We start from the raw sequence: 72089 nt of genomic DNA, 5'->3' as shown, positions 1-72089 counted from the left end.
TAGTCCACAGATTACAAAAAGCCTCCAGATGTGCATCGGAAACCACTACTGGTCTTCCAGGGAACGATTAAAGCGTAGACTGTTTGAGACATTACTCCCATGGAGGAAATTGCGCATGGTGACTGTTGTATTCAATCCAGATGCAATATCTGTGTTTCATCAACACTCTGATAGTCCACAGATCACAGAATGCCGCCAGATGTGCATCGGAAACTACTACTGGTCTTCCAGGGAACGATCAAAGCGTAGACTGTTTGAGACATTATTTCTGTGGAGGAAAGTGCGCATGGTGACTGTTGTATTCAATCGCGATGCAATCTCTGTGTTTCATCAACACTCTGATACACCACAGGTTACAGAATGCCACCAGATGTGCATCGGAATATACTACTGGTCTTCCAGGGAACGATCAAAGCGTAGACGATGCACGGGAGGTCCCGTTGAGGAATGTGCGCAAGGTGAATGTTGTATTCCATCCCGATGCATTTTCTGTGTTTCATCAACAGTCTGATAGTCCACAGATTACAGAATGCCTCCAGATGTGCATCGGTAACTACTACTGGTCTTCCAGTTAACGGTCAAAGCGTAGACTGTTTGAGACATTACTCCCATGGAGGAAAGTGCGCATGGTAACTGTTGTATTCAATCCCGATGCAGTATCTGTGTTTAATCAACACTCTGATAGTCCACAGATTACAGAACGCAGCCAGATGTGCATCGGAAACTACTACTGGTCTTCCATTAACGATCAAAGCGTAGACAGTTTGAGACATTACACGCATGGAGGAAAGTGCTCTTGGTGACTGTTGTATTCAATCCGGATGCAATTTCTGTGTTTCATCAACACTCAGTTAGTCCACAGATTTCAGAATGCCTCCAGATGTGCATCGGAAACTACTTCTGGTCCTCCAGGGAATGCTCAAAGCGTAGACTGAGAATTACTCCCACGGAGGAAAGTGTTCATGTTGACTGTTGTATTCAATCGCGATGCAATTTCTGTGTTTCATCAACACTCTGATAGTTCACAGAAAACAGAATGCCTCCAGATGTGCATCGTAAACTATTACTGGTCTTCCAGGGAATGATCAAGGCGTAGACTGTTTGAGACATTACTCCCATGGAGGAAAGTGCGCATGGTGACTGTTGTATTCATCCCGATGCTATTTCTGTGTTTCATCAACACTCAGTTAGTCCACAGATTTCAGAATGCCTCCAGATGTGCATCGGAAACTACTTCTGGTCTTCCAGGGAACGATCAAAGCGTAGACTGTTTGAGACACTACTCTCATGGAGGAAAGTGCGCATGGTGACTGTTGGAATCAATCCCGATGCAATTTCTGTGTTTCATCAACACTCCGATAGTCTACAGATTACAAAATGCCTCCAGATGTGCATCGGAAACTACTACTGGTCTTCCAGGGAACGATGAAAGCGTAAACTCTTTGAGACATTACCCACATTGTGGAAGGTGCGCATGGTGACTGTTGTAGTCAATATCGACACAATTTCTGTATTTCATCAACACTCTGATACTGAACAGATTACAGAATGTCTCCAGATGTGCATCGGAAACTACTACTGGTCTTCCAGGGAACGATCAAAGCGTAGACTGTTTGAGACATCACTCCCATGGAGGAAAGTGCGCATGGTGACCGTTGTATTGAATCACGATGCAATTTCTGTGTTTCATCAACACTCTGATAGTCCACAGATTACAGAATTCCTCCAGATGTGCATCGGAAACTACTACTGGTCTTCCAGGGTACGATCAAAGCGTAGACTGTTTGAGACATTACTCCCATGGAGGAAGTTAACATGGTGACTGTTGTATTCAATCCCGAGGCCATTTCTGTGTTTCATCAACACAGATTACAGAATATCTCCAGATGTGCATCGGAAACTACTACTGGTCTTCCTGGGAACGATCAAAGCGTAGACTGTTTGAGACATTACTACCATGGAGAAAGTGCGCATGGTGACTGTTTTATTCAATCTCGAGACAATTACTGTGTTTCATCAACACTTTGAAGTCCACAGATTACAGAAAGCCTCCAGATGTGCATCGGAAACTACTACTGGTCTTCCAAGGAACGATAAAATCGTAGACTGTTGGAGGATTACTCCCATGGAGGAAAGTGCGCATGGTGACTGTTGTATTCATTCCCGATGCAATTTATGTGTTTCATCAACACTCTGATAGTCCACAGATTACAGAATGCCACCAGACGTGCATCGGAAACTACTACCGGTCTTCCAAGGAACGATAAAATCGTAGACTGTTTGAGGATTACTCCCATGGAGGAAAGTGCGCATGGTGACTGTTGTATTCATTCCCGATGCAATTTATGTGTTTCATCAACACTTTGAAGGTCCACAGATTACAGAAAGGCTCCAGATGTGCATCGGAAACCACTACTGGTCTTCCACAGAACGATTAAAGCGTAGACTGTTTGAGACATTACTCCCATGGAGGAAAGTGCGCATGGTGATTGTTGTATTCAATCCAGATGCAATTTCTGTGTTTCATCAACACTCTGATAGTCCACAGATTACAGAATGCCGCCAGATGTGCATCGGAAACTACTACTGGTCTTCCAGGGAACGAGCAAAGCGTAGACTGTTTGAGACATTATTTCCGTGGAGGAAAGTGCGCATGGTGACTGTTGTATTCAATCGCGATGCAATTTCTGTGTTTCATCAACACTCTGATACACCACAGATTACAGAATGCCACCAGATGTGCATCGGAATATACTACTGGTCTTCCAGGGAACGATCAAAGCGTAGACGGTTTGAGATATACCTCCCGTTGAGGAATGTGCGCAAGGTGACTGTTGTATTCCATCCCGATGCACTTTCTGTGTTTCATCAACAGTCTGATAGTCCACAGATTACAGAATGCCTCCAGATGTGCATCGGTAACTACTACTGGTCTTCCAGTTAACGGTCAAAGCGTAGACTGTTTGAGACATTACTCCCATGGAGGAAAGTGGGCATGGTGACTGTTGTATTCAATCCCGCGGCAATTTCTATGTTTCAGTCCTCACTTTGAAGGTCCACAGATTGCAGAACTAATCCAGATGTGCATCGGAAACTACTACTGGTCTTCCCTGGAACGATCAAAGCGTAGACTGTTTGAGAATTACTCCCATGGAAGAAAGTGCGCATGGTGACTGTTGTATTCAATCCCGATGCAATATCTGTGTTTAATCAACACTCTGATAGTCCACAGATTACAGAATGCAGCCAGATGTGCATCGGAAACTACTACTGGTCTTCCAGGAACGATCAAAGCATAGACTGTTTGAGACATTACTTCCATGGAGGAAAGTGCGCATGGTGACTGTTGTATTCATTCCCGATGCAATTTATGTGTTTCATCAACACTCTGATAGTCCACAGATTACAGAATGCCACCAGACGTGCATCGGAAACTACTACTGGTCTTCCAGGGGACGATCAAATCGTAGACTGTTTCAGACATTACTCCCATGGAGGGAAGTGGGCATGGTGACTGTTGTATTCAATCCCGATGTAATTTCTGTGTTTCATCACCACTCTGATAGTCCACAGATTACAGAATGCCAACAGATTTGCATCGGAAACTACTACTGGTCTTCCAGGGAACGATCAAAGCGTAAACTCTTTGAGACGTTACCCACATTGAGGAAGGTGCGCATGGTGACTGTTGTATTCAATCCGGATGCAATTTCTGTGATTCATCAACACTATGACACTCCACAGATTACAGAATGTCTCCAGATGTGCATCGGAAACTACTACTGGTCTTCCAGGGAACGATCAAAGCGTAGACTGTTTGAGACATTACTCCCATGGAGGAAAGTGCGCATGGTGACTGTTGTATTCAATCCCAATGCTATTTCAGAGTTTCATCAAAAGTCTGATAGTCCACAGATTACAGAATGCCTCCAGATGTGCATCGGTAACCACTACTGGTCTTCCACGGAACGTTCAAAGCGTAGACTGTTTGAGACATTACTTCCGTGGAGGAAAGTGCGCATGGTGACTGCTGTATTCAATCCCGAGGCAATTTCTATGTTTCATCAACACTCTGATAGTTCACAGATTACAGAATGCCTCCAGATGTGCATCAGAAACTACTACTGGTCTTCCAGGGAACGATCAAAACGTAAACCCTTTGAGACATTACCCACATTAAGGAAGGTGCACATGGTGACTGTTGTATTCAATCCCGATGCAATTTCTGTGTTTCATCAACACTATGACACTCCACAGATTACAGAATATTTCCAGATGTGCATCGGAAACTACTACTGGTCCTCCTGGGAACGATCAAAGCGTAGACTCTTTGAGGATTACTCCCATGGAGCAAAGTGCGCATGGTGACTGTTGTATTCATTCCCGATTCAATTTATGTGTTTCATCAACACTCTGATAGTCCACAGATTACAGAATGCCACCAGACGTGCATCGGAAACTACTACCGGTCTTCCAAGGAACGATAAAATCGTAGACTGTTTGAGGATTACTCCCATGGAGGAAAGTGCGCATGGTGACTGTTGTATTCATTCCCGATGCAATTTATGTGTTTCATCAACACTTTGAAGGTCCACAGATTACAGAAAGCCTCCAGATGTGCATCGGAAACCACTACTGGTCTTCCACATAACGATTAAAGCGTAGACTGTTTGAGACATTACTCCCATGAAGGAAAGTGCGCATGGTGACTGTTGTATTCAATCCCGATGCAATTTCTGTGTTTCATCAACACTCTGATAGTCCACAGATTACAGAATGCCGCAGATGTGCATCGGAAACTACTACTGGTCTTCCAGGGAACGAGCAAAGCGTAGACTGTTTGAGACATTATTTCCGTGGAGGAAAGTGCGCATGGTGACTGTTGTATTCAATCGCGATGCAATTTCTGTGTTTCATCAACACTCTGATACACCACAGATTACAGAATGCCACCAGATGTGCATCGGAATATACTACTGGTCTTCCAGGGAACGATCAAAGCGTAGACGGTTTGAGATATACCTCCCGTTGAGGAATGTGCGCAAGGTGACTGTTGTATTCCATCCCGATGCATTTTCTGTGTTTCATCAACAGTCTGATAGTCCACAGATTACAGAATGCCTCCAGATGTGCATCGGTAACTACTACTGGTCTTCCAGTTAACGGTCAAAGCGTAGACTGTTTGAGACATTACTCCCATGGAGGAAAGTGCGCATGGTGACTGTTGTATTCAATCCCGCGGCAATTTCTATGTTTCAATCCTCACTTTGAAGGTCCACAGATTGCAGAACTAATCCAGATGTGCATCGGAAACTACTACTGGTCTTCCCTGGAACGATCAAAGCGTAGACTGTTTGAGAATTACTCCCATGGAAGAAAGTGCGCATGGTGACTGTTGTATTCAATCCCGATGCAATATCTGTGTTTAATCAACACTCTGATAGTCCACAGATTACAGAATGCAGCCAGATGTGCATCGGAAACTACTACTGGTCTTCCAGGAACGATCAAAGCGTAGACTGTTTGAGACATTACTCGCATGGAGGAAAGTGCTCATGGTGACTGTTGTATTAAATCCGGATGCAATTTCTGTGTTTCATCAACACTCAGTTAGTCCACAGATTTGAGAATGCCTCCAGATGTGCATCGGAAACTACTTCTGGTCTTCCAGGGGATGCTCAAAGCGTAGACTGAGAATTACTCCCACGGAGGAAAGTGCGCATGTTGACTGTTGTATTCAATCGCGATGCAATTTCTGTGTTTCATCAACACTCTGATAGTCTACAGATTACAAAATGCCTCCAGATGTGCATCGGACACTACTACTGGTCTTCCAGGGAACGATCAAAGCGTAAACTCTTTGAGACATTACCCACATTGTGGAAGGTGCGCATGGTGACTGTTGTAGTCAATCCCGACACAATTTCTGTATTTCATCAACACTCTGATACTGAACAGATTACAGAATGTCTCCAGATGTGCATCGGAAACTACTACTGGTCTTCCAGGGAACGATCAAGGCGTAGACTGTTTGAGACATTACTCCCATGGAGGAAAGTGCGCATGGTGACTGTTGTATTCAATCCCGATGCTATTTCTGTGTTTCATCAACACTCAGTTAGTCCACAGATTTCAGAATGCCTCCAGATGTGCATCGGAAACCACTTCTGGTCTTCCAGGGAACGATCAAAGCGTAGACTGTTTGAGACATTACTCCCATGGAGGAAAGTGCGCATGGTGACTGTTGTATTCAATCCCAATGCTATTTCTGAGTTTCATCAAAAGTCTGATAGTCCACAGATTACAGAATGCCTCCAGATGTGCATCGGTAACCACTACTGGTCTTCCACGGAACGTTCAAAGCCTAGACTGTTTGAGACATTACTTCCATGGAGGAGAGTGCGCATGGTAACTGCTGTATTCAATCCCGAGGCAATTTCTATGTTTCATCAACACTCTGATAGTTCACAGATTACAGAATGCCTCCAGATGTGCATCAGAAACTACTACTGGTCTTCCAGGGAACGATCAAAGCGTAAACTCTTTGAGACATTACCCACATTAAGGAAGGTGCGCATGGTGACTGTTGTATTCAATCCCGATGCAATTTCTGTGTTTCATCAACACTATGACACTCCACAGATTACAGAATATTTCCAGATGTGCATCGGAAACTACTACTGGTCTTCCTGGGAACGATCAAAGCGTAGACTGTTTGAGGATTACTCCCATGGAGGAAAATGCGCATGGTGACTGTTGTATTCATTCCCGATGCAATTTATGTGTTTCATCAACACTCTGATAGTCCACAGATTACAGAATGCCACCAGACGTGCATCGGAAGCTACTACTGGTCTTCCAAGGAACGATAAAATCGTAGACTGTTTGAGGATTACTCCCATGGAGGAAAGTGCGCATGGTGACTGTTGTATTCATTCCCGATGCAATTTATGTGTTTCATCAACACTCTGATAGTCCACAGATTACAGAATGCCACCAGACGTGCATCGGAAACTACTACTGGCCTTCCAGGGAACGATCAAAGCGTAGACTGTTTGAGACATTACTCCCATGGAGGGAAGTGCGCACGGTGACTGTTGTATTCAATCCCGATGCAATTTCAGTGTTTCATCAACACTCTGATAGTCCACAGATTACAGAATGCCAATAGATGTGCATCGGAAACTACAACTGGTCTTAAAGGGAACGATCAAAGCGTAGACTGTTGGGACATTTCTCCCGTGGAGGAAAGTGCGCATGGTGACTGTTGTATTCACCCCGATGGAATTTCTGTGTTTCATCATCACTCTGATAGTCCACAAATTACAGAATATCACCAGACGTGCATCGGAAACTATAACTGGTCCTCCATGGAACGATCAAAGCGTAGACTGTTTGAGACATTACTCCCGTGGATAAAGTGCGCATAATGACTGTTGTAGTCAATCCCGATGCAATTTCTGTGTTTCATCAACACTCTGATAGTCCACAGATTACAGAATGCCACCAGAGGTGCATCGGAAACTACTACTGGTCTTCCAGATAACGATCAAAGCGTAGACTTTTTGAGACATTACTCCCATGGAGGAAAGTGGGCTAGGTGACTGTTGTATTCAATCCCGCTGCAATTTCTGTGTTTGATCAACACTCTGATAGTCCACAGATTACAGAATGCCACCAGATGTGCATCGGGAACCACTACTGGTCTTCCAGGGAACGATCAAATCGTAGACTGTTTGAGACATTACTCACGTGGAGGAAAGTGCACATGGTGACTGTTGTATTCAATCCCGATGCAATTTCTGTGTTTCATCATCACTCTGATACTCGACAGATTACAGAATGCCACCAGATGTGCATCGGAATCTACTACTGGTCATCCAGGGAACGATCAAAGCGTAGACTGTTTGAGACACACCTCCCGTGGAAGAAAGTGCGCATGGTGACTGTTGTATTCAATCCCGATGCAATTTCTGTGTTTCAATCCACACTTTGAAGGTCCAGAGACTATAGAATTTATCCAGATGTGCATCGTTAACTGCTACATGACTTCCAGGGAACGATCAAATCGTAGACTGTTTGAGAATTACACCCATGGAGGAAAGTGCGAATGGTGACTGTTGTATTCAATCCTGATGCAATTTCTGTGTTAAATCAACACTCTGATAGTCCATAGATTACAGAATGCCTCCAGATGTGCATCGGAAACTTCTGCTGGACTTCCAGGGAACGATCAAAGCGTAGACTTTTTGAGACATTACTCGCATGGAGGAAAGTGCGCATGGTGACTGTTGCATTCAATCCCGTGACAATTACTGTGATTCATCAACACTTTGAAGGTCCACAGATTACAGGAATCCTCCAGATGTGCATCGGAAACTGCTACTGGTCTTCCAGGGAACGATCAAATCGTAAACTCTTTGAGACATTTCTCCCATGGAGGAAAGTGCGCATGGTGACTGTTGTATTCAATCCCGATTCATTTTCTGTGTTTCATCAACACTCTGATAGTCCACAGATTACAGAATGCCGCCAGATGTGCATCGGAAACTACTACTGGTCTTCCAGGGAACGATCAAAGCGTAGACTGTTTGAGACATTATTTCCGTGGAGGAAAGTGCGTATGGTGACTGTTGTATTCAATCGCGATGCAATTTCTGTGTTTCATCAACACTCTGATACACCACAGATTACAGAATGCCACCAGATGTGCATCGGAATATACTACTGGTCTTCCAGGGAACGATCAAAGCGTAGACGGTTTGAGATATACCTCCCGTTGAGGAAAGTGCGCAAGGTGACTGTTGTATTCCATCCCGATGCATTTTCTGTGTTTCATCAACAGTCTGATAGTCCACAGATTACAGAATGCCTCCAGATGTGCATCGGTAACTACTACTGGTCTTCCAGTTAACGGTCAAAGCGTAGACTGTTTGAGACATTACTCCCATGGAGGAAAGTGCGCATGGTGACTGTTGTATTCAATCCTGCGGCAATTTCTATGTTTCAATCCTCACTTTGAAGGTCCACAGATTGCAGAACTAATCCAGATGTGCATCGGAAACTACTACTGGTCTTCCCTGGAACGATCAAAGCGTAGACTGTTTGAGAATTATTCCCATGGAAGAAAGTGCGCATGGTGACTGTTGTATTCAATCCCGATGCAATATCTGTGTTTAATCAACACTCTGATAGTCCACAGATTACAGAATGCAGCCAGATGTGCATCGGAAACTACTACTGGTCTTCCAGGAACGATCAAAGCGTAGACTGTTTGAGACATTACTCGCATGGAGGAAAGTGCTCACGGTGACTGTTGTATTAAATCCGGATGCAATTTCTGTGTTTCATCAACACTCAGTTAGTCCACAGATTTCAGAATGCCTCCAGATGTGCATCGGAAACTACTTCTGGTCTTCCAGGGAACGATCAAAGCGTAGACTGTTTAGGACACTACTCTCATGGAGGAAAGTGCGCATGGTGACTATTGGAATCAATCCCGATGCAATTTCTGTGTTTCATCAACACTCTGATAGTCTACAGATTACAAAATGCCTCCAGATGTGCATCGGACACTACTACTGGTCTTCCAGGGAACGATCAAAGCGTAAACTCTTTGAGACATTACCCACATTGTGGAAGGTGCGCATGGTGACTGTTGTAGTCAATCCCGACACAATTTCTGTATTTCATCAACACTCTGATACTGAACAGATTACAGAATGTCTCCAGATGTGCATCGGAAACTACTACTGGTCTTCCAGGGAACGATCAAAGCGTAGACTGTTTGAGACATTACTCCCATGGAGGAAAGTGCGCATGGTGACTGTTGTATTCAATCCCAATGCAATTTCTGAGTTTCATCAAAAGTCTGATAGTCCACAGATTACAGAATGCCTCCAGATGTGCATCGGTAACCACTACTGGTCTTCCAGGGAACGTTCAAAGCGTAGACTGTTTGAGACATTACTTCCAAGGAGGAAAGTGCGCATGGTGACTGCTGTATTCAATCCAGAGGCAATTTCTATGTTTCATCAACACTCTGATAGTTCACAGATTCAGAATATTTCCAGATGTGCATCGGAAACTACTACTGGTCTTCCTGGGAACGATCAAAGCGTAGACTGTTTGAGACATTACTACCATGGAGAAAGTGCGCATGGTGACTGTTTTATTCAATCTCGAGACAATTACTGTGTTTCATCAACACTTTGAAGTCCACAGATTACAGAAAGCCTCCAGATGTGCATCGGAAACTACTACTGGTCTTCCAAGGAACGATAAAATCGTAGACTGTTTGAGGATTACTCCCATGGAGGAATGTGCGCATGGTGACTGTTGTATTCAATCCCGATGCAATTTCTGTGTTTCATCAACACTCTGATAGTCCACAGATTACAGAATGCCAATAGATGTGCATCGGAAACTACAATTGGTCTTAAAGTGAACGATCAAAGCGTAGACTGTTTGAGACATTACTCCCATGGAGGGAAGTGCGCAAGGTGACTGTTGTATTCCATCCCGATGCATTTTCTGTGTATCATCAACAGACTGATAGTCCACAGATTACAGAATGCCTCCAGATGTGCATCGGTAACTACTACTGGTCTTCCAGTTAACGATCAAAGCGTAGACTGTTTGAGACATTACTCCCATGGAGTAAAGTGCGCATGGTGACTGTTGTATTCAATCAGAGGCAATTTCTATGTTTCAATCCTCACTTTGAAGGTCCACAGATTACAGAACTAATCCAGATGTGCATCGGAAACTACTACTGGTCTTCCCTGGAACGATCAAAGCGTAGTCTGTTTGAGAATTACTCCCTTGGAAGAAAGTGCGCATGGTGACTGTTGTATTTAATCCCAATGCAATATCTGTGTTTAATCAACACTCTGATAGTCCACAGATTACAGAATGCAGCCAGATGTGCATCGGAACCTACTACTGGGCTTCCAGGAACGATCAAAGCGTAGACTGTTTGAGACATTACTCGCATGGAGGAAAGTGCTCATGGTGACTGTTGTATTAAATCCGGATGCAATTTCTGTGTTTCATCAACACTCAGTTAGTCCACAGATTTCAGAATGCCTCCAGATGTGCATCGGAAACTACTTCTGGTCTTCCAGGGAATGCTCAAAGCGTAGACTGAGAATTACACCCACGGAGGAAAGTGCGCATGTTGACTGTTGTATTCAATCGCGATGCAATTTCTGTGTTTCATCAACACTCTGATAGTTCACAGAAAACAGAATGCCTCCAGATGTGCATCGGAAACTATTACTGGTCTTCCAGGGAACGATCAAGGCGTAGACTGTTTGAGACACTACTCCCATGGAGGAAAGTGCGCATGGTGACTGTTGTATTCAATCCCGATGCTATTTCTGTGTTTCATCAACACTCAGTTAGTCCACAGATTTCAGAATGCCTCCAGATGTGCATCGGAAACTACTTCTGGTCTCCAGGGAACGATCAAAGCGTAGACTGTTTAGGACACTACTCTCATGGAGGAAAGTGCGCATGGTGACTGTTGGAATCAATCCCGATGCAATTTCTGTGTTTCATCAACACTCTGATAGTCTACAGATTACAAAATGCCTCCAGATGTGCATCGGACACTACTACTGGTCTTCCAGGGAACGATCAAAGCGTAAACTCTTTGAGACATTACCCACATTGTGGAAGGTGCGCATGGTGTTTGTTGTATTCAATCCCAATGCAATTTCTGAGTTTCATCAAAAGCCTGATAGTCCACAGATTACAGAATGCCTCCAGATGTGCATCGGTAACCACTACTGGTCTTCCAGGGAACGTTCAAAGCGTAGACTGTTTGAGACATTACTTCCATGGACCAAAGTGCGCATGGTGACTGCTGTATTCAATCCCGAGGCAATTTCTATGTTTCATCAACACTCTGATAGTTCACAGATTACAGAATGCCTCCAGATGTGCATCAGAAACTACTACTGGTCTTCCAGGGAACGATCAAATCGTAAACTCTTTGAGACATTACCCACATTGAGGAAGGTGCGCATGGTGACTGTTGTATTCAATCCCGATGCAATTTCTGTGTTTCATCAACACTATGACACTCCACAGATTACAGAATATTTCCAGATGTGCATCGGAAACCACTACTGGTCTTCCTGGGAACGATCAAAGCGTAGACTGTTTGAGAATTACACCCATGGAGGAAAGTGCGAATGGTGACTGTTGTATTCAATCCGGATGCAATTTCTGTGTTAAATCAACACTCTGATAGTCCATAGATTACAGAATGCCACCAGATGTGCATCGGAATCTACTACTGGTCTTCCAGGGAACGATCAAAGCGTAGACTGTTTGAGACACACCTCCCGTGGAAGAAAGTGCGCATGGTGACTGTTGTATTCAATCCCGATGCAATTTCTGTGTTTCAATCCACACTTTGAAGGTCCAGAGACTATAGAATTTATCCAGATGTGCATCGTTAACTGCTACATGACTTCCAGGGAACGATCAAATCGTAGACTGTTTGAGAATTACACCCATGGAGGAAAGTGCGAATGGTGACTGTTGTATTCAATCCTGATGCAATTTCTGTGTTAAATCAACACTCTGATAGTCCATAGATTACAGAATGCCTCCAGATGTGTATCGGAAACTTCTGCTGGACTTCCAGGGAACGATCAAAGCGTAGACTTTTTGAGACATTACTCGCATGGAGGAAAGTGCGCATGGTGACTGTTGCATTCAATCCCGTGACAATTACTGTGATTCATCAACACTTTGAAGGTCCACAGATTACAGGAATCCTCCAGATGTGCATCGGAAACTGCTACTGGTCTTCCAGGGAACGATCAAATCGTAAACTCTTTGAGACATTTCTCCCATGGAGGAAAGTGCGCATGGTGACTGTTGTATTCAATCCCGATTCATTTTCTGTGTTTCATCAACACTCTGATAGTCCACAGATTACAGAAGGCCTCCAGATGTGCATCGGAAACTACTACTGGTCTTCCTGGGAACGATCAAAGCGTAAACTGTTTGAGACATTACTCCCATGGAGGAAAGTGCGCATGGTGACTGTTGTATTCAATCCAGATGCAATTTCTGTGTTTCATCAACACTCTGATAGTCCACAGATTACAGAATGCCGCCAGATGTGCATCGGAAACTACTACTGGTCTTCCAGGGAACGATCAAAGCGTAGACTGTTTGAGACATTATTTCCGTGGAGGAAAGTGCGCATGGTGACTGTTGTATTCAATCGCGATGCAATTTCTGTGTTTCATCAACACTCTGATACACCACAGATTACAGAATGCCACCAGATGTGCATCGGAATATACTACTGGTCTTCCAGGGAACGATCAAAGCGTAGACGGTTTGATATATACCTCCCGTTGAGGAAAGTGCGCAAGGTGACTGTTGTATTCCATCCCGATGCATTTTCTGTGTTTCATCAACAGTCTGATAGTCCACAGATTACAGAATGCCTCCAGATGTGCATCGGTAACTACTACTGGTCTTCCAGTTAACGGTCAAAGCGTAGACTGTTTGAGACATTACTCCCATGGAGGAAAGTGCGCATGGTGACTGTTGTATTCAATCCCGCGGCAATTTCTATGTTTCAATCCTCACTTTGAAGGTCCACAGATTGCAGAACTAATCCAGATGTGCATCGGAAACTACTACTGGTCTTCCCTGGAACGATCAAAGCGTAGACTGTTTGAGAATTATTCCCATGGAAGAAAGTGCGCATGGTGACTGTTGTATTCAATCCCGATGCAATATCTGTGTTTAATCAACACTCTGATAGTCCACAGATTACAGAATGCAGCCAGATGTGCATCGGAAACTACTACTGGTCTTCCAGGAACGATCAAAGCGTAGACTGTTTGAGACATTACTCGCATGGAGGAAAGTGCTCATGGTGACTGTTGTATTAAATCCGGATGCAATTTCTGTGTTTCATCAACACTCAGTTAGTCCACAGATTTCAGAATGCCTCCAGATGTGCATCGGAAACTACTTCTGGTCTTCCAGGGAATGCTCAAAGCGTAGACTGAGAATTACTCCCACGGAGGAAACTGCGCATGTTGACTGTTGTATTCAATCGCGATGCAATTTCTGTGTTTCATCAACACTCTGATAGTTCACAGAAAACAGAATGCCTCCAGATGTGAATCGGAAACTATTACTGGTCTTCCAGGGAACGATCAAGGCGTAGACTGTTTGAGACATTACTCCCATGGAGGAAAGTGCGCATGGTGACTGTTGTATTCAATCCCGATGCTATTTCTGTGTTTCATCAACACTCAGTTAGTCCACAGATTTCAGAATGCCTCCAGATGTGCATCGGAAACTACTTCTGGTCTTCCAGGGAACGATCAAAGCGTAGACTGTTTAGGACACTACTCTCATGGAGGAAAGTGCGCATGGTGACTATTGGAATCAATCCCGATGCAATTTCTGTGTTTCATCAACACTCTGATAGTCTACAGATTACAAAATGCCTCCAGATGTGCATCGGACACTACTACTGGTCTTCCAGGGAACGATCAAAGCGTAAACTCTTTGAGACATTACCCACATTGTGGAAGGTGCGCATGGTGACTGTTGTAGTCAATCCCGACACAATTTCTGTATTTCATCAACACTCTGATACTGAACAGATTACAGAATGTCTCCAGATGTGCATCGGAAACTACTACTGGTCTTCCAGGGAACGATCAAAGCGTAGACTGTTTGAGACATTACTCCCATGGAGGAAAGTGCGCATGGTGACTGTTGTATTCAATCCCAATGCAATATCTGAGTTTCATCAAAAGTCTGATAGTCCACAGATTACAGAATGCCTCCAGATGTGCATCGGTAACCACTAGTGGTCTTCCAGGGAACGTTCAAAGCGTAGACTGTTTGAGACATTACTTCCAAGGAGGAAAGTGCGCATGGTGACTGCTGTATTCAATCCCGAGGCAATTTCTATGTTTCATCAACACTCTGATAGTTCACAGATTACAGAATATTTCCAGATGTGCATCGGAAACTACTACTGGTCTTCCTGGGAACGATCAAAGCGTAGACTGTTTGAGACATTACTACCATGGAGAAAGTGCGCATGGTGACTGTTTTATTCAGTCTCGAGACAATTACTGTGTTTCATCAACACTTTGAAGTCCACAGAATACAGAAAGCCTCCAGATGTGCATCGGTAACTACTACTGGTCTTCCAGTTAACGATCAAAGCGTAGACTGTTTGAGACATTACTCCCATGGAGTAAAGTGCGCATGGTGACTGTTGTATTCAATCCCGAGGCAATTTCTATGTTTCAATCCTCACTTTGAAGGTCCACAGATTACAGAACTAATCCAGATGTGCATCGGAAACTACTACTGGTCTTCCCTGGAACGATCAAAGCGTAGTCTGTTTGAGAATTAATCCCTTGGAAGAAAGTGCGCATGGTGACTGTTGTATTTAATCCCGATGCAATATCTGTGTTTAATCAACACTCTGATAGTCCACAGATTACAGAATGCAGCCAGATGTGCATCGGAACCTACTACTGGGCTTCCAGGAACGATCAAAGCGTAGACTGTTTGAGACATTACTCGCATGGAGGAAAGTGCTCATGGTGACTGTTGTATTAAATCCGGATGCAATTTCTGTGTTTCATCAACACTCAGTTAGTCCACAGATTTCAGAATGCCTCCAGATGTGCATCGGAAACTACTTCTGGTCTTCCAGGGAATGCTCAAAGCGTAGACTGAGAATTACTCCCACGGAGGAAACTGCGCATGTTGACTGTTGTATTCAATCGCGATGCAATTTCTGTGTTTCATCAACACTCTGATAGTTCACAGAAAACAGAATGCCTCCAGATGTGCATCGGAAACTATTACTGGTCTTCCAGGGAACGATCAAGGCGTAGACTGTTTGAGACACTACTCCCATGGAGGAAAGTGCGCATGGTGACTGTTGTATTCAATCCCGATGCTATTTCTGTGTTTCATCAACACTCAGTTAGTCCACAGATTTCAGAATGCCTCCAGATGTGCATCGGAAACTACTTCTGGTCTCCAGGGAACGATCAAAGCGTAGACTGTTTAGGACACTACTCTCATGGAGGAAAGTGCGCATGGTGACTGTTGGAATCAATCCCGATGCAATTTCTGTGTTTCATCAACACTCTGATAGTCTACAGATTACAAAATGCCTCCAGATGTGCATCGGACACTACTACTGGTCTTCCAGGGAACGATCAAAGCGTAAACTCTTTGAGACATTACCCACATTGTGGAAGGTGCGCATGGTGACTGTTGTAGTCAATCCCGACACAATTTCTGTATTTCATCAACACTCTGATACTGAACAGATTACAGAATGTCTCCAGATGTGCATCGGAAACTACTACTGGTCTTCCAGGGAACGATCAAAGCGTAGACTGTTTGAGACATTACTCCCATGGAGGAAAGTGCGCATGGTGACTGTTGTATTCAATCCCAATGCAATTTCTGAGTTTCATCAAAAGTCTGATAGTCCACAGATTACAGAATGCCTCCAGATGTGCATCGGTAACCACTACTGGTCTTCCAGGGAACGTTCAAAGCGTAGACTGTTTGAGACATTACTTCCATGGACCAAAGTGCGCATGGTGACTGCTGTATTCAATCCCGAGGCAATTTCTATGTTTCATCAACACTCTGATAGTTCACAGATTACAGAATGCCTCCAGATGTGCATCAGAAACTACTACTGGTCTTCCAGGGAACGATCAAATCGTAAACTCTTTGAGACATTACCCACATTGAGGAAGGTGCGCATGGTGACTGTTGTATTCAATCCCGATGCAATTTCTGTGTTTCATCAACACTATGACACTCCACAGATTACAGAATATTTCCAGATGTGCATCGGAAACCACTACTGGTCTTCCTGGGAACGATCAAAGCGTAGACTGTTTGAGACATTACTACCATGGAGAAAGTGCGCATGGTGACTGTTTTATTCAATCTCGTGACAATTACTGTGTTTCATCAACACTTTGAAGTCCACAGATTACAGAAAGCCTCCAGATGTGCATCGGAAACTACTACTGGTCTTCCAAGGAACGATAAAATCGTAGACTGTTTGAGGATAACTCCCATGAAGGAAAGTGCGCATGGTGACTGTTGTATTCATTCCCGATGCAATTTATGTGTTTCATCAACACTCTGATTTTCCACAGATTACAGAATGCCACCAGACGTGCATCGGAAACTACTACTGGTCTTCCACGGAACGATCAAAGCATAGACTGTTTGAGACATTACTCCCATGGAGGGAAGTGCGCATGGTGACTGTTGTATTCAATCCCGATGCAATTTCTGTGTTTCATCAACACTCTGATAGTCCACAGATTACAGAATGCCAATAGATGTGCGTCGGAAACTACAACTGGTCTTAAAGGGAACGATCAAAGCGTAGACTGTTGGGACATTTCTCCCGTGGAGGAAAGTGCGCATGGTGACTGTTGTATTCACCCCGATGGAATTTCTGTGTTTCATCATCACTCTGATAGTCCACAAATTACAGAATATCACCAGACGTGCATCGGAAACTATAACTGGTCCTCCAGGGAACGATCAAAGCGTAGACGGTTTGAAATATACCTCCTGTTGAGGAAAGTGCGCAAGGTGACTGTTGTATTCCATCCCGCTGCATTTTCTGTGTATCATCAACAGTCTGATAGTCCACAGATTACAGAATGCCTCCAGATGTGCTTCGGTAACTACTACTGGTCTTCCAGTTAACGATCAAAGCGTAGACTGTTTGAGACATTACTCCCATGGAGTAAAGTGCGCATGGTGACTGTTGTATTCAATCCCGAGGCAATGTCTATGTTTCAATCCTCACTTTGAAGGTCCACAGATTACAGAACTAATCCAGATGTGCATCGGAAACTACTACTGGTCTTCCCTGGAACGATCAAAGCGTAGTCTGTTTGAGAATTACTCCCTTGGAAGAAAGTGCGCATGGTGACTGTTGTATTTAATCCCGATGCAATATCTGTGTTTAATCAACACTCTGATAGTCCACAGATTACAGAATGCAGCCAGATGTGCATCGGAACCTACTACTAGGCTTCCAGGAACGATCAAAGCGTAGACTGTTTGAGACATTACTCGCATGGAGGAAAGTGCTCATGGTGACTGTTGTATTAAATCCGGATGCAATTTCTGTGTTTCATCAACACTCAGTTAGTCCACAGATTTCAGAATGCCTCCAGATGTGCATCGGAAACTACTTCTGGTCTTCCAGGGAATGCTCAAAGCGTAGACTGAGAATTACTCCCACGGAGGAAAGTGCGCATGTTGACTGTTGTATTCAATCGCGATGCAATTTCTGTGTTTCATCAACAGTCTGATAGTTCACAGAAAACAGAATGCCTCCAGATGTGCATCGGAAACTATTACTGGTCTTCCAGGGAACGATCAAAGCGTAAACTCTTTGAGACATTACCCACATTGTGGAAGGTGCGCATGGTGACTGTTGTAGTCAATCCCGACACAATTTCTGTATTTCATCAACACTCTGATACTGAACAGATTACAGAATGTCTCCAGATGTGCATCGGAAACTACTACTGGTCCTCCAGGGAACGATCAAAGCGTAGACTGTTTGAGACATTACTCCCATGGAGGAAAGTGCGCATGGTGACTGTTGTATTCAATCCCGAGGCAATGTCTATGTTTCAATCCTCACTTTGAAGGTCCACAGTTTACGGAACTAATCCAGATGTGCATCGGAAACTACTACTGGTCTTCCCTGGAACGATCAAAGCGTAGTCTGTTTGAGAATTACTCCCTTGGAAGAAAGTGCGCATGGTGACTGTTGTATTTAATCCCGATGCAATATCTGTGTTTAATCAACACTCTGATAGTCCACAGATTACAGAATGCAGCCAGATGTGCATCGGAACCTACTACTGGGCTTCCAGGAACGATCAAAGCGTAGACTGTTTGAGACATTACTCGCATGGAGGAAAGTGCTCATGGTGACTGTTGTATTAAATCCGGATGCAATTTCTGTGTTTCATCAACACTCAGTTAGTCCACAGATTTCAGAATGCCTCCAGATGTGCATCGGAAACTACTTCTGGTCCCCAGGGAACGATCAAAGCGTAGACTGTTTAGGACACTACTCTCATGGAGGAAAGTGCGCATGGTGACTATTGGAATCAATCCCGATGCAATTTCTGTGTTTCATCAACACTCTGATAGTCTACAGATTACAAAATGCCTCCAGATGTGCATCGGACACTACTACTGCTCTTCCAGGGAACGATCAAAGCGTAAACTCTTTGAGACATTACCCACATTGTGGAAGGTGCGCATGGTGACTGTTGTAGTCAATCCCGACACAATTTCTGTATTTCATCAACACTCTGATACTGAACAGATTACAGAATGTCTCCAGATGTGCATCGGAAACTACTACTGGTCCTCCAGGGAACGATCAAAGCGTAGACTGTTTGAGACATTACTCCCATGGAGGAAAGTGCGCATGGTGACTGTTGTATTCAATCCCAATGCAATTTCTGAGTTTCATCAAAAGTCTGATAGTCCACAGATTACAGAATGCCTCCAGATGTGCATCGGTAACCACTACTGGTCTTCCAGGGAACGTTCAAAGCGTAGACTGTTTGAGACATTACTTCCAAGGAGGAAAGTGCGCATGGTGACTGCTGTATTCAATCCCGAGGCAATTTCTATGTTTCATCAACACTCTGATAGTTCACAGATTACAGAATATTTCCAGATGTGCATCGGAAACTACTACTGGTCTTCCTGGGAACGATCAAAGCGTGGACTGTTTGAGACATTACTACCATGGAGAAAGTGCGCATGGTGACTGTTTTATTCAATCTCGAGACAATTACTGTGTTTCATCAACACTTTGAAGTCCACAGATTACAGAAAGCCTCCAGATGTGCATCGGAAACTACTACTGGTCTTCCAAGGTACGATAAAATCGTAGACCGTTTGAGGATTACTCCCATGGAGGAAAGTGCGCATGGTGACTGTTGTATTCATTCCCGATGCAATTTATGTGTTTCATCAACACTCTGATTTTCCACAGATTACAGAATGCCACCAGACGTGTTTCGGAAACTACTACTGGTCTTCCAGGGAACGATCAAAGCGTAGACTGTTTGAGACATTACTCCCATGGAGGGAAGTGCGCATGGTGACTGTTGTATTCAATCCCGATGCAATTTCTGTGTTTCATCAACACTCTGATAGTCCACAGATTACAGAATGCCAATAGATGTGCATCGGAAACTACAACTGGTCTTAAAGGGAACGATCAAAGCGTAGACTGTTGGGACATTTCTCCCGTGGAGGAAAGTGCGCATGGTGACTGTTGTATTCACCCCGATGGAATTTCTGTGTTTCATCATCACTCTGATAGTCCACAAATTACAGAATACCACCAGACGTGCATCGGAAACTATAACTGGTCCTCCAGGGAACGATCAAAGCGTAGACGGTTTGAAATATACCTCCCGTTGAGGAAAGTGCGCAAGGTGACTGTTGTATTCCATCCCGATGCATTTTCTGTGTATCATCAACAGACTGATAGTCCACAGATTACAGAATGCCTCCAGATGTGCATCGGTAACTACTACTGGTCTTCCAGTTAACGATCAAAGCGTAGACTGTTTGAGACATTCCTCCCATGGAGTAAAGTGCGCATGGTGACTGTTGTATTCAATCCCGAGGCAATTTCTATGTTTCAATCCTCACTTTGAAGGTCCACAGATTACAGAACTAATCCATATGTGCATCGGAAACTACTACTGGTCTTCCCTGGAACGATCAAAGCGTAGTCTGTTTGAGAATTACTCCCTTGGAAGAAAGTGCGCATGGTGACTGTTGTATTTAATCCCGATGCAATATCTGTGTTTAATCAACACTCTGATAGTCCACAGATTACAGAATGCAGCCAGATGTGCATCGGAACCTACTACTGGGCTTCCAGGAACGATAAAAGCGTAGACTGTTTGAGACATTACTCGCATGGAGGAAAGTGCTCATGGTGACTGTTGTATTAAATCCGGATGCAATTACTGTGTTCCATCAACACTCAGTTAGTCCACAGATTTCAGAATGCCTCCAGATGTGCATCGGAAACTACTTCTGGTCTTCCAGGGAATGCTCAAAGCGTAGACTGAGAATTACTCCCACGGAGGAAAGTGCGCATGTTGTCTGTTGTATTCAATCGCGATGAAATTTCTGTGTTTCATCAACACTCTGATAGATCACAGAAAACAGAATGCCTCCAGATGTGCATCGGAAACTATTACTGTTCTTCCAGGGAACGATCAAGGCGTAGACTGTTTGAGACATTACTCCCATGGAGGAAAGTGCGCATGGTGACTGTTGTATTCAATCCCGATGCTATTTCTGTGTTTCATCAACACTCAGTTAGTCCACAGATTTCAGAATGCCTCCAGATGCGCATCGGAAACTACTTCTGGTCTCCAGGGAACGATCAAAGCGTAGACTGTTTAGGCCATTACTCTCATGGAGGAAAGTGCGCATGGTGACTGTTGGAATCAATCCCGATGCAATTTCTGTGTTTCATCAACACTCTGATAGTCTACAGATTACAAAATGCCTCCAGATGTGCATCGGACACTACTACTGGTCTTCAAGGGAACGATCAAAGCGTAAACTCTTTGAGACATTACCCACATTGTGGAAGGTGCGCATGGTGACTGTTGTAGTCAATCCCGACACAATTTCTGTATTTCATCAACACTCTGATACTGAACAGATTACAGAATGTCTCCAGATGTGCATCGGAAACTACTGCTGGTCTTCCAGGGAACGATCAAAGCGTAGACTGTTTGAGACATTACTCCCATGGAGGAAAGTGCGCATGGTGACTGTTGTATTCAATCCGAATGCAATTTCTGAGTTTCATCAAAAGTCTGATAGTCCACAGATTACAGAATGCCTCCAGATGTGCATCGGTAACCACTACTGGTCTTCCAGGGAACGTTCAAAGCGTAGACTGTTTGAGACATTACCCACATTGAGGAAGGTGCGCATGGTGACTGTTGTATTCAATCCCGATGCAATTTCTGTGTTTCATCAACACTATGACACTCCACAGATTACAGAATATTTCCAGATGTGCATCGGAAACTACTACTGGTCTTCCTGGGAACGATCAAAGCGTAGACTGTTTGAGACATTACTACCATGGAGAAAGTGCGCATGGTGACTGTTTTATTCAATCTCGAGACAATTACTGTGTTTCATCAACACTTTGAAGTCCACAGATTACAGAAAGCCTCCAGATGTGCATCGGAAACTACTACTGGTCTTCCAAGGAACGATAAAATCGTAGACTGTTTGAGGATTACTCCCATGGAGGAAAGTGCGCATGGTGACTGTTGTATACATTCCCGATGCAATTTATGTGTTTCATCAACACTCTGATTTTCCACAGATTACAGAATATCACCAGACGTGCATCGGAAACTATAACTGGTCCTCCAGGGAACGATCAAAGCGTAGACGGTTTGAAATATACCTCCCGTTGAGGAAAGTGCGCAAGGTGACTGTTGTATTCCATCCCGATGCATTTTCTGTGTATCATCAACAGTCTGATAGTCCACAGATTACAGAATGCCTCCAGATGTGCATCGGTAACTACTACTGGTCTTCCAGTTAACGATCAAAGCGTAGACTGTTTGAGACATTACTCCCATGGAGTAAAGTGCGCATGGTGACTGTTGTATTCAATCCCGAGGCAATTTCTATGTTTCAATCCTCACTTTGAAGGTCCACAGATTACAGAACTAATCCAGATGTGCATCGGAAACTACTACTGGTCTTCCCTGGAACGATCAAAGCGTAGTCTGTTTGAGAATTACTCCCTTGGAAGAAAGTGCGCATGGTGACTGTTGTATTTAATCCCGATGCAATATCTGTGTTTAATCAACACTCTGATAGTCCACAGATTACAGAATGCAGCCAGATGTGCATCGGAACCTACTACTGGGCTTCCAGGAACGATCAAAGCGTAGACTGTTTGAGACATTACTCGCATGGAGGAAAGTGCTCACGGTGACTGTTGTATTAAATCCGGATGCAATTTCTGTGTTTCTTCAACACTCAGTTAGTCCACAGATTTCAGAATGCCTCCAGATGTGCATCGGAAACTACTTCTGGTCTTCCAGGGAATGCTCAAAGCGTAGACTGAGAATTACTCCCACGGAGGAAAGTGCGCATGTTGACTGTTGTATTCAATCGCGATGCAATTTCTGTGTTTCATCAACACTCTGATAGTTCACAGAAAACAGAATGCCTCCAGATGTGCATCGGAAACTATTACTGGTCTTCCACGGAACGATCAAGGCGTAGACTGTTTCAGACATTACTCCCATGGAGGAAAGTGCGCATGGTGACTGTTGTATTCAATCCCGATGCTATTTCTGTGTTTCATCAACACTCACTTAGTCCACAGATTTCAGAATGCCTCCAGATGTGCATCGGAAACTACTTCTGGTCCCCAGGGAACGATCAAAGCGTAGACTGTTTATGACACTACTCTCATGGAGGAAAGTGCGCATGGTGACTGTTGGAATCAATCCCGATGCAATTTCTGTGTTTCATCAACACTCTGATAGTCTACAGATTACAAAATGCCTCCAGATGTGCATCGGACACTACTACTGGTCTTCCAGGGAACGATCAAAGCGTAAACTCTTTGAGACATTACCCACATTGCGGAAGGTGCGCATGGTGACTGTTGTAGTCAATCCCGACACAATATCTGTATTTCATCAACACTCTGATACTGAACAGATTACAGAATGTCTCCAGATGTGCATCGGAAACTACTACTGGTCTTCCAGGGAACGATCAAAGCGTAGACTGTTTGAGACATTACTCCCATGGAGGAAAGTGCGCATGGTGACTGTTGTATTCAATCCCAATGCAATTTCTGAGTTTCATCAAAAGTCTGATAGTCCACAGATTACAGAATGCCTCCAGATGTGTATCGGTAACCACTACTGGTCTTCCAGGGAACGTTCAAAGCGTAGACTGTTTGAAACATTACTTCCATGGAGGAAAGTGCGCATGGTGACTGCTGTATTCAATCCCGAGGCAATATCTTCGTTTCATCAACACTCTGATAGTTCACAGATTACTGAATGCCTCCAGATGTGCATCAGAAACTACTACTGGTCTTCCAGGGAACGATCAAAACGTAAACTCTTTGAGACATTACCCACATTGAGGAAGGTGCGCATGGTGACTGTTGTATTCAATCCCGATGCAATTTCTGTGTTTCATCAACACTATGACACTCCACAGATTACAGAATATTTCCAGATGTGCATCGGAAACTACTACTGGTCTTCCTGGGAACGATCAAAGCGTAGACTGTTTGAGACATTACTACCATGGAGAAAGTGCGCATAGTGACTGTTTTATTCAATCTCGAGACAATTACTGTGTTTCATCAACACTTTGAAGTCCACAGATTACAGAAAGCCTCCAGATGTGCATCGGAAACTACTACTGGTCTTCCAAGGAACGATAAAATCGTAGACTGTTTGAGGATTACTCCCATGGAGGAAAGTGCGCATGGTGACTGTTGTATTCATTCCCGATGCAATTTATGTGTTTCATCAACACTCTGATTTTCCACAGATTACAGAATGCCACCAGACGTGCATCGGAAACTACTACTGGTCTTCCAGGGAACGATCACAGCGTAGACTGTTTGAGACATTACTCCCATGGAGGGAAGTGCGCATGGTGACTGTTGTATTCAATCCCGATGCAATTTCTGTGTCTCATCAACACTCTGATAGTCCACAGATTACAGAATGCCAATAGATGTGCATCGGAAACTACAACTGGTCTTAAAGGGAACGATCAAAGCGTAGACTATTGGGACATTTCTCCCGTGGAGGGATGTGCGCATGGTGACTGTTGTATTCACCCCGATGGAATTTCTGAGTTTCATCATCACTCTGATAGTCCACAAATTACAAAATATCACCAGACGTGCATCGGAAACTATAACTGGTCCTCCAGGGAACGATCAAAGCGTAGACTGTTTGAGACATTACTCCCGTGGATAAAGTGTGCATAATGACTGTTGTAGTCAATCCCGATGCAATTTCTGTGTTTCATCAACACTCTGATAGTCCACAGATTACAGAATGCCACCAGACGTGCATCGGAAACTACTACTGGTCTTCCAGATAACGATCAAAGCGTAGACTTTTTGAGACATTACTCCCATGGAGGAAAGTGCGCATGTTGACTGTTGTATTCAATCCCGATGCAATTTCTGTGTTTCATCAACACTCTGATAGTCCACAGATTACAGAATGCCACCAGATGTGCATCGGGAACTACTACTGGTCTTCCAGGGAACGATCAAAGCGTAGACTGTTTGAGACATTACTAACGTGGAGGAAAGTGCACATGGTGACTGTTGTATTCAATCCCGATGCAATTTCTGTGTTTCAACATCACTCTGATACTCGACAGATTACAGAATGCCACCAGATGTGCATCGGAATCTACTACTGGTCTTCCAGGGAACGATCAAGGCGTAGACTGTTTGAGACATACCTCCCGTGGAAGAAAGTGCACATGGTGACTGTTGTATTCAATCCCGAGGCAATTTCTATGTTTCAATCCACACTTTGAAGGTCCACAGATTACAGAAGTAATCCATTTGTGCATCGAAAACTACTACTGGTCTTCCCTGGAACGATCAAAGCGTAGACTGTTTGAGAATTACTCCCATGGAAGAAAGTGCGCATGGTGACTGTTGTATTCAATCCCGATGCAATATCTGTGTTTAATCAACACTCTGATAGTCCACAGATTACAGAATGCAGCCAGATAAGCATCGGAAACTACTACTGGTCTTCCAGGAACGATCAAAGCGTAGACTGTTTGAGACATTACTCGCATGGAGGAAAGTGCTCATGGTGACTGTTGTATTAAATCCGGATGCAATTTCTGTGTTTCATCAACACTCAGTTAGTCTACAGATTTCAGAATGCCTCCAGATGTGCATCGGAAACTACTTCTGCTCTTCCAGGGAATGCTCAAAGCGTAGACTGAGAATTACTCCCACGGAGGAAAGTGCGCATGTTGACTGTTGTATTCAATCGCGATGCAATTTCTGTGTTTCATCAACACTCTGATAGTTCACAGAAAACAGAATGCCTCCAGATCTGCATCGGAAACTATTACTGGTCTTCCAGGGAACGATCAAGGCGTAGACTGTTTGAGACATTACTCCCATGGAGGAAAGTGCGCATGGTGACTGTTGTAATCAATTACGATGCTATTTCTGTGTTTCATCAACACTCAGTTAGTCCACAGATTTCAGAATGCCTCCAGATGTGCATCGGAAACTACTTCTGGTCTTCCAGGGAACGATCAAAGCGTAAACACTTTGAGACATTACCCACATTGTGGAAGGTGCGCATGGTGACTGTTGTAGTCAATCCCGACACAATTTCTGTATTTCATCAACACTCTGATACTGAACAGATTACAGAATGTCTCCAGATGTGCATCGGAAACTACTACCGGTCTTCCAGGGAACGATCAAAGCGTAGACTGTTTGAGACATTACTCCCATGGAGGAAGTGAACATGGTGACTGTTGTATTCAATCCCGAGGCAATTTCTGTGTTTCATCAAACTGATTACAGAATATCTCAAGATGTGCATCGGAAACTACTACCGGTCTTCCTGGGAACGATCAAAGCGTAGACTGTTAGAGACATTACTACCATGGAGAAAGTGCGCATGGTGACTGTTTTATTCAATCTCGAGACAATTACTGTGTTTCATCAACACTTTGAAGTCCACAGATTACAGAAAGCCTCCAGATGTGCATCGGAAACTACTACTGGTCTTTCTAGGAACGATAAAATCGTAGACTGTTTGAGGATTACTCCCATGGAGGAAAGTGCGCATGGTGACTGTTGTATTCATTCCCGATGCAATTTCTGAGTTTCATCAACACTCTGATACTCCACAGATTACAGAAATCCTCCAGATGTGCATCGGAAACTACTACTGGTCTTCCAGGGAACGATAAAAGCGTAGACTGTTTGAGACATTACTCCAATGGAGGAAGTTAACATGGTGACTGTTGTATTCAATCCCGAGGCAATTTCTGTGTTTCATCAACACAGATTACAGAATATCACCAGATGTGCATCGGAAACTACTACTGGTCTTCCTGGGAACGATCAAAGCGTAGACTGTTTGAGACATTACTACCATGGAGAAAGTGCGCATGGTGACTGTTTTATTCAATCTCGAAACAATTACTGTGTTTCATCAACACTTTGAAGTCCACAGATTACAGAAAGCCTCCAGATGTGCATCGGAAACTACTACTGGTCTTCCAAGGAACGATAAAATCGTAGACTGTTTGAGGATTACTCCCATGGAGGAAAGTGCGCATGGTGACTGTTGTATTCATTCCCGATGCAATTTATGTGTTTCATCAACACCCTGATAGTCCACAGATTACAGAATGCCACCAGACGTGCATCTTAACCTACTACTGGTCTTCCAGGGGACGATCAAAGCGTAGACTGTTTCAGACATTACTCCCATGGAGGAAAGTGCGCATGGTGACTGTTGTATTCAATCCCAATGCAATTTCTGAGTTTCATCAAAAGTCTGATAGTCCACAGATTACAGAATGCCTCCAGATGTGCATCGGTAAGCACTACTGGTCTTCCAGGGAAAGTTCAAAGCGTAGACTGTTTGAGACATTACTTCCATGGAGGAAAGTGCGCATGGTGACTGCTGTATTCAATCCCGAGGGAATTTCTATGTTTCATCAACACTCTGATAGTTCACAGATTACAGAATGCCTCCAGATGTGCATCAGAAACTACTACTGGTCTTCCAGGGAACGATCAAAACGTACACTCTTTGAGACATAACCCACATTGAGGAAGGTGCGCATGATGACTGTTGTATTCAATCCCGATGCAATTTCTGTGTTTCATCAACACTATGACACTCCACAGATTACAGAATATTTCCAGATGTGCATCGGAAACTACTACTGGTCTTCCTGGGAACGATCAAAGCGTAGACTGTTTGAGACATTACTACCATGGAGAAAGTGCGCATGGTGACTGTTTTATTCAATCTCGAGACAATTACTGTGTTTCATCAACACTTTGAAGTCCACAGATTACAGAAAGACTCAAGATGTGCATCGGAAACTACTACTGGTCTTCCAAGGAACGATAAAATCGTAGACTGTTTGAGGATTACTCCCATGGAGGAAAGTGCGCATGGTGACTGTTGTATTAATTCCCGATGCAATTTATGTGTTTCATCAACACTCTGATAGTCCACAGATTACAGAATACCACCAGACGTGCATCGGAAACTACTACTGGTCTTCCAGGGAACGATCAAAGGGTAGACTGTTTGAGACATTACTCCCATGGAGGAAGTGAACATGGTGACTGTTGTATTCAATCCCGAGGCAATTTCTGTGTTTCATCAAACTGATTACAGAATATCTCAAGATGTGCATCGGAAACTACTACTGGTCTTCCTGGGAACGATCAAAGCGTAGACTGTTTGAGACATTACTACCATGGAGAAAGTGCGCATGGTGACTGTTTTATTCAATCTCGAGACAATTACTGTGTTTCATCAACACTTTGAAGTCCACAGATTACAGAAAGCCTCCAGATGTGCATCGGAAACTACTACTGGTCTTCCAAGGAACGATAAAATCGTAGACTGTTTGAGGATTACTCCCATGGAGGAAAGTGCGCATGGTGACTGTTGTATTCATTCCCGATGCAATTTCTGTGTTTCATCAACACTCTGATACTCCACAGATTACAGAATTCCTCCAGATGTGCATCGGAAACTACTACTGGTCTTCCAGGGAACGATAAAAGCGTAGACTGTTTGAGACATTACTCCAATGGAGGAAGTTAACATGGTGACTGTTGTATTCAATCCCGAGGCAATTTCTGTGTTTCATCAACACAGATTACAGAATATCACCAGATGTGCATCGGAAACTACTACTGGTCTTCCTGGGAACGATCAAAGCGTAGACTGTTTGAGACATTACTACCATGGAGAAAGTGCGCATGGTGACTGTTTTATTCAATCCCGAGACAATTACTGTGTTTCATCAACACTTTGAAGTCCACAGATTACAGAAAGCCTCCAGATGTGCATCGGAAACTACTACTGGTCTTCCAAGGAACGATAAAATCGTAGACTGTTTGAGGATTACTCCCATGGAGGAAAGTGCGCATGGTGACTGTTGTATTCATTCCCGATGCAATTTATGTGTTTCATCAACACCCTGATAGTCCACAGATTACAGAATGCCACCAGACGTGCATCGGAAACTACTACTGGTCTTCCAGGGGACGATCAAAGCGTAGACTGTTTCAGACATTACTCCCATGGAGGAAAGTGCGCATGGTGACTGTTGTATTCAATCCCAATGCAATTTCTGAGTTTCATCAAAAGTCTGATAGTCCACAGATTACAGAATGCCTCTAGATGTGCATCGGTAAGCACTACTGGTCTTCCAGGGAACGTTCAAAGCGTAGACTGTTTGAGACATTACTTCCATGGAGGAAAGTGCGCATGGTGACTGCTGTATTCAATCCCGAGGCAATTTCTATGTTTCATCAACAATCTGATAGCTCACAGATTACTGAATGCCACCAGACGTGCATCGGAAACTACTACTGGTCTTCCAGATAACGATCAAAGCGTAGACTGTTTGAGACATTACTCCCATGGAGGGAAGTGCGCATGGTGACTGTTGTATTCAATCCCGATGCAATTTCTGTGTTTCATCAACACTCTGATAGTCCACAGATTACAGAATGCCAATAGATGTGCATCGGAAACTACAACTGGTCCTCCAGGGAACGATCAAAGCGTAGACTGTTTGAGACATTACTCCCGTGGATAAAGTGCGCATAATGACTGTTGTAGTCAATCCCAATGCAATTTCTGTGTTTCATCAACACTCTGATAGCTCACAGATTACTGAATGCCACCAGACGTGCATCGGAAACTACTACTGGTCTTCCAGATAACGATCAAAGCGTAGACTTTTGGAGACATTACTCCCATGGAGGAAAGTGGGCATGGTGACTGTTGTATTCAATCCCGATGCAATTTCTGTGTTTCATCAACACTCTGATAGTCCACAGATTACAGAATGCCACCAGATGTGCATCGGGAACTACTGCTGGTCTTCCAGGGAACGATCAAAGCGTAGACTGTTTGAGACATTACTCACGTGGAGGAAAGTGCACATGGTGACTGTTGTATTCAATCCCGATGCAATTTCTGTGTTTCATCATCACTCTGATACTCGACAGATTACAGAATGCCACCAAATGTGCATCGGAATCTACTACTGGTCTTCCAGGGAACGATCAAAGCGTAGACTGTTTGAGACATTACTCCCATGGAGGAAAGTGCGCATGGTGACTGTTGTATTCAATCCCGATGCAATTTCTGTGTTTCAATCCACACTTTGAAGGTCCAGAGATTATAGAATTGATCCAGATGTGCATCGTTAACTGCTACAGGACTTCCAGGGAACGATCAAAGCGTAGACTGTTTGAGAATTACTCCCATGGAGGAAAGTGCGAATTGTGACTCTTGTATTCAATCCTGATGCAATTTCTGTGTTAAATCAACACTCTGATAGTCCATAGATTACAGAATGCCTCCAGATGTGCATCGGAAAATTCTGCTGGACTTCCAGGGAACGATCAAAGCGTAGACTTTTTGAGACATTACTCGCATGGAGGAAAGTGCGCATGGTGACTGTTGCATTCAATCCCGAGACAATTACTGTGAATCATCAACACTTTGAAGGTCCACAGATTACAGAAATCCTCCAGATGTGCATCGGAAACTGCTACTGGTCTTCCAGGGAACGATCAAATCGTAAACTCTTTAAGACATTTCTCCCATGGAGGAAAGTGCGCATGGTGACTGTTGTGTTCAATCCCGATTCATTTTCTGTGTTTCATCAACACTCTGATAGTCCACAGATTACACAAGGCCTCCAGATGTGCATCGGAAACTACTACTGGTCTTCCTGGGAAAGATCAAAACGTAAACTGTTTGAGACATTACTCCCATGGAGGAAAGTGTGCATGGTGACTGTTGTATTCAATCCCGACACAATTACTGTGTTTCATCAACAGTTTGAAGGTCCACAGATTACAGAAAGCCTCCAGATGTGCATCGGAAACCACTACTGGTCTTCCAGGGAATGATTAAAGCGTAGACTCTTTGAGACATTACTCCCATGGAGGAAAGTGCGCATGGTGACTGTTGTATTCAATCCAGATGCAAATTTCTGTAATTCATCAACACTCTGATAGTCCACAGATTACAGAATGCCGCCAGATGTGCATCGGAAACTACTACTGGTCTTCCAGGGAACGATCAAAGCGTAGACTGTTTGAGACATTATTTCCGTGGAGGAAAGTGCGCATGGTGACTGTTGTATTCAATCGCGATGCAATTTCTGTGTTTCATCAACACTCTGATACACCACAGGCTACAGAATGCCACCAGATGTGCATCGGAATATACTACTGGTCTTCCAGGGAACGATCAAAGCGTAGACGGTTTGAGATATACCTCCCGTTGAGGAAACTGCGCAAGGTGACTGTTGTATTCCATCCCGATGCATTTTCGGTGTTTCATCAACAGTCTGATAGTCCACAGATTACAGAATGCCTCCAGATGTGCATCGGTAACTACTACTGGTCTTCCAGATAACGATCAAAGCGTAGACTGTTTGAGACATTACTCCCATGGAGGAAAGTGCGCATGGTGACTGTTGTATTCAATCCCGAGGCAATTTCTATGTTTCAATCCACACTTTGAAGGTCCACAGATAACAGAACTAATACAGATGTGCATCGGAAACTACTACTGGTCTTCCCTGGAACGATCAAAGCGTAGACTGTTTGAGAATTACTCCCATGGAAGAAAGTGCGCATGGTTACTGTTGTATTCAATCCCGATGCAATATCTGTGTTTAATCAACACTCTGATAGTCCACAGATTACAGAATGCAGCCAGATGTGCATCGGAAACTACTACTGGTCTTCCAGGAACGATCAAAGCGTATACTGTTTGAGACATTACTCGCATGGAGGAAAGTGCTCATGGTGACTGTTGTATTAAATCCGGATGCAATTTCTGTGTTTCATCAACACTCAGTTAGTCCACAGATTTCAGAATGCCTCCGGATGTGCATCGGAAACTACTTCTGGTCTTCCAGGGAATGCTCAAAGCGTAGACTGAGAATTACTCCCACGGAGGAAAGTGCGCATGTTGACTGTTGTATTCATTCGCGATGCAATTTCTGTGTTTCATCAACACTCTGATAGTTCACAGAAAACAGAATGCCTCCAGATGTGCATCGGAAACTATTACTGCTCTTCCAGGGAACGATCAAGGCGTAGACTTTTTGAGACAATACTCCCATGGAGGAAAGTGCGCATTGTGACTGTTGTATTCAATCCCGATGCTATTTCTGTGTTTCATCAACACTCAGTTAGTCCACAGATTTCAGAATGCCTCCAGATGTGCATCGGAAACTACTTCTGGTCTTCCAGGGAACGATCAAAGCGTAGACTGTTTAGGACACTACTCTCATGGAGGAAAGTGCGCATGGTGACTGTTGGAATCAATCCCGAACAATTTCTGTGTTTCATCAAGACTCTGATAGTCTACAGATTACAAAATGCCTTTAGATTTGCATCGGACACTACTACTGGTCTTCCAGGGAACGATCAATGCGTAAACTCTTTGAGACATTACCCACATTGTGGAAGGTGCGCATGGTGACTGTTGTAGTCAATCCCGACACATTTTCTGTATCTCATCAACACCCTGATACTGAACAGATTACAGAATGTCTCCAGATGTGCATCGGAAACTACTACTGGTCTTCCAGGGATCGATAAAATCGTAGACTGTTTGAGACATCACTCCCATGGAGGAAAGTGCGCATGGTGACTGTTGTATTGAATCACGATGCAATTTCTGTGTTTCATCAACACTCTGATAGTCCACAGATTACAGAATTCCTCTAGATGTGCATCGGAAACAACTACTGGTCTTCCAGGGAACGATCAAAGCGTAGACTGTTTGAGACATTACTCCCATGGAGGAAGTGAACATGGTGACTGTTGAATTCAATCCCGAGGCAATATCTGTGTTTCATCAAACTGATTACAGAATATCTCCAGATGTGCATCGGAAACTACTACTGGTCTTCCTGGGAACGATCAAAGCGTAGACTGTTTGAGACATTACTACCATGGAGAAAGTGCGCATGGTGACTGTTTGATTCAATCTCGAGACAATTACTGTATTTCATCAACACTTTGAAGTCCACAGATTACAGAAAGTCTTCAGATGTGCATCGGAAACTACTACTGGTCTTCCAAGGAACGATAAAATCGTAGACTGTTTGAGGAATACTCCCATGGAGGAAAGTGCGCATGGTGACTGTTGTATTCATTCCTGATGCAATTTATGTGTTTCATCAACACTCTGATAGTCCACAGATTACTGAATGCCACCAGACGTGCATCGGAAACTACTACTGGTCTTCCAGGGAACGATCAAAGCGTAGACTGTTTCAGTCATTACTCTCATGGAGGGAAGTGGGCATGGTGACTGTTGTATTCAATCCCGATGTAATTTCTGTGTTTCATCACCACTCTGATAGTCTACAGTTTACAGAATGCCAACAGATGTGCATCGGAAACTACAACTGGTCTTCCAGGGAACGATCAAAGCGCAAACTGTTTGAGACATTACTCCCATGCAGGAAAGTGCGCATGGTGACTGTTGTAATCAATCCCGAAGCAATTTCTGTGTTTCAATCCACACTTTGAAGGTCCACAGATTACAGAGGGAATCCAGATGCGCATCGGAAACTACTACTGGTCTGCCAGGCAACGATCAAAGCGTGGACTGTTTGAGAATTACTCCCATATAATAAAGTGCGCATGGTGTCTGTTGTATTCAATCCCGATGCCATTTCTGAGTTTCATCAACACTCTGATAGTCCACACATTACAGAATGCAGCCAGATGTGCATCGGGAACTACTACTGGTCTTCCAGGAATGATCGAAGCGTAGACTGTTTGAGACATTACTCGCATGGTGGAAAGTTTGCATGTTGACTGTTGTATTCAATCCCGAGACAATTACTGTGTTTCATCAACACTTTGAACGTCCACTGATTACAGAAAGCCGCCAGATGTGCATCGGAAACTACTACTCGTCTTCCATGGAACTATTAAAACGTAGACTGTTTGAGGGTTACTCCCATGGAGGAAAGTGCGCATGGTGACTGTTGTATTCAATCCCAATGCAATTTCTGTACTACATCAACACTCTCATAGTGTACAGATTACAGAATGCCACCAGACGTGCATCGGAAACTACTACTGGTTTTCCAGGGAACGATCAAAGCGTAGACTGTTTGAGACATTACTCCCATGGAGGAAAGTGGGCTTGGTGACAGTTGTATTCAATCCCGATGAAATTTCTGTGTTTCATCAACACTCTGATAGTGCACAGATTACAGAATGCCTCCAGATGTGCATCGGAAACTACTAGTGGCATTCCAGGGAATGATCAAAGCGTAGACTGAGAACTACTCCCATGGAGGAAAGTGCGCATGGTGACTGTTGTATTCAATCCCGATGCAATTTCTGTGTTTCATCAACACTCAGTTAGTCCACAGATTACAAAATGAATCCAGATGTGCATCGGAAACTACTACTGGTCTTCCAGGGAACGATCAGAGCGTAAACCCTTTGACACATTACTCCCATTGAGGAGGGTGCGCATGGTGATTGTTGTATTCAATCCCGATACATTTTCTGTGTATCATCAACAGTCTGATAGTTTACAGATTACAGAATGCCACCATATGTGCATCGGAAACTACTACTGGTCTTCCAGGGAACGATCAAAGCATAGACTGTTTGAGACATACCTCAAGTGGAGGAAAGTGCGCATGGTGACTGTTGTATTCAATCCCGATGCAATTTCAGTGTTTCATCTACACTCTGATAGTCCACGGATAACAGAATGCCTCCAGGTGTGCATCGGAAACTACAACTGTTCCTCCAGGGAATGATCAAAGCGTAGACTGAGAATTACTCCCATGGAGGACAGTGCGCATGGTGACTGTTGTATTCAATCCCGATGCAATTTCTGTGTTTCATCAACACTCTGATAGTCCACAGATAACAGAATGCCTCCAGATGTGCATCGGAAACTACTACTGGTCTTCCAGGGAACGATCAAAGAGTAGACTGTTTGAGACATTACTAACACGGAGGAAAGTGCGCATGCTAACTGTTGTATTCAATCCCGATGAAATTTCTTTGTTTCATCAACACTCTGATATTCCACAGATTACAGTATGCCTACAGATGTGCATCGGAAACTACCACTGTTCCTCCAGGGATCGATCAAAGCGTACACTGTTTGAGACATTACTAACATGGAGGAAGGTGCGCTTGGTGACTGTTGTATTCATTCCCGATGCAAATAATGTGTTTCATCAACATTTTGAAGGTCCACAGATTACAGAATGCCTCCTGATGTGCATCGGAAACTACCACTGGTGGTCCAGGGAACGATCAAAGCGTAGATTGTTTGAGACATTACTCCCGTGGAGGTAAGGGCGCATGGTGACTTTTGTATTCAATCCCGATGCAATTTCTGTGTTTCATCAACACTCTGATAGTCCACAGATTACAAAATGCCTCCAGATGTGCATCGTAAACTACTACTGGTCTTCCAGGTAACGATCAACGCGTAACCTCTTTGAGACATTACTCCCATTGAGGAAGGTGCGCATGGTGACTGTTGTATTCAATCCCGATGCAATTTCTGTTTTTCATCAACACTCTGATACTCCACAGATTACAGAATGTCTCCAGATGTGCATCGGAAACTACTACTGGTTTTCCAGGGAACGATCAATGCGTAGACTGTTTGAGACATTACTCCCATGGAGGAAAGTGCGCATGTGACTGTTGTATTCAATCCCGATGCAATATCTGTGTTTCATCAACAGTCTGATAGTCCACAGATTACAGAATGTCTCCAGATGTGCATCGGAAACTACTACTGGTCTTCCAGGGAACGATCAAAGCGTAGACTGTTTGAGACATTACTCCCATGGAGGAAGGTGAGCATGGTGACTGTTGTATTCAATCCCGATGCAGTTTCTGTGTTTCATCAACACTCTGATAGTCCACAGATTACAGAATGCCACCAGATGTGCATCGGAAACTACTATTGGTCCTCCAGGGAACGATCAAAGCGTAGACTGTTTGAGACATTACTCCCATGGAGGAAAGTGCGCATGGTGACTGTTGTATTAAATCCCTACGCAAATTCTGTGTTTCATCAACACAGATTACAGAATATCTCCAGCTGTGCATCGGAAACTACTACTGTTCTTCCATGGAACGATCAAAACGTAAACACTTTGAGACATTACTCCCATGGAGAAAAGTGCGCATGGTGACTGTTGTATTCAATCCCGATGCATTTTCTGTGTATCTTCAACACTCAGTTAGTCCACAGATTACAAAATGCCTCCAGATGTGCATCGGCAACTACTACTGGTCTTCCAGGGAACGATCAAAGCGTAGACTGTTTCAGATTTACTCCCATGGAGGAAAGTGCGCGTGGTGAGTGTTGTATTCAATCCCGAGGCAATTTCTGTGTTTCCATCCACACTTCGAAGGTCCACAGATTACAAAAGGAATCCAGAAGTGCATCGGAAACTGCTACTGGTCTACCAGGGAACGATCAGAGTGTAAACTCTTTGAGACATTACTCCCATTGAGGAAGGAGCGCATGGTGATTGTTGTATTCAATCCCGATGCATTTTCTGTGATTCATCAACAGTCTGATAGTTTACAGATTACAGAATGCCTCCATATGTGCATCGGAAACTACTACTGGCCTTCCAGGGAACGATCAAAGCGTAGACTGTTTGAGACATACCTCAAGTGGAGAAAAGTGCGCATGGTGACTGTTGTATTCAATCCCGATGCAATTTCAGTGTTTCATCAACACTCTGATAGTCAACAGATAACAGAATGCCTCCAGATGTGCATCGGAAACTACTACTGGTCTTCCAGGAACGATCAAAGCGTAGACAGTTTGAGACATTACTGGCATGGAGAAAATTGCGCATGGTGACTGTTGTATTCAATCCCGATGCAATTTCTGTGTTTCATCAACACTCTGATAGTCCACAGATTACAGAATGCCTCCAGATGTGCATCGGAAACAACTACTGGTCTTCCAGGGAACGATCAATGCGTAGACTGTTTGAGACATTACTCCCATGGAGGAAAGTGCGCATGTGACTGTTGTATTCAATCCCGATGCAATATCTGTGTTTCATCAACAGTCTGATAGTCCACAGATTACAGAATGTCTCCAGACGTGCATCGGAAACTACTACTGGTCTTCCAGGGAACGATCAAAGAGTAGACTGTTTGAGACATTACTAACACGGAGGAAAGTGCGCATGCTAACTGTTGTATTCAATCCCGATGAAATTTCTTTGTTTCATCAACACTCTGATATTCCACAGATTACAGTATGCCTACAGATGTGCATCGGAAACTGCTTCTAGTCTTCCAGGGAGCGATCAAAGCGTAGACTGTTTGGGACATTGCTCCCGTTGAGGAAAGTGCGCATGGTGACTGTTGTATTCAATCCCGATGCAATTTCTGTGTTTCATCAACACTCTGATAGTCCACAGAGTACAGAATGCCACCAGATGTGCATCGGAATCTACTACTGGTCTACCAGCAAACGATCAAAGCGTATACTGTTTGAGAATTACACCCATGGAGGAAACTGAACATGGTAACTGTTGTATTCAATCTTGATGCAATTTCTGTATTTCATCAACACTCTGATAGTCCACAGATTACAGAATGCCTCCAGATGTGCATCGGAAACTACTACTGGTATTCAAGGGAACGATTAAAGCGTAGACTGTTAGAGACATGACTCGCATGGAGCAAAGTGCGCATGCTAACTGTTGTATTCAATCCCGATGAAATTTCTGTGTTTCATCAACACTCTGACACTCCACAGATTACAGAATGTCTCCAGATGTGCATCGGAAACTACTACTGGTCTTCCAGGGAACGATCAATGCGTAGACTGTTTGAGACATTACTCCCATGGAGGTAGTGCGCATGTGACTGTTGTATTCAATCCCGATGCAATATCTGTGTTTCATCAACAGTCTGATAGTCCACAGATTACAGAATGTCTCCAGATGTGCATCGGAAACTACTACTGGTCTTCCAGGGAACGATCAAAGCGTAGACTGTTTGAGACATTACTCCCATGGAGGAAGGTGCGCATGGTGACTGTTGTATTCAATCCCGATGCAGTTTCTGTGTTTCATCAACACTCTGATAGTCCACAGATTACAGAATGCCACCAGATGTGCATCGGAAACTACTACTGGTCCTCCAGGGAACGATCAAAGCGTAGACTGTTTAAGACATTACTCCCATGGAGGAAAGTGCGCATGGTGACTGTTGTATTAAATCCCTACGCAAATTCTGTGTTTCATCAACACAGATTACAGAATATCTCCAGATGTGCATCGGAAACTACTACTGTTCTTCCATGGAACGATCAAAACGTAAACACTTTGAGACATTACTCCCTTGGAGAAAAGTGCGCATGGTGACTGTTGTATTCAATCCCGATGCATTTTCTGTGTATCTTCAACACTCAGTTAGTCCACAGATTACAAAATGCCTCCAGATGTGCATCGGCAACTACTACTGGTCTTCCAGGGAACGATCAAAGCGTAGACTGTTTCAGATTTACTCCCATGGAGGAATGTGCGCGTGGTGAGTGTTGTATTCAATCCCGAGGCAATTTCTGTGTTTCCATCCACACTTCGAAGGTCCACAGATTACAAAAGGAATCCAGATGTGCATCGGAAACTGCTACTGGTCTACCAGGGAACGATCAAAGCGTAAACTCTTTGAGACATTATTCCCATGGAGGAAAGTGCGCATGGTGACTGTTGTAGTCAATCCCGATGCAATTTCTGTGTTTCATCAACACTCTGATAGTCCACAGATTACAGAATCCGTCCAGATGTGCATCGGAAACTGCTACTGGTCTTCCAGGGAACGATCAAAGCGTAAACTCTTTGAGACATTACTCCCATGGAGGAAAGTGCGCATGGTGATTGTTGTATTCAATCCCCATGCATTTTCTGTGTTTCATCAACACTCTGATAGTTTACAGATTACAGAATGCCTCCAGATGTGCATCGGTAACTACTACTGGTCTTCCAGGGAACGATCAAAGCGTAGACTGTTTGAGACATACCTCAAGTGGAGGAAAGTGCGCATGGTGACTGTTGTATTCAAACCCGATGCAATTTCAGTGTTTCATCTACACTCTGATGGTCCACGGATAACAGAATGCCTCCAGGTGTGCATCGGAAACTACAACTGTTCCTCCAGGGAATGATCAAAGCGTAGACTGAGAATTACTCCCATGGAGGACAGTGCTCATGGTGACTGTTGTATTCAATCCCGATGCTATTTCTGTGTTTCATCAACACTCTGATAGTCCACAGATAACAGAATGCCTCCAGATGTGCATCGGAAACTACTACTGCCCTTCCAGGGAATGATCAAAGCGTAGACTGAGAACTACTCCCATGGAGGAAAGTGCGCATGGTGACTGTTGTATTCAATCCCGATGCAATTTCAGTGTTTCATCAACACTCTGATAGTCCACGGATTACAGAATGCCTAGATGTGCATCGGAAACTACAACTGTTCTTCCAGGGAATGATCAAAGCGTAGACTGAGAATTACTCCCATGGAGGAACGTGCGCATGGTGACTGTTGTATTCAATCCCGATGCAATATCTGTGTTTCATCAACACTCTGATAGTCAACAGATAACAGAATGCCTCCAGATGTGCATCGGAAACTACTACTGGTCTTCCAGGGAACGATCAATGCATAGACTGTTTGAGACATTACTCCCATGGAGGAAAGTGCGAATGTGACTGTTGTATTCAATCCCGATGCAATATCTGTGTTTCATCAACAGTCTGATAGTCCACAGATTACAGAATGTCTCCAGACGTGCATCGGAAACTACTACTGGTCTTCCAGGTAACGATCAAAGAGTAGACTGTTTGAGACATTACTATCACGGAGGAAAGTGCGCATGCTAACTGTTGTATTCAATCCCGATGAAATTTCTGTGTTTCATCAACACTCTGATATTCCAAAGATTACAGTATGCCTACAGATGTGCATCGGAAACTGCTTCTGGTCTTCCAGGGAGCAATCAAAGCGTAGACTATTTGGGACATTGCTCCCGTTGAGGAAAGTGCGCATGGTGACTGTTGTATTCAATCCCGATGCAATTTCTGTGTTTCATCAACACTCTGATACTCCACAGAGTACAGAATGCCACCAGATGTGCATCGGAATCTACTACTGGTCTACCAGCAAACGATCAAAGCGTATACTGTTTGAGAATTACTCCCATGGAGGAAACTGAACATGGTAACTGTTGTATTCAATCTTGATGCAATTTCTGTATTTCATCAACACTCTGATAGTCCACAGATTACAGAATGCCTCCAGTTGTGAATCGGAAACTACTACTGGTCTTCAAGGGAACGATTAAAGCGTAGACTATTAGAGACATGACTCGCATGGAGCAAAGTGCGCATGGTGAATGTTGTATTCAATTCCGATGCAATTTCTACGTTTCATCAACACTCTGATAGTCCACAGATTACAGAATGCCTCCAGATGTGCATCGGAAACTACCACTGTTCCTCCAGGCATCGATCAAAGCGTACACTGTTTGAGACATTACTAACATGGAGGAAGGTGCGCATGGTGACTGTTGTATTCAATCCCGATGCAAATAATGTGTTTCATCAACATTTTGAAGGTCCACAGATTACAGAATGCCTCCAGATGTGCATCGGAAACTACCACTGGTGGTCCAGGGAACGATCAAAGCGTAGTTTGTTTGAGACATTACTCCCGTGGAGGTAAGTGCGCATGGTGACTGTTGTATTTAATCCCGATGCAATTTCTGTGTTTCATCAACACTCTGATAGTCCACAGAGTACAGAATGCCACCAGATGTGCATCGGAATCTACTACTGGTCTACCAGCAAACGATCAAAGCGTATACTGTTTGGGAATTACTCCCATGGAAGAAACTGAACATGGTAACTGTTGTATTCAATCTTGATGCAATTTCTGTGTTTCATCAACACTCAGTTAGTCCACAGATTACAAAATGCCTCCAGATGTGCATCGGAAACTACTACTGGCCTTCCAGGGAACGATCAGAGTGTAAACTCTTTGAGACATAACTCCCATTGAGGAAGGAGCGCATGGTGATTGTTGTATTCAATCCCGATGCATTTTCTGTGATTCATCAACAGTCTGATAGTTTACAGATTACAGAATGCCACCATATGTGCATCGGAAACTACTACTGGCCTTCCAGGGAACGATCAAAGCGTAGACTGTTTGGGACATACCTCAAGTGGAGAAAAGTGCGCATGGTGACTGTTGTATTCAATCCCAATGCAATTTCAGTGTTTCATCAACACTCTGATAGTCCACGGATTACAGAATGCCTAGATGTGCTTCGGAAACTACAACTGTTCTTCCAGGGAATGATCAAAGCGTAGACTGAGAATTACTCCCATGGAGGAACGTGCGCATGGTGACTGTTGTATTCAATCCCGTTGCAATATCTGTGTTTCATCAACACTCTGATAGTCAACAGATAACAGAATGCCTCCAGATGTGCATCGGAAACTACTACTGGTCCTCCAGGGAACGATCAATGCGTAGACTGTTTGAGACATTACTCCCATGGAGGAAAGTGCGAATGTGACTGTTGTATTCAATCCCGATGCAATATCTGTGTTTCATCAACAGTCTGATAGTCCACAGATTACAGAATGTCTCCAGACGTGCATCGGAAACTACTACTGGTCTTCCAGGGAACGATCAAAGAGTAGACTGTTTGAGACATTACTATCACGGAGGAAAGTGCGCATGCTAACTGTTGTATTCAATCCCGATGAAATTTCTGTGTTTCATCAACACTCTGATATTCCAAAGATTACAGTATGCCTACAGATGTGCATCGGAAACTGCTTCTGGTCTTCCAGGGAGCGATCAAAGCGTAGACTATTTGGGACATTGCTCCCGTTGAGGAAAGTGCGCATGGTGACTGTTGTATTCAATCCCGATGCAATTTCTGTGTTTCATCAACACTCTGATAGTCCACAGAGTACAGAATGCCACCAGATGTGCATCGGAATCTACTACTGGTCTACCAGCAAACGATCAAAGCGTATACTGTTTGAGAATTACTCCCATGGAGGAAACTGAACATGGTAACTGTTGTATTCAATCTTGATGCAATTTCTGTATTTCATCAACACTCTGATAGTCCACAGATTACAGAATGCCTCCAGTTGTGAATCGGAAACTACTACTGGTCTTCAAGGGAACGATTAAAGCGTATACTATTAGAGACATGACTCGCATGGAGCAAAGTGCGCATGGTGAATGTTGTATTCAATTCCGATGCAATTTCTACGTATCATCAACACTCTGATAGTCCACAGATTACAGAATGCCTCCAGATGTGCATCGGAAACTACCACTGTTCCTCCAGGCATCGATCAAAGCGTACACTGTTTGAGACATTACTAACATGGAGGAAGGTGCGCATGGTGACTGTTGTATTCAATCCCGATGCAAATAATGTGTTTCATCAACATTTTGAAGGTCCACAGATTACAGAATGCCTCCAGATGTGCATCGGAAACTACCACTGGTGGTCCAGGGAACGATCAAAGCGTAGATTGTTTGAGACATTACTCCCGTGGAGGTAAGTGCGCATGGTGACTTGTATTTAATCCCGATGCAATTTCTGTGTTTCATCAACACTCTGATAGTCCACAGATTACAAAATGCCTCCAGATGTGCATCGTAAACTACTACTGGTCTTCCAGGGAACGATCAACGCGTAACCTCTTTGAGACATTACTCCCATTGAGGAAGGTGCGCTTGGTGACTGTTGTATTCAATCCCGATGCAATTTCTGTGTTTCATCAACACTCTGATACTCCACAGATTACAGAATGTCTCCAGATGTGCATCGGACGCTACTACTGGTCTTCCAGGGAAAGATCAATGCGTAGACTGTTTGAGACATTACTCCCATGGAGGTAGTGTGCATGTGACTGTTGTATTCAATCCCGATGCAATATCTGTGTTTCAACAACAGTCTGATAGTCCACAGATTACAGAATGTCTCCAGATGTGCATCGGAAACTACTACTGGTCTTCCAGGGAACGATCAAAGCGTAGACTGTTTGAGACATTACTCCCATGGAGGAAGGTGCGCATGGTGACTGTTGTATTGAATCCCGATGCAGTTTCTGTGTTTCATCAACACTCTGATAGTCCACAGATTACAGAATGCCAGCAGATGTGCATCGGAAACTACAACTGGTCCTCCAGGGAACGATCAAAGCGTAGACTGTTTGAGACATTACTCCCATGGAGGAAAGTGCGCATGGTGACTGTTGTATTAAATCCCTACGCAAATTCTGTGTTTCATCAACACAGATTACAGAATATCTCCAGATGTGCATCGGAAACTACTACTGTTCTTCCATGGAACGATCAAAACGTAAACACTTTGAGACATTACTCCCATGGAGGAAAGTGCGCGTGGTGACTGTTGTATTCAATCCCGAGGCAATTTCTGTGTTTCCATCCACACTTCGAAGGTCCACAGATTACAAAAGGAATCCAGATGTGCATCGGAAACTGCTACTGGTCTACCAGGGAACGATCAAAGCGTAAACTCTTTGAGACATTATTCCCATGGAGGAAAGTGCGCATGGTGATTGTTGTATTCAATCCCCATGCATTTTCTGTGTTTCATCAACACTCTGATAGTTTACAGATTACAGAATGCCTCCAGATGTGCATCGGTAACTACTACTGGTCTTCCAGGGAACGATCAAAGCGTAGACTGTTTGAGACATTACTCCCATCGAGGAAATTGCGCATGGTGACTGTTGTATTCAATCCCGATGCAATTTCGGTGTTTCATCAACACTCTGATAGTCCACAGATTACAGAATGCCGTCAGATGTGCATCGGAAACTACTACTGGTCTTCCAGGAACGATCAAAGCGTAGACAGTTTGAGACATTACTGGCATGGAGAAAATTGCGCATGGTGACTGTTGTATTCAATCCCGATGCAATTTCTGTGTTTCATCAACACTCTGATAGTCCACAGATTACAGAATGCTTCCAGATGTGCATCGGAAACTGCTACTGGTCTTCCAGGGAACGATCAAAGCGTAGACTGTTTGAGACATTACTCCCATGGAGGAAAGTGCGCACGGTCAGTGTTGTATTCAATCCCGATGCAATTTCTGTGTTTCATCAACAATCTGATTGTTTACAGATTACAGAATGCCACCATATGTGCTTCGGAAACTAGTACTGGTCTTCCAGGGAACGATCAAAGCGTAGACTGTTTGAGACATACCTCAAGTGGAGGAAAGTGCGTATGGTGTCTGTTGTATTCAATCCCGATGCAATTTCAGTGTTTCATCTACACTCTGATGGTCCACGGATAACAGAATGCCTCCAGGTGTGCATCGGAAACTACAACTGTTCCTCCAGGGAATGATCAAAGCGTAGACTGAGAATTACTCCCATGGAGGACAGTGCGCATGGTGACTGTTGTATTCAATCCCGATGCAATTTCTGTGTTTCATCAACACTCTGATAGTCCACAGATAACAGAATGCCTCCAGATGTGCATCGGAAATTACTACTGGCCTTCCAGGGAACGATCAGATTGTAAACTCTTTGAGACATTACTCCCATTGAGGAAGGAGCGCTTGGTGATTGTTGTATTCAATCCCGATGCATTTTCTGTGATTCATCAACAGTCTGATAGTTTACAGATTACAGAATGCCACCATATGTGCATCGGAAACTACTACTGGCCTTCCAGGGAACGATCAAAGCGTAGACTGTTTGAGACATACCTCAAGTGGAGAAAAGTGCGCATGGTGACTGTTGTATTCAATCCCGATGCAATTTCAGTGTTTCATCAACACTCTGATAGTCCACGGAATACAGGATGCCTAGATGTGCATCGGAAACTACAACTGTTCTTCCAGGGAATGATCAAAGCGTAGACTGAGAAATTACTCCCATGGAGGAACGTGCGCATGGTGACTGTTGTATTCAATCCCGATGCAATATCTGTGTTTCATCAACACTCTGATAGTCAACAGATAACAGAATGCCTCCAGATGTGCATCGGAAACTACTACTGGTCTTCAAGGGAACGATTAAATCGTACACTGTTAGAGACATTACTCGCACGGAGCAAAGTGCGCATAGTGAATGTTGTATTCAATCCCGATGCAAATTCTACGTTTCATCAACAGTCTGATAGTTTACAGATTACAGAATGCCTCCAGATATGCATCGGAAACTGCCACTGTTCTTCAAGGGATCGATCAAGGCGTAGGCTGTTTGAGACATTACTAACATGGAGGAAGGTGCGCAGGGTGACTGTTGTATTCAATCCCGATGCAAATAATGTGTTTCATCAACATTTTGAAGGTCCAGAGATTACAGAATGCCTCCAGATGTGCATCGGAAACTACCACTGGTAGTCCAGGGAACGATCAAAGCGTAGATTGTTTGAGACATTACTCCTGTGGAGGTAAGTGCGCATGGTGACTGTTGTATTCAATCCCGATGCAATTTTTGTGTTTCATCAACACTCTGATAGTCCTCAGATTACAAAATGCCTCCAGATGCGCATTGGAAACTACTACTGGTCTTCCAGGGAACGATCAAAGCGTAGACTGAGAACTACTCCCATGGGGGAAGTGCGCATGGTGACTGTTGTATTCAATCCCGATGCAATTTCTGTGTTTCATCAACACTCTGATAGTCCTCAGATAACAGAATGCCTCTAGATGTGCATCGGAAACTACTACTGTTCTTCCAGGGAACGATAAAGGCGTAGACTGTTATAGACATTACTCCCATGGAGGAAAGTGCGCATGGTGACTGTTGTATTCAATCCCGGTGAAATTTCTGTGTTTCATCAACACTCAGTTAGTCCACAGATTACAAAATGCCTCCAGATGTGCATCGGAAACTACTACTGGCCTTCCAGGGAACGATCAGAATGTGAACTCTTTGAGACATTACTCCCATTGAGGAAGGTACGCATGGTGAATGTTGTATTCAATCCCGATGCATTTTCTGTGTTTCATCAACAGTCTGATAGTTTACAGATTACAGAATGCCACCATATGTGCATCGGAAACTAGTACTGGTCTTCCAGGGAACGATCAAAGCGTAGACTGTTTGAGACATACCTCAAGTGGTGGAAAGTGCGTATGGTGACTGTTGTATTCAATCCCGATGCAATTTCAGTGTTTCATCTACACTCTGATGGTCCACGGATAACAGAATGCCTCCAGGTGTGCATCGGAAACTACAACTGTTCCTCCAGGGAATGATCAAAGCGTAGACTGAGAATTACTCCCATGGAGGACAGTGCGCATGGTGACTGTTGTATTCAATCCCGATGCAATTTCTGTGTTTCATCAACACTCTGATAGTCCACAGATAACAGAATGCCTCCAGATGTGCATCGGAAATTACTACTGGCCTTCCAGGGAACTATCAGATTGTAAACTCTTTGAGACATTACTCCCATTGAGGAAGGAGCGCTTGGTGATTGTTGTATTCAATCCCGATGCATTTTCTGTGATTCATCAACAGTCTGATAGTTTACAGATTACAGAATGCCACCATATGTGCATCGGAAACTACTACTGGCCTTCCAGGGAACGATCAATGCGTAGACTGTTTGAGACACACCTCAAGTGGAGAAAAGTGCGCATGGTGACTGTTGTATTCAATCCCGATGCAATTTCAGTGTTTCATCAACACTCTGATAGTCCACGGATTACAGGATGCCTAGATGTGCATCGGAAACTACAACTGTTCTTCCAGGGAATGATCAAAGCGTAGACTGAGAATTACTCCCATGGAGGAACGTGCGCATGGTGACTGTTGTATTCAATCCCGATGCAATATCTGTGTTTCATCAACACTCTGATAGTCAACAGATAACAGAATGCCTCCAGATGTGCATCGGAAACTACTACTGGTCTTCAAGGGAACGATTAAATCGTACACCGTTAGAGACATTACTCGCACGGAGCAAAGTGCGCATAGTGAATGTTGTATTCAATCCCGATGCAATTTCTACGTTTCATCAACAGTCTGATAGTTTACAGATTACAGAATGCCTCCAGATATGCATCGGAAACTGCCACTGTTCTTCAAGGGATCGATCAAGGCGTAGACTGTTTGAGACATTACTAACATGGAGGAAGGTGCGCAGGGTGACTGTTGTATTCAATCCCGATGCAAATAATGTGTTTCATCAACATTTTGAAGGTCCAGAGATTACAGAATGCCTCCAGATGTGCATCGGAAACTACCACTGGTAGTCCAGGGAACGATCAAAGCGTAGATTGTTTGAGACATTACTCCTGTGGAGGTAAGTGCGCATGGTGACTGTCGTATTCAATCCCGATGCAATTTTTGTGTTTCATCAACACTCTGATAGTCCTCAGATTACAAAATGCCTCCAGATGCGCATTGGAAACTACTACTGGTCTTCCAGGGAACGATCAAAGCGTAACCTCTTTGAGACATTACTACCATTGAGGAAGTTGCGCATGGTGACTGTTGTATTCAATCCCGATGCAATTTCAGTGTTTCATCAACACTCTGATACTCCACAGATTACAGAATGTCTCCAGATGTGCATCGGAAACTACTACTGGTCTTCCAGGGAACGATCAATGCGTAGACTGTTTGACTCATTACTCCCATGGAGGAAAGTGTGCAAGTGACTTGTATTTAATCCCGATGCAATATCTGCGTTTCATCAACAGTCTGATAGTCCACAGATTACAGAATGCCTCCATAAGTGCATCGGAAACTACTACTGGTCTTCCAGGGAACGATCAAAGCGTAGACTGAGAACTACTCCCATGGGGGAAGTGCGCATGGTGACTGTTGTATTCAATCCCGATGCAATTTCTGTGTTTCATCAACACTCTGATAGTCCTCAGATAACAGAATGCCTCTAGATGTGCATCGGAAACTACTACTGTTCTTCCAGGGAACGATAAAGGCGTAGACTGTTATAGACATTACTCCCATGGAGGAAAGTGCGCATGGTGACTGTTGTATTCAATCCCGGTGAAACTTCTGTGTTTCATCAACACTCAGTTAGTCCACAGATTACAAAATTCCTCCAGATGTGCATCGGAAACTACTACTGGCCTTCCAGGGAACGATCAGAATGTAAACTCTTTGAGACATTACTCCCATTGAGGAAGGTACGCATGGTGAATGTTGTATTCAATCCCGATGCATTTTCTGTGTTTCATCAACAGTCTGATAGTTTACAGATTACAGAATGCCACCATATGTGCATCGGAAACTACTACTGGTCTTCCAATGAACGATCAAAGCGTAGACTGTTTGAGACCTACCTCAAGTGGAGAAAAGTGCGCATGGTGACTGTTGTATTCAATCCCGATGCAATTTCAGTGTTTCGTCAACACTCTGATAGTCCACGGATTACAGAATGCCTCCAGATGTGCATCGGAAACTACAACTGTTCTTCCAGGGAATGATCAAAGCGTAGACTGAGAATTACTCCCATGGAGGAATGTGTGCATGGTGACTGTTGTATTCAATCCCGATGCAATTTCTGTGTTTCATCAACACTCTGATAGTCCACAGATAACAGAATGCCTCCAGATGTGCATCGGAAACTACTACTGGTCTTCAAGGGAACGATTAAACCGTAGACTGTTAGAGACATTACTCGCATGGAGCAAAGTGCGCGATGGTGAATGTTGTATTCAATCCCGATGCAATTTCTACGTTTCATCAACACTCTGATAGTCCACAGATTACATAATGTCTCCAGATGTGCATCGGAAACTACTACTGGTCTTCCAGGGAACGATCAAAGCGTAAACTGTTTGAGACATTACTCCCATGGAGGAAAGTGCGCATGGTGACTGTTGTATTCAATCCCGAGACAATTTCTGTGTTTCATCAACACTCTGATAGTCCACAGATTACAGAATGCCTCCAGATGTGCATCGGAAACTACTACTGGTCCTCCAGGGAACGATCAAAGCGTAGACTGTTTGAGACACTACTCCCATGGAGGAAAGTGCGCATGGTGACTGTTGTATTAAATCCCTACGCAAATTCTGTGTTTCATCAACACAGATTACAGAATATCTCCAGATGTGCATCGGAAACTACTACTCGTCTTCCAGGGAACGATTAAAGCGTAGACTCTTTTAGGGTTACTCCCATGGAGGAAAGTGCGCATGGTGACTGTTGTATTCAATCCCAATGCAATTTCTGTGTTTCATCAACACTCTGATAGTCTACAGATTACAGAATGCCACCAGACGTGCATCGGAAACTACTACTGGTCTTCCAGGGAACGATCATAGCGTAGACTGTAAGAAATTACTCCCATGGAGGAAAGTGGGCTTGGTGACTGTTGTATTCAATCCCGATGCAATTTCTGTGTTTCATCAACACTCTGATAGTCCACAGATTACAGAATGCCTCCAGATGTGCATCGGAAACTACTACTGGTCTTCCAGGGAATGATCAAAGCGTAGACTGAGAACTACTCCCATGGAGGAAAGTGCACATGGTGACTGTTGTATTCAATCCCGATGCAATTTCTGTGTTTCATCAACACTCTGATAGTCCACAGATAACAGAATGCCTCCAGATGTGGATCGGAAACTACTACTGGTCTTCCAGGGAACGATAGAGGCGTAGACTGTTTGAGACATTACCCCCATGAAGGAAAGTGCGCATGGTGACTGTTGTATTCAATCCCGGTGCAACGTCTGTGTTTCATCAACACTCAGTTAGTCCACAGATTACAAAATGCCTCAAGATGTGCATCGGAAACTACTACTGGTCTTCCAGGGAACGATCAGAGCGTAAACTCTTTGAGACATTACTCCCATTGAGGAAGGTGCGCATGGTGAATGTTGTATTCTATCCCGATGCATTTTCTGTGTTTCATCAACAGTCTATTAGTTTACAGATTACAGAATGCCACCATATGTGCATCGGAAACTACTACTGGTTTTCCAGAGAACGATGAAAGTGTAGACTGTTTGAGACATACCTCAAGTGGAGAAAAGTGCGCATGGTGACTGTTGTATTCGATCCCGATGCAATTTCTGTGTTTCATCAACACTCTGATAATCCACAGATTACAGTATGCCTACAGATGAGCATCGGAAACTACTTTTGGTTTTCCAAGGAACGATCAAAGCGTAGACTGTTTGGGACATTGCTCCCGTTGATGAAAGTGCGCATGGTGACTGTTGCATTCAATCCAGATGCAATTTCTGTGTTTCATCAACACTCTGATAGTCCACCGATTACAGAATGCCACCAGATGTGCATCGGAAACTACTACTGGTCTCCAGGGAACGATGAAAGCGTATACTGTTTGAGAATCACTCCCATGGAGGAAACTGAACATGGTGATTGTTGTATTCAATCCCGATGCAATTTCTGTATTTCATCAACACTCTGATAGTCCACAGATTACAGAATGCCTCCAGTTGTGCATCGGAAACTACTACTGGTCTTCATGGGAACGATTAAAGCGTAGACTGTTAGAGACATTACTCGCATGGAGCAAAGTGCGCATGGTGAATGTTGTATTCAATCCCGATGCAATTTCTACATTTCATCAACACTCTGATAGTCCACAGATTACAGAATGCCTCCAGATGTGCATCGGAAACTACCACTGTTCTTCCGGGGATCGATCAAAGCGTAGACTGTTTGAGACATTACTAACATGGAGGAAGGTGCGCATGGTGACTGTTGTATACAGTCCCGATGCAAATAATGTGTTTCATCAACATTTTGAAGGTCCACAGATTACAGAATGCCTCCAGATGTGCATCGGAAACTACTACTGGTCTTCCAGGGAACGATCATTGCGTAGACTGTTTGAGACATTACTCCCATGGAGGAAAGTGCGCATGTGACTGTTGTATTCAATCCCGATGCAATATCTGTGTTTCATCAACAGTCTGATAGTCCACAGATTACAGAATGCCTCCAGATGTGCATCGGGAACTACTACTGGTCCTAAAGTGAACGATCAAAGCGTAGACTGTTTGAGACATTACTCCCGTGGAGGTAAGTGCGCAGGGTTACTGTTGTATTCAATAGTGTTGCAATTTCTGTGATTCATCAACACTCTGATAGTCCACGGATTACAGAATGCCTCCAGATGTGCATCGGAAACTACTACTGGTCTTGCAGGGAACGATCAAAGCGTAGACTTTTTTTGAGACATTACTCCCATGGAGGAAAGTGCGCATGGTGACTGTTGTATTAAGTCCCTACGCAAACTCTGTGTTTCATCAACACAGATTACAGAATATCTCCAGATGTGCATCGGAAACTACTACTGCTCTTCCAGGCAACGATCAAAGCGTAAACTGTTTGAGACATTACTCCAATGGAGGAAAGTGCGCATGGTGACTGATGTATTCAATCCCGAGGTAATTTCTGTGTTTCATCAACACTCTGATAGTCCACAGATTACAGAATTCGACCAGACGAGCGTCGGAAACTACTACTGGTCTTAAAATTAACGATCAAAGCGTAGACTGTTTGAGACATTACTCCCGTGGAGGAAAGTGCGCATGCTGACTGTTGTATTCAATCCCGATGAAATTTCTGTGTTTCATCAACACTCTGATATTCCACAGATTACAGTATGCCTACAGATGTGCATCGGAAACGACTACTGGTCTTCCTGGGAACGATGAAAGCGTAGACTGTTTGAGACATTACTCCCATGGAGGAAAGTGCGCATGACGACTGTTGTATTCAATCCCGAACCAATTTCTGTGTTTCGTCAACACTTTGAAGGTCCACAGATTACAGAAAGCCGCCAGATGTGCATCGGAAACTACTACTCGTCTTCCAGGGAACGATTAAAGCGTAGACTCTTTTAGGGTTACTCCCATGGAGGAAAGTGCGCATGGTGACTGTTGTATTCAATCCCAATGCAATTTCTGTGTTTCATCAACACTCTGATAGTCTACAGATTACAGAATGCCACCAGACGTGCATCGGAAACTACTACTGGTCTTCCAGGGAACGATCATAGCGTAGACTGTTTGAGAAATTACTCCCATGGAGGAAAGTGGGCTTGGTGACTGTTGTATTCAATCCCGATGCAATTTCTGTGTTTCATCAACACTCTGATAGTCCACAGATTACAGAATGCCTCCAGATGTGCATCGGAAACTACTACTGGTCTTCCAGGGAATGATCAAAGCGTAGACTGAGAACTACTCCCATGGAGGAAAGTGCGCATGGTGACTGTTGTATTCAATCCCGATGCAATTTCTGTGTTTCATCAACACTCTGATAGTCAACAGATAACAGAATGCCTCCAGATGTGCATCGGAAACTACTACTGGTCTTCCAGGGAACGATCAAGGCGTAGACTGTTTGAGACATTACTCCCATGAAGGAAAGTGCGCATGGTGACTGTTGTATTCAATCCCGGTGCAACGTCTGTGTTTCATCAACACTCAGTTAGTCCACAGATTACAAAATGCCTCCAGATGTGCATCGGAAACTACTACTGGTCTTCCAGGGAACGATCAGAGCGTAAACTCTTTGAGACATTACTCCCATTGAGGAAGGTGCGCATGGTGAATGTTGTATTCTATCCCGATGCATTTTCTGTGTTTCATCAACAGTCTATTAGTTTACAGATTACAGAATGCCACCATATGTGCATCGGAAACTACTACTGGTTTTCCAGAGAACGATGAAAGTGTAGACTGTTTGAGACATACCTCAAGTGGAGAAAAGTGCGCATGGTGACTGTTGTATCCGATCCCGATGCAATTTCTGTGTTTCATCAACACTCTGATAATCCACAGATTACAGTATGCCTACAGATGTGCATCGGAAACTACTTTTGGTTTTCCAAGGAACGATCAAAGCGTAGACTGTTTGGGACATTGCTCCCGTTGATGAAAGTGCGCATGGTGACTGTTGTATTCAATCCAGATGCAATTTCTGTGCTTCATCAACACTCTGATAGTCCACCGATTACAGAATGCCACCAGATGTGCATCGGAAACTACTACTGGTCTCCAGGGAACGATCAAAGCGTATACTGTTTGAGAATCACTCCCATGGAGGAAACTGAACATGGTGATTGTTGTATTCAATCCCGATGCAATTTCTGTATTTCATCAACACTCTGATAGTCCACAGATTACAGATGGCCTCCAGTTGTGCATCGGAAACTACTACTGGTCTTCATGGGAACGATTAAATCGTAGACTGTTAGAGACATTACTCGCATGGAGCAAAGTGCGCATGGTGAATGTTGTATTCAATCCCGATGCAATTTCTACATTTCATCAACACTCTGATAGTCCACAGATTACAGAATGCCTCCAGATGTGCATCGGAAACTACCACTGTTCTTCCGGGGATCGATCAAAGCGTAGACTGTTTGAGACATTACTAACATGGAGGAAGGTGCGCATGGTGACTGTTGTATACAGTCCCGATGCAAATAATGTGTTTCATCAACATTTTGAAGGTCCACAGATTACAGAATGCCTCCAGATGTGCATCGGAAACTATTACTGGTCTTCCATGGAACGATCAATGCGTAGACTGTTTGAGACATTACTCCCATGGAGGAAAGGGCGCATGTGACTGTTGTATTCAATCCCGATGCAATATCTGTGTTTCATCAACAGTCTGATAGTCCACAGATTACAGAATGTCTCCAGACGTGCATCGGAAACTACTACTGGTCTTCCAGGGAACGATCAAAGCGTAGACTGTTTGAGACATTACTCCCATGAAGGAAGGTGCGCATGGTGACTGTTGTATTCAATCCCGATGAGATTTCTGTGTTTCATCAACACTCTGATAGTCCACAGATTACAGAATGCCTCCAGATGTGCATCGGGCACTACTACTGGTCCTAAAGTGAACGATCAAAGCGTAGACTGTTTGAGACATTACTCCCATGGAGGAAAGTGCGCATGGTGACTGTTGTATTAAGTCCCTACGCAAATTCTGTGTTTCATCAACACAGATTACAGAATATCTCCAGATGTGCATCGGAAACTACTACTGCTCTTCCAGGCAACGATTAAAGCGTAAACTGTTTGAGACATTACTCCAATGGAGGAAAGTGCGCATGGTGACTGTTGTATTCAATCCCGAGGTAATTTCTGTGTTTCATCAACACTCTGATAGTCCACAGATTACAGAATTCGACCAGACGAGCGTCGGAAACTACTACTGGTCTAAAAATTAACGATCAAAGCGTAGACTGTTTGAGACATTACTCCCGTGGAGGAAAGTGCGCATGCTGACTGTTGTATTCAATCCCGATGAAATTTCTGTGTTTCATCAACACTCTGATATTCCACAGATTACAGTATGCCTACAGATGTGCATCGGAAACTGCTTCTGGTCTTCCAGGGAGCGATCAAAGCGTAGACTGTTTGGGACATTGCTCCCGTTGAGGAAAGTGCGCATGGTGACTGTTGTATTCAATCCCGATGCAATTTCTGTGTTTCATCAACACTCTGATAGTCCACAGAGTACAGAATGCCACCAGATGTGCATCGGAATCTACTACTGGTCTACCAGCAAACGATCAAAAACGTATACTGTTTGAGAATTACTCCCATGGAGGAAACTGAACATGGTAACTGTTGTATTCAATCTTGATGCAATATCTGTGTTTCATCAACAGTCTGATAGTCCACAGATTACAGAATGCCACCAGATGTGCATCGGAAACTACTACTGGTCCTCCAGGGAACGATCAAAGCGAAGACTGTTTGAGACATTACTCCCATGGAGGAAAGTGCGCATGGTGACTGTTGTATTAAATCCCTACGCAAATTCTGTGTTTCATCAACACAGATTACAGAATATCTCCAGAAGTGCATCGGAAACTACTACTGTTCTTCCATGGAACGATCAAAACGTAAACACTTTGAGACATTACTCCCATGGAGAAAAGTGCGCATGGTGACTGTTGTATTCAATCCCGATGCATTTTCTGTGCTTCATCAACACTCTGATAGCCCACAGGTTACAGAATGCCTCCAGATGTGCATCGGAAATGACTACTAGTCTTCCTGGGAACGATCAAAGCGTAGACTGTCTGAGACATTACTCCTATGGAGGAAAGTGCGCATGACGACTGTTGTATTCAATCCCGAGACAATTACTGTGTTTCCTCAACACTTTGAAGGTCCACAGGTTACAGAATGCCTCCAGATGTGCATCGGAAACGACTACTGGTTTTCCTGGGAACGATCAAAGCGTAGACTGTTTGAGACATTACTCCCATCGGGGAAAGTGCGCATGACGACTGTTGTATTCAATCCCGAGACAATTACTGTGTTTCATCAACACTTTGAAGGTCCACAGATTACAGAAAGCCGCCAGATGTGCATCGGAAACTACTACTCGTCTTCCAGGGAACGATTAAAGCGTAGACTGTTTGAGGGTTACTCCCATGGAGGAAAAGTGCGCATGGTGACTTGTATTCAATCCCGATGCAATTTCTGTATTTCATCAACACTCTGATAGAACACAGATTACAGAATGCCTCCAGATGTGCATCGGAAACTACTACTGGTCTTCCAGGGAATGATCAAAGCATAGACTGAGAACTACTCCAATGGAGGAAAGTGCGCATGGTGACTGTTGTATTCAATCCCGATGCAATTTCTGTGTTTCATCAACACTCTGATAGTCCACAGATAACAGAATGCCTCCAGATGTGCATCGGAAACTACTACTGGTCTTCCAGGGAACGATAAAGGCGTAGACCGTTTGAGACATTACTCCCATGGAGGAAAGTGCGCATGGTGACTGTTGTATTCAATCCCGGTGCAACTTCTGTGTTTCTTCAACATTCTGTTAGTCCACAGATTACAAAATGCCTCCAGATGTGCATCGGAAACTACTACTGGTCTTCCAGCGAACGATCAGAGCGTAAACTCTTTGAGACAATACTCCCATTGAGGAAGGTGCGCATGGTGAATGTTGTATTCTATCCCGATGCATTTTCTGTGTTTCATCAACAGTCTGATAGTTTACAGATTACAGAATGCCACCATATGTGCATCGGAAACTACTACTGGTTTTCCAGAGAAGGATGAAAGTGAAGACTGTTTGAGACATACCTCAAGTAGAGAAAAGTGCGCATGGTGACTGTTGTATTCAATCCCGATGCAATTTCTGTGTTTCATCAACACTCTGATATTCCACAGATTACAGTATGTCTACAGATGTGCATCGGAAACTGCTTCTGGTCTTCCAGGGAGCGATCAAAGCGTAGACTGTTTGGGACATTGCTCCCGTTGAGGAAAGTGCGCATGGTGACTGTTGTATTCAATCCCGATGCAATTTCTGTGTTTCATCAACACTCTGATAGTCCACAGAGTACAGAATGCCACCAGATGTGCATCGGAATCTACTACTGGTCTACCAGCAAACGATCAAAGCGTATACTGTTTGAAAATTACTCCCATGGAGGAAACTGAACATGGTAACTGTTGTATTCAATCTTGATGCAATATCTGTGTTTCATCAACAGTCTGATAGTCCACAGATTACAGAATGCCACCAGATGTGCATCGGAAACTACTACTGGTCCTCCAGGGAACGATCAAAGCGTAGACTGTTTGAGACATTACTCCCATGGAGGAAAGTGCGCATGGTGACTGTTGTATTAAATCCCTACGCAAATTCTGTGTTTCATCAACACAGATTACAGAATATCTCCAGATGTGCATCGGAAACTACTACTGTTCTTCCATGGAACGATCAAAACGTAAACACTTTGAGACATTACTCCCATGGAGAAAAGTGCGCATGGTGACTGTTGTATTCAATCCCGATGCATTTTCTGTGCTTCATCAACACTCTGATAGCCCACAGGTTACAGAATGCCTCCAGATGTGCATCGGAAACGACTACTAGTCTTCCTGGGAACGATCAAAGCGTAGACTGTCTGAGACATTACTCCTATGGAGGAAAATGCGCATGACGACTGTTGTATTCAATCCCGAGACAATTACTGTGTTTCCTCAATACTTTGAAGGTCCACAGGTTACAGAATGCCTCCAGATGTGCATCGGAAACGACTACTGGTTTTCCTGGGAACGATCAAAGCGTAGACTGTTTGAGACATTACTCCCATCGAGGAAAGTGCGCATGACGACTGTTGTATTCAATCCCGAGACAATTACTGTGTTTCATCAACACTTTGAAGGTCCACAGATTACAGAAAGCCGCCAGATGTGCAACGGAAACTACTACTCGTCTTCCAGGGAACGATTAAAGCGTAGACTGTTTGAGGGTTACTCCCATGGAGGAAAAGTGCGCATGGTGACTTGTATTCAATCCCGATGCAATTTCTGTATTTCATCAACACTCTGATAGTCCACAGATTACAGAATGCCTCCAGATGTGCATCGGAAACTACTACTGGTCTTCCAGGGAATGATCAAAGCGTAGACTGAGAACTACTCCAATGGAGGAAAGTGCGCATGGTGACTGTTGTATTCAATCCCGATGCAATTTCTGTGTTTCATCAACACTCTGATAGTCCACAGATAACAGAATGCCTCCAGATGTGCATCGGAAACTACTACTGGTCTTCCAGGGAACGATAAAGGCGTAGACCGTTTGAGACATTACTCCCATGGAGGAAAGTGCGCATGGTGACTGTTGTATTCAATCCCGGTGCAACTTCTGTGTTTCTTCAACACTCAGTTAGTCCACAGATTACAAAATGCCTCCAGATGTGCATCGGAAACTACTACTGGTCTTCCAGCGAACGATCAGAGCGTAAACTCTTTGAGACATTACCCCCATTGAGGAAGGTGCGCATGGTGAATGTTGTATTCTATCCCGATGCATTTTCTGTGTTTCATCAACAGTCTGATAGTTTACAGATTACAGAATGCCACCATATGTGCATCGGAAACTACTACTGGTTTTCCAGAGAAGGATGAAAGTGAAGACTGTTTGAGACATACCTCAAGTGGAGAAAAGTGCGCATGGTGACTGTGGTATTCAATCCCGATGCAATTTCTGTGTTTCATCAACACTCTGATATTCCACAGATTACAGTATGTCTACAGATGTGCATCGGAAACTGCTTCTGGTCTTCCAGGGAGCGATCAAAGCGTAGACTGTTTGGGACATTGCTCCCGTTGAGGAAAGTGCGCATGGTGACTGTTGTATTCAATCCCGATGCAATTTCTGTGTTTCATCAACACTCTGATAGTCAACAGAGTACAGAATGCCACCAGATGTGCATCGGAATCTACTACTGGTCTACCAGCAAACGATCAAAGCGTATACTGTTTGAAAATTACTCCCATGGAGGAAACTGAACATGGTAACTGTTGTATTCAATGTTGATGCAATATCTGTGTTTCATCAACAGTCTGATAGTCCACAGATTACAGAATGCCACCAGATGTGCATCGGAAACTACTACTGGTCCTCCAGGGAACGATCAAAGCGTAGACTGTTTGAGACATTACTCCCATGGAGGAAAGTGCGCATGGTTACTGTTGCATTAAATCCCTACGCAAATTCTGTGTTTCATCAACACAGATTACAGAATATCTCCAGATGTGCATCGGAAACTACTACTGTTCTTCCATGGAACGATCAAAACGTAAACACTTTGAGACATTACTCCCATGGAGAAAAGTGCGCATGGTGACTGTTGTATTCAATCCCGATGCATTTTCTGTGCTTCATCAACACTCTGATAGCCCACAGGTTACAGAATGCCTCCAGATGTGCATCGGAAACGACTACTAGTCTTCCTGGGAACGATCAAAGCGTAGACTGTCTGAGACATTACTCCTATGGAGGAAAGTGCGCATGACGACTGTTGTATTCAATCCCGAGACAATTACTGTGTTTCCTCAATACTTTGAAGGTCCACAGGTTACAGAATGCCTCCAGATGTGCATCGGAAACGACTACTGGTTTTCCTGGGAACGATCAAAGCGTAGACTGTTTGAGACATTACTCCCATCGAGGAAAGTGCGCATGACGACTGTTGTATTCAATCCCGAGACAATTACTGTGTTTCATCAACACTTTGAAGGTCCACAGATTACAGAAAGCCGCCAGATGTGCAACGGAAACTACTACTCGTCTTCCAGGGAACGATTAAAGCGTAGACTGTTTGAGGGTTACTCCCATGGAGGAAAAGTGCGCATGGTGACTTGTATTCAATCCCGATGCAATTTCTGTATTTCATCAACACTCTGATAGTCCACAGATTACAGAATGCCTCCAGATGTGCATCGGAAACTACTACTGGTCTTCCAGGGAATGATCAAAGCGTAGACTGAGAACTACTCCAATGGAGGAAAGTGCGCATGGTGACTGTTGTATTCAATCCCGATGCAATTTCTGTGTTTCATCAACACTCTGATAGTCCACAGATAACAGAATGCCTCCAGATGTGCATCGGAAACTACTACTGGTCTTCCAGGGAACGATAAAGGCGTAGACCGTTTGAGACATTACTCCCATGGAGGAAAGTGCGCATGGTGACTGTTGTATTCAATCCCGGTGCAACTTCTGTGTTTCTTCAACACTCAGTTAGTCCACAGATTACAAAATGCCTCCAGATGTGCATCGGAAACTACTACTGGTCTTCCAGCGAACGATCAGAGCGTAAACTCTTTGAGACATTACTCCCATTGAGGAAGGTGCGCATGGTGAATGTTGTATTCTATCCCGATGCATTTTCTGTGTTTCATCAACAGTCTGATAGTTTACAGATTACAGAATGCCACCATATGTGCATCGGAAACTACTACTGGTTTTCCAGAGAAGGATGAAAGTGAAGACTGTTTGAGACATACCTCAAGTGGAGAAAAGTGCGCATGGTGACTGTGGTATTCAATCCCGATGCAATTTCTGTGTTTCATCAACACTCTGATATTCCACAGATTACAGTATGTCTACAGATGTGCATCGGAAACTGCTTCTGGTCTTCCAGGGAGCGATCAAAGCGTAGACTGTTTGGGACATTGCTCCCGTTGATGAAAGTGCGCATGGTGACTGTTGTATTCAATCCCGATGCAATTTCTGTGTTTCATCAACACTCTGATAGTCCACAGAGTACAGAATACCACCAGATGTAAATCGGAATCTACTACTGGTCTACCAGCAAACGATCAAAGCGTATACTGTTTGAAAATTACTCCCATGGAGGAAACTGAACATGGTAACTGTTGTATTCAATCTTGATGCAATATCTGTGTTTCATCAACAGTCTGATAGTCCACAGATTACAGAATGCCACCAGATGTGCATCGGAAACTACTACTGGTCCTCCAGGGAACGATCAAAGCGTAGACTGTTTGAGACATTACTCCTATGGAGGAAAGTGCGCATGACGACTGTTTTATTCAATCCCGAGACAATTACTGTGTTTCCTCAACACTTTGAAGGTCCACAGGTTACAGAATGCCTCCAGATGTGCATCGGAAACGACTACTGGTCTTCCTGGGAACGATCAAAGCGTAGACTGTTTGAGACATTACTCCCATCGGGGAAAGTGCGCATGACGACTGTTGTATTCAATCCCGAGACAATTACTGTGTTTCATCAACACTTTGAAGGTCCACAGATTACAGAAAGCCGCCAGATGTGCATCGGAAACTACTACTCGTCTTCCAGGGAACGATTAAAGCGTAGACTGTTTGAGGGTTACTCCCATGGAGGAAAAGTGCGCATGGTGACTTGTATTCAATCCCGATGCAATTTCTGTATTTCATCAACACTCTGATAGTCCACAGATTACAGAATGCCTCCAGATGTGCATCGGAAACTACTACTGGTCTTCCAGGGAATGATCAAAGCGTAGACTGAGAACTACTCCAATGGAGGGAAGTGCGCATGGTGACTGTTGTATTCAATCCCGATGCAATTTCTGTGTTTCATCAACACTCTGATAGTCCACAGATAACAGAATGCCTCCAGATGTGCATCGGAAACTACTACTGGTCTTCCAGGGAACGATAAAGGCGTAGACCGTTTGAGACATTACTCCCATGGAGGAAAGTGCGCATGGTGACTGTTGTATTCAATCCCGGTGCAACTTCTGTGTTTCTTCAACACTCAGTTAGTCCACAGATTACAAAGTGCCTCCAGATGTGCATCGGAAACTACTACTCGTCTTCCAGGGAACGATTAAAGCGTAGACTGTTTGAGGGTTACTCCCATGGAGGAAAAGTGCGCATGGTGACTTGTATTCAATCCCGATGCAATTTCTGTATTTCATCAACACTCTGATAGAACACAGATTACAGAATGCCTCCAGATGTGCATCGGAAACTACTACTGGTCTTCCAGGGAATGATCAAAGCATAGACTGAGAACTACTCCAATGGAGGAAAGTGCGCATGGTGACTGTTGTATTCAATCCCGATGCAATTTCTGTGTTTCATCAACACTCTGATAGTCCACAGATAACAGAATGCCTCCAGATGTGCATCGGAAACTACTACTCGTCTTCCAGGGAACGATAAAGGCGTAGACCGTTTGAGACATTACTCCCATGGAGGAAAGTGCGCATGGTGACTGTTGTATTCAATCCCGGTGCAACTTCTGTGTTTCTTCAACATTCTGTTAGTCCACAGATTACAAAATGCCTCCAGATGTGCATCGGAAACTACTACTGGTCTTCCAGCGAACGATCAGAGCGTAAACTCTTTGAGACAATACTCCCATTGAGGAAGGTGCGCATGGTGAATGTTGTATTCTATCCCGATGCATTTTCTGTGTTTCATCAACAGTCTGATAGTTTACAGATTACAGAATGCCACCATATGTGCATCGGAAACTACTACTGGTTTTCCAGAGAAGGATGAAAGTGAAGACTGTTTGAGACATACCTCAAGTAGAGAAAAGTGCGCATGGTGACTGTTGTATTCAATCCCGATGCAATTTCTGTGTTTCATCAACACTCTGATATTCCACAGATTACAGTATGTCTACAGATGTGCATCGGAAACTGCTTCTGGTCTTCCAGGGAGCGATCAAAGCATAGACTGTTTGGGACATTGCTCCCGTTGAGGAAAGTGCGCATGGTGACTGTTGTATTCAATCCCGATGCAATTTCTGTGTTTCATCAACACTCTGATAGTCCACAGAGTACAGAATGCCACCAGATGTGCATCGGAATCTACTACTGGTCTACCAGCAAACGATCAAAGCGTATACTGTTTGAAAATTACTCCCATGGAGGAAACTGAACATGGTAACTGTTGTATTCAATCTTGATGCAATATCTGTGTTTCATCAACAGTCTGATAGTCCACAGATTACAGAATGCCACCAGATGTGCATCGGAAACTACTACTGGTCCTCCAGGGAACGATCAAAGCGTAGACTGTTTGAGACATTACTCCCATGGAGGAAAGTGCGCATGGTGACTGTTGTATTAAATCCCTACGCAAATTCTGTGTTTCATCAACACAGATTACAGAATATCTCCAGATGTGCATCGGAAACTACTACTGTTCTTCCATGGAACGATCAAAACGTAAACACTTTGAGACATTACTCCCATGGAGAAAAGTGCGCATGGTGACTGTTGTATTCAATCCCGATGCATTTTCTGTGCTTCATCAACACTCTGATAGCCCACAGGTTACAGAATGCCTCCAGATATGCATCGGAAACGACTACTAGTCTTCCTGGGAACGATCAAAGCGTAGACTGTCTGAGACATTACTCCTATGGAGGAAAGTGCGCATGACGACTGTTGTATTCAATCCCGAGACAATTACTGTGTTTCCTCAATACTTTGAAGGTCCACAGGTTACAGAATGCCTCCAGATGTGCATCGGAAACGACTACTGGTTTTCCTGGGAACGATCAAAGCGTAGACTGTTTGAGACATTACTCCCATCGAGGAAAGTGCGCATGACGACTGTTGTATTCAATCCCGAGACAATTACTGTGTTTCATCAACACTTTGAAGGTCCACAGATTACAGAAAGCCGCCAGATGTGCATCGGAAACTACTACTCGTCTTCCAGGGAACGATTAAAGCGTAGACTGTTTGAGGGTTACTCCCATGGAGGAAAAGTGCGCATGGTGACTTGTATTCAATCCCGATGCAATTTCTGTATTTCATCAACACTCTGATAGTCCACAGATTACAGAATGCCTCCAGATGTGCATCGGAAACTACTACTGGTCTTCCAGGGAATGATCAAAGCGTAGACTGAGAACTACTCCAATGGAGGAAAGTGCGCATGGTGACTGTTGTATTCAATCCCGATGCAATTTCTGTGTTTCATCAACACTCTGATAGTCCACAGATAACAGAATGCCTCCAGATGTGCATCGGAAACTACTACTGGTCTTCCAGGGAACGATAAAGGCGTAGACCGTTTGAGACATTACTCCCATGGAGGAAAGTGCGCATGGTGACTGTTGTATTCAATCCCGGTGCAACTTCTGTGTTTCTTCAACACTCAGTTAGTCCACAGATTACAAAATGCCTCCAGATGTGCATCGGAAACTACTACTGGTCTTCCAGCGAACGATCAGAGCGTAAACTCTTTGAGACATTACTCCCATTGAGGAAGGTGCGCATGGTGAATGTTGTATTCTATCCCGATGCATTTTCTGTGTTTCATCAACAGTCTGATAGTTTACAGATTACAGAATGCCACCATATGTGCATCGGAAACTACTACTGGTTTTCCAGAGAAGGATGAAAGTGAAGACTGTTTGAGACATACCTCAAGTAGAGAAAAGTGCGCATGGTGACTGTTGTATTCAATCCCGATGCAATTTCTGTGTTTCATCAACACTCTGATATTCCACAGATTACAGTATGTCTACAGATGTGCATCGGAAACTGCTTCTGGTCTTCCAGGGAGCGATCAAAGCGTAGACTGTTTGGGACATTGCTCCCGTTGAGGAAAGTGCGCATGGTGACTGTTGTATTCAATCCCGATGCAATTTCTGTGTTTCATCAACACTCTGATAGTCCACAGAGTACAGAATGCCACCAGATGTGCATCGGAATCTACTACTGGTCTACCAGCAAACGATCAAAGCGTATACTGTTTGAAAATTACTCCCATGGAGGAAACTGAACATGGTAACTGTTGTATTCAATCTTGATGCAATATCTGTGTTTCATCAACAGTCTGATATTCCACAGATTACAGAATGCCACCAGATGTGCATCGGAAACTACTACTGGTCCTCCAGGGAACGATCAAAGCGAAGACTGTTTGAGACATTACTCCCATGGAGGAAAGTGCGCATGGTGACTGTTGTATTAAATCCCTACGCAAATTCTGTGTTTCATCAACACAGATTACAGAATATCTCCAGATGTGCATCGGAAACTACTACTGTTCTTCCATGGAACGATCAAAACGTAAACACTTTGAGACATTACTCTCATGGAGAAAAGTGCGCATGGTGACTGTTGTATTCAATCCCGATGCATTTTCTGTGCTTCATCAACACTCTGATAGCCCACAGGTTACAGAATGCCTCCAGATGTGCATCGGAAACGACTACTAGTCTTCCTGGGAACGATCAAAGCGTAGACTGTCTGAGACATTACTCCTATGGAGGAAAGTGCGCATGACGACTGTTGTATTCAATCCCGAGACAATTACTGTGTTTCCTCAACACTTTGAAGGTCCACAGGTTACAGAATGCCTCCAGATGTGCATCGGAAACGACTACTGGTTTTCCTGGGAACGATCAAAGCGTAGACTGTTTGAGACATTACTCCCATCGGGGAAAGTGCGCATGACGACTGTTGTATTCAATCCCGAGACAATTACTGTGTTTCATCAACACTTTGAAGGTCCACAGATTACAGAAAGCCGCCAGATGTGCATCGGAAACTACTACTCGTCTTCCAGGGAACGATTAAAGCGTAGACTGTTTGAGGGTTACTCCCATGGAGGAAAAGTGCGCATGGTGACTTGTATTCAATCCCGATGCAATTTCTGTATTTCATCAACACTCTGATAGAACACAGATTACAGAATGCCTCCAGATGTGCATCGGAAACTACTACTGGTCTTCCAGGGAATGATCAAAGCATAGACTGAGAACTACTCCAATGGAGGAAAGTGCGCATGGTGACTGTTGTATTCAATCCCGATGCAATTTCTGTGTTTCATCAACACTCTGATATTCCACAGATTACAGTATGTCTACAGATGTGCATCGGAAACTGCTTCTGGTCTTCCAGGGAGCGATCAAAGCGTAGACTGTTTGGGACATTGCTCCCGTTGAGGAAAGTGCGCATGGTGACTGTTGTATTTAATCCCGATGCAATTTCTGTGTTTCATCAACACTCTGATAGTCCACAGAGTACAGAATGCCACCAGATGTGCATCGGAATCTACTACTGGTCTACCAGCAAACGATCAAAGCGTATACTGTTTGAAAATTACTCCCATGGAGGAAACTGAACATGGTAACTGTTGTATTCAATCTTGATGCAATATCTGTGTTTCATCAACAGTCTGATAGTCCACAGATTACAGAATGCCACCAGATGTGCATCGGAAACTACTACTGGTCCTCCAGGGAACGATCAAAGCGTAGACTGTTTGAGACATTACTCCCATGGAGGAAAGTGCGCATGGTGACTGTTGTATTAAATCCCTACGCAAATTCTGTGTTTCATCAACACAGATTACAGAATATCTCCAGATGTGCATCGGAAACTACTACTGTTCTTCCATGGAACGATCAAAACGTAAACACTTTGAGACATTACTCCCATGGAGAAAAGTGCGCATGGTGACTGTTGTATTCAATCCCGATGCATTTTCTGTGCTTCATCAACACTCTGATAGTCCACAGATAACAGAATGCCTCCAGATGTGCATCGGAAACTACTACTGGTCTTCCAGGGAACGATAAAGGCGTAGACCGTTTGAGACATTACTCCCATGGAGGAAAGTGCGCATGGTGACTGTTGTATTCAATCCCGGTGCAACTTCTGTGTTTCTTCAACACTCAGTTAGTCCACAGATTACAAAATGCCTCCAGATGTGCATCGGAAACTACTACTGGTCTTCCAGCGAACGATCAGAGCGTAAACTCTTTGAGACATTACTCCCATTGAGGAAGGTGCGCATGGTGAATGTTGTATTCTATCCCGATGCATTTTCTGTGTTTCATCAACAGTCTGATAGTTTACAGATTACAGAATGCCACCATATGTGCATCGGAAACTACTACTGGTTTTCCAGAGAAGGATGAAAGTGAAGACTGTTTGAGACATACCTCAAGTGGAGAAAAGTGCGCATGGTGACTGTGGTATTCAATCCCGATGCAATTTCTGTGTTTCATCAACACTCTGATATTCCACAGATTACAGTATGTCTACAGATGTGCATCGGAAACTGCTTCTGGTCTTCCAGGGAGCGATCAAAGCGTAGACTGTTTGGGACATTGCTCCCGTTGATGAAAGTGCGCATGGTGACTGTTGTATTCAATCCCGATGCAATTTCTGTGTTTCATCAACACTCTGATAGTCCACAGAGTACAGAATACCACCAGATGTGCATCGGAATCTACTACTGGTCTACCAGCAAACGATCAAAGCGTATACTGTTTGAAAATTACTCCCATGGAGGAAACTGAACATGGTAACTGTTGTATTCAATCTTGATGCAATATCTGTGTTTCATCAACAGTCTGATAGTCCACAGATTACAGAATGCCACCAGATGTGCATCGGAAACTACTACTGGTCCTCCAGGGAACGATCAAAGCGTAGACTGTTTGAGACATTACTCCTATGGAGGAAAGTGCGCATGACGACTGTTGTATTCAATCCCGAGACAATTACTGTGTTTCCTCAACACTTTGAAGGTCCACAGGTTACAGAATGCCTCCAGATGTGCATCGGAAACGACTACTGGTCTTCCTGGGAACGATCAAAGCGTAGACTGTTTGAGACATTACTCCCATCGGGGAAAGTGCGCATGACGACTGTTGTATTCAATCCCGAGACAATTACTGTGTTTCATCAACACTTTGAAGGTCCACAGATTACAGAAAGCCGCCAGATGTGCATCGGAAACTACTACTCGTCTTCCAGGGAACGATTAAAGCGTAGACTGTTTGAGGGTTACTCCCATGGAGGAAAAGTGCGCATGGTGACTTGTATTCAATCCCGATGCAATTTCTGTATTTCATCAACACTCTGATAGTCCACAGATTACAGAATGCCTCCAGATGTGCATCGGAAACTACTACTGGTCTTCCAGGGAATGATCAAAGCGTAGACTGAGAACTACTCCATGGAGGAAAGTGCGCATGGTGACTGTTGTATTCAATCCCGATGCAATTTCTGTGTTTCATCAACACTCTGATAGTCCACAGATAACAGAATGCCTCCAGATGTGCATCGGAAACTACTACTGGTCTTCCAGGGAACGATAAAGGCGTAGACCGTTTGAGACATTACTCCCATGGAGGAAAGTGCGCATGGTGACTGTTGTATTCAATCCCGGTGCAACTTCTGTGTTTCTTCAACACTCAGTTAGTCCACAGATTACAAAATGCCTCCAGATGTGCATCGGAAACTACTACTCGTCTTCCAGGGAACGATTAAAGCGTAGACTGTTTGAGGGTTACTCCCATGGAGGAAAAGTGCGCATGGTGACTTGTATTCAATCCCGATGCAATTTCTGTATTTCATCAACACTCTGATAGAACACAGATTACAGAATGCCTCCAGATGTGCATCGGAAACTACTACTGGTCTTCCAGGGAATGATCAAAGCATAGACTGAGAACTACTCCAATGGAGGAAAGTGCGCATGGTGACTGTTGTATTCAATCCCGATGCAATTTCTGTGTTTCATCAACACTCTGATAGTCCACAGATAACAGAATGCCTCCAGATGTGCATCGGAAACTACTACTGGTCTTCCAGGGAACGATAAAGGCGTAGACCGTTTGAGACATTACTCCCATGGAGGAAAGTGCGCATGGTGACTGTTGTATTCAATCCCGGTGCAACTTCTGTGTTTCTTCAACATTCTGTTAGTCCACAGATTACAAAATGCCTCCAGATGTGCATCGGAAACTACTACTGGTCTTCCAGCGAACGATCAGAGCGTAAACTCTTTGAGACAATACTCCCATTGAGGAAGGTGCGCATGGTGAATGTTGTATTCTATCCCGATGCATTTTCTGTGTTTCATCAACAGTCTGATAGTTTACAGATTACAGAATGCCACCATATGTGCATCGGAAACTACTACTGGTTTTCCAGAGAAGGATGAAAGTGAAGACTGTTTGAGACATACCTCAAGTAGAGAAAAGTGCGCATGGTGACTGTTGTATTCAATCCCGATGCAATTTCTGTGTTTCATCAACACTCTGATATTCCACAGATTACAGTATGTCTACAGATGTGCATCGGAAACTGCTTCTGGTCTTCCAGGGAGCGATCAAAGCGTAGACTGTTTGGGACATTGCTCCCGTTGAGGAAAGTGCGCATGGTGACTGTTGTATTCAATCCCGATGCAATTTCTGTGTTTCATCAACACTCTGATAGTCCACAGAGTACAGAATGCCACCAGATGTGCATCGGAATCTACTACTGGTCTACCAGCAAACGATCAAAGCGTATACTGTTTGAAAATTACTCCCATGGAGGAAACTGAACATGGTAACTGTTGTATTCAATCTTGATGCAATATCTGTGTTTCATCAACAGTCTGATAGTCCACAGATTACAGAATGCCACCAGATGTGCATCGGAAACTACTACTGGTCCTCCAGGGAACGATCAAAGCGTAGACTGTTTGAGACATTACTCCCATGGAGGAAAGTGCGCATGGTGACTGTTGTATTAAATCCCTACGCAAATTCTGTGTTTCATCAACACAGATTACAGAATATCTCCAGATGTGCATCGGAAACTACTACTGTTCTTCCATGGAACGATCAAAACGTAAACACTTTGAGACATTACTCCCATGGAGAAAAGTGCGCATGGTGACTGTTGTATTCAATCCCGATGCATTTTCTGTGCTTCATCAACACTCTGATAGCCCACAGGTTACAGAATGCCTCCAGATGTGCATCGGAAACGACTACTAGTCTTCCTGGGAACGATCAAAGCGTAGACTGTCTGAGACATTACTCCTATGGAGGAAAGTGCGCATGACGACTGTTGTATTCAATCCCGAGACAATTACTGTGTTTCCTCAATACTTTGAAGGTCCACAGGTTACAGAATGCCTCCAGATGTGCATCGGAAACGACTACTGGTTTTCCTGGGAACGATCAAAGCGTAGACTGTTTGAGACATTACTCCCATCGAGGAAAGTGCGCATGACGACTGTTGTATTCAATCCCGAGACAATTACTGTGTTTCATCAACACTTTGAAGGTCCACAGATTACAGAAAGCCGCCAGATGTGCATCGGAAACTACTACTCGTCTTCCAGGGAACGATTAAAGCGTAGACTGTTTGAGGGTTACTCCCATGGAGGAAAAGTGCGCATGGTGACTTGTATTCAATCCCGATGCAATTTCTGTATTTCATCAACACTCTGATAGTCCACAGATTACAGAATGCCTCCAGATGTGCATCGGAAACTACTACTGGTCTTCCAGGGAATGATCAAAGCGTAGACTGAGAACTACTCCAATTTAGGAAAGTGCGCATGGTGACTGTTGTATTCAATCCCGATGCAATTTCTGTGTTTCATCAACACTCTGATAGTCCACAGATAACAGAATGCCTCCAGATGTGCATCGGAAACTACTACTGGTCTTCCAGGGAACGATAAAGGCGTAGACCGTTTGAGACATTACTCCCATGGAGGAAAGTGCGCATGGTGACTGTTGTATTCAATCCCGGTGCAACTTCTGTGTTTCTTCAACACTCAGTTAGTCCACAGATTACAAAATGCCTCCAGATGTGCATCGGAAACTACTACTGGTCTTCCAGCGAACGATCAGAGCGTAAACTCTTTGAGACATTACTCCCATTGAGGAAGGTGCGCATGGTGAATGTTGTATTCTATCCCGATGCATTTTCTGTGTTTCATCAACAGTCTGATAGTTTACAGATTACAGAATGCCACCATATGTGCATCGGAAACTACTACTGGTTTTCCAGAGAAGGATGAAAGTGAAGACTGTTTGAGACATACCTCAAGTGGAGAAAAGTGCGCATGGTGACTGTGGTATTCAATCCCGATGCAATTTCTGTGTTTCATCAACACTCTGATATTCCACAGATTACAGTATGTCTACAGATGTGCATCGGAAACTGCTTCTGGTCTTCCAGGGAGCGATCAAAGCGTAGACTGTTTGGGACATTGCTCCCGTTGATGAAAGTGCGCATGGTGACTGTTGTATTCAATCCCGATGCAATTTCTGTGTTTCATCAACACTCTGATAGTCCACAGAGTACAGAATACCACCAGATGTGCATCGGAATCTACTACTGGTCTACCAGCAAACGATCAAAGCGTATACTGTTTGAAAATTACTCCCATGGAGGAAACTGAACATGGTAACTGTTGTATTCAATCTTGATGCAATATCTGTGTTTCATCAACAGTCTGATAGTCCACAGATTACAGAATGCCACCAGATGTGCATCGGAAACTACTACTGGTCCTCCAGGGAACGATCAAAGCGTAGACTGTTTGAGACATTACTCCTATGGAGGAAAGTGCGCATGACGACTGTTGTATTCAATCCCGAGACAATTACTGTGTTTCCTCAACACTTTGAAGGTCCACAGGTTACAGAATGCCTCCAGATGTGCATCGGAAACGACTACTGGTCTTCCTGGGAACGATCAAAGCGTAGACTGTTTGAGACATTACTCCCATCGGGGAAAGTGCGCATGACGACTGTTGTATTCAATCCCGAGACAATTACTGTGTTTCATCAACACTTTGAAGGTCCACAGATTACAGAAAGCCGCCAGATGTGCATCGGAAACTACTACTCGTCTTCCAGGGAACGATTAAAGCGTAGACTGTTTGAGGGTTACTCCCATGGAGGAAAAGTGCGCATGGTGACTTGTATTCAATCCCGATGCAATTTCTGTATTTCATCAACACTCTGATAGTCCACAGATTACAGAATGCCTCCAGATGTGCATCGGAAACTACTACTGGTCTTCCAGGGAATGATCAAAGCGTAGACTGAGAACTACTCCAATGGAGGAAAGTGCGCATGGTGACTGTTGTATTCAATCCCGATGCAATTTCTGTGTTTCATCAACACTCTGATAGTCCACAGATAACAGAATGCCTCCAGATGTGCATCGGAAACTACTACTGGTCTTCCAGGGAACGATAAAGGCGTAGACCGTTTGAGACATTACTCCCATGGAGGAAAGTGCGCATGGTGACTGTTGTATTCAATCCCGGTGCAACTTCTGTGTTTCTTCAACACTCAGTTAGTCCACAGATTACAAAATGCCTCCAGATGTGCATCGGAAACTACTACTGGTCTTCCAGCGAACGATCAGAGCGTAAACTCTTTGAGACATTACCCCCATTGAGGAAGGTGCGCATGGTGAATGTTGTATTCTATCCCGATGCATTTTCTGTGTTTCATCAACAGTC

The sequence above is a fragment of the Schistocerca gregaria genome, chromosome 5, assembly GCF_023897955.1.
Source record: "Schistocerca gregaria isolate iqSchGreg1 chromosome 5, iqSchGreg1.2, whole genome shotgun sequence".
Taxonomy (NCBI): Eukaryota; Metazoa; Arthropoda; class Insecta; order Orthoptera; family Acrididae; genus Schistocerca; species Schistocerca gregaria.
Note: the sequence above shows the minus strand (reverse complement) of the source record.